Below are 72,089 nucleotides of genomic sequence, written 5' to 3'. Positions count from 1 at the left end.
AGTGGAAAGAACAGGTCTTCAAAGAAGGAGGTACCTTTCTCTGAAGGGAGGAGAGAACCTCCACTTTGAATATGACCTTGTCTAAACAAGATAAGAGTCGGAGAACTCAGAGGGCTTCCATAGCCTTGGAAACTCATGACTGGAGCATAGGGAGATTACTGATGCCATAGACAGGAGTGTCAATTGGTAAAGTCAACAACAGGAGTCACTGTGCACTTACTCCTCATGTAGGATCTCTGTCCTTAATGTGCTGTGCATTGAGATTTACTGCTATAACAAGTACTCAAACAATATGTTTCACTTTGTGTTTTTATGGGGGTGCAAACTGCTGAAATCTTTACTTAATGTATACTAAACTGATCTTCTGTAAAACAAAAAAAGGAAGAAAGAAGAAATTATCAATTCCCAAATTGGCTCTCACTGGGATTAAACATGACAATAGGTCTGATCTGATTTCATCATCATTTAAAAAATCATCTATTATTTTTCACTTTATGTTTCTGTGTGGGAGCAAACTGTTGAAATCCTTACTTAATGTATACTAAGCTGATCTTCTGTATATTAAGATAATCAAAAATGAATCTTGATGTGAATGGAAGGGGAGAGGGTGTGGGAGAGGTGAGGGTTGTGGGTGGGAGGGACGGTATGGGTGGAAGCCATTGTAATCCATAAGTCGTACCTTGGAAATTTATATTCATTAAATAAAATTAAAAAAAAAAAAGTTCACTACGATGAAAATTACAAAACCTTAAAGAAAGAAATAGAAGAGGATACCAACAAATGAAAAATCTTCCATGCTCATGGATTCGAAAAATCAATATCATCAAAATGTCCATTCTCCCAAAAGCAATTTATACATTCAATGCAATACCAATCAAGATACCGAAGATCTTTTCCTCAGATCTGGAAAAAATGGTGCTGAAATTTATATGGAGGCACAAGAGACCTCGGATAGCTAAAGCAATCTTGTACAACAAAAACAAATCCGGAGGCATCACAATACCAGATTTCAGGACATACTACAGGGCAGTTGTAATCAAAACAGCATGGACCTGCTACAGAAAAAGATGGATAGACCAATGGAACAGAATTGAAACACCAGAAATTAACCCAAACATCTATAGCCAACTTATATTTGATCAAGGATCTAAAGTCAATTCCTGGAGCAAGGACAGTCTATACAATAAATGGTGCTGGGAAAACTGGATTTCCACGTGCAGAAGCATGAAGCAAAACCCCTACCTTACACCTTACACAAATATCCACTCAACGTGGATTAAAGACCTAAATCTACGACCTAACACCATCAAGTTATTAGAGAACCTTGGAGCAACCCTGCAAGATATTGGCACAGGAAAAGGATTTCTGGAAAAGACCCGGGAGGCACAGACAGTCAAAGCCAAAATCAACTATTGGGATTGCATCAAATTGAGAAGTTTCTGTGCTGCAAAAGAAACAGTCAGGAGAGTGAAGAGACAACCGACAGAATGGGAACAAATATTTGCAAACTATGCAACAGATAAAGGGTTGAAAACCAGAATCTACAAAGAGATCAAGAAACTCCACAAAAACAAAACCAACAACCCAATAAGAGATGGGTCAAGGACTCAAGAGACATTTTTCAAAAGAGGAAATCCAAATGGCCAACAGGCACATGAAACAATGTTCAAGGTCACTAGCAGTCAGGGAAATGCAAATCAAAACCACAATGAGGTTTCACCTCACCCCGGTTAGAATGGTTCACATACAGAAATCTACCAACAACAGATGCGGGCAAGGATGTGGGGAAAAAGGGACACTAACCCACTGTTGGTGGGAATGCAAACTGGTCAAGCCACTATGGAAGTCAGTCTGGAGATTCCTCAGAAACCTGAAGATAACCCTACCGTTCGACCCAGTCATCCCACTCCTTGGAATTTACCCAAAGGAATTTAAATTGGAAAACAAAAAAGCGGTCTGCACCCTAATGTTTATTGCAGCACAATTCACAATAGCCAAGACCTGGAACCTACCTAAATGCCCATCGACGGTAGACTGGATAAAGAAATTATGGGATATGTACTCTTTAGAATACTATACCGCAGTAAGAAACAACGAAATCCAGTCAATTGCAACAAAATGGAGGAATCTTGAACACATCATGCTTAGTGAAATAAGCCAGACTCAAAGGGACAAATACCATATGTTCTCCCTGATTGGTGACAACTGACTGAACACCAAGAATGAAACCTGTTGAAGTGAAATGGACACTATGAGAAATGGTGACTTGATCAGCATAGCCCTGACCGTGAATGAACAACTTAATACATTATCCCTCTTAGTAGTATTTTTTTTGTCTGTTCTACTTAATATGACTGGTTTATTTATGTAATTATCACATAGTTATTCTTAAGTGTTGAAAATTAACCGAAATGTGATCCCTGTTAAACATAAGAGTGGGGATAAGAGAGGGAAGAGATGTATAATTTGGGACATGCTCAGGCTGACTTGCCCCAAACGGTAGAGTTAGAAACATACCAGGGGACTCCCATTTAATCCCATCAAGGTGGCATGTACCAATGCCTTCTCACTATTCCAAGTGATCAATTTCAGTTCACAATTGATCATAATGAAAGGACTAAGAGTCAAAGGGAGCACATAAACAAATCTAGTACCTGCTAACACTAACTGACAGAATATATAAAGGGGAGAGTGATCCAACATGGAAAGCGAGATACTCAGCGGACTCACAGAATGGCGGATGTCGTAAACAGCACTCTGGCCTCAGAATCAGGCCTAAAGGCTTTCCGATCTGGCTGAAAATCCCATGAGAGTATTTCAGACATGGAAAGCCAGACACTCTGGCAAAAAAAAAAAAAAAAAAAAAAAAAACACCTAAATTAAAGATTTCTGTGAGTGAGATCCCAGTGGAAAGAACAGGTCTTCAAAGAAGGAGGTACCTTTCTCTGAAGGGAGGAGAGAACCTCCACTTTGACTATGACCGTGTCTAAACAAGATAAGAGTTGGAGAACTCAAGGGGCTTCCATAGCCTTGGAAACTCATGACTGGTTCATAGGGAGATTACTGATGCTATAAACAGGAGTGTCAATTTGTAAAGTCAACAACAGGAGTCACCTTGCACTTACTCTTCATGTAGGATCTCTGTCCTTAATGTGCTGTACATTGAGGCTTAATGCTATGACGAGTACCCAAACAGTATATTTCACTTTGTGTTTTTATGGGGGTGCAAACTGTTGAAATATTTAATTAATGTATACTAAACTGATCTTCTGTTAAAAAAAAAGAAGAAGAAGAAGAAATTATCAATTCCCAACTTGACTCTTGCTGGGATTAAACATGACAATAGGTCTCATCTGATTTCATCATCATTTAAAAAATCATCTATTATTTTTCACCTTATATGTTTGTGTGGTGGCAAACTGTTGAAACCTTTACTTAATGTATGCTGAACTCATCTTCTGTATATAAATAGAATTGAAAATGAATCCTCATGTGAATGGAAGGGGAGAGGGAATGGGAAAGTGGAGGGTTGCGGGTGGGAGGGACATTATGGGGGGGAAGCCATTCTAATCCATAACCCGTACTTTGGAAATTTATATTCATTAAATAAATGTAAAAAAAAAGAAAATTAAAAAAAATTTAAAAAAATAATTCATAAGATGTTTACTTGTTCAGGATTTTCTCTGGTTGAGCATTAGGCACACACGGAAGTAAAACAGTATAGAGTTTACAGTGTGCAAAGTGTTATAATGTCACATGTTGGTTCAAATTTCTCACTGAGCATAGATAACTGATTTGCTATCATCAATTAAGTCACAAGTTGAGTTTTAAATGGGTGGGAAAGTCAGGTGCGATTTGCCTCAGTGTGTGCATCATTCACTTCTCTATTTCTGTTGATGGCAGGTCCTGGGGAATTTCTAGGTGTGTGAGTGTGTGTCTGTGCGTGTGTGTGTGTGTTTTGTGCCATCGCAAATGCAAGCATGTTCTGTGCTGGAGTGGTTCACTATGATGTAAGTATACGCAAGGATGGCACAATTAGTCTGAATTGGTCTGAAATTAATATGAAATAAATTCAGTATTTACCTATATGAATACTGCAGTGAGTTTTAATTAGGTAGAAAGGAAATGTTTGGGTCTGTGTGTTTAGCACACATGGCTCTATGTCATGTCACATCATGTGGTTTTGAGTGTGTGTTGTATTATATACAGATGGGTGTTCTGTGGTGTGTGCGTGTGTGTGTGTGTTTTGTGCCATGGCAAATGCAAGCATGTTCTGCGTTGGAGTGGTTCACTATCATGTCAGTACATGCAGAGGATGGCACAATGCAGGAGGAAGCACACGGCAACTCGCAGCATATGCATCTCTTTGAAGGGCTGATTTCACTTTGGATGAAGTGCCCTGTGATGGAGAATGTGTGCTGTCTGGGCAAATCAAATCCCTTCACACACAGGATTGTCTGGCATACTGATACGTGTGAGGTGGTGTGAAGCGATCGTGACCAGAGTAAGGGGCAGGTTTCTTCAGGAATGAGGGTGACAGGCTATCCCTGTGCAATGCCACTAGGGGATAGGAAAGAAATGGTGAAGGCAGATGATAGATGTGAGATGATCTGAAAGAGGAAAGGGAAATGGCAGCCCCCTACCCCTTATAGAGAAGTTCAACAGGTGAGTATGGAATGGAAATCCTGCCAGTCAGTGTGCCTTGGGAGGCTCTATCTGGATTCCACACACGAGCCCACAACCCATGGACTCATCTTTAGTCCTCCCAGTGCCCACGGATGGCAACTTGATGGAGAGGATCTCTGAGCCATTCTCAGGATATTACTGGGACATTCCTATAGCTTCCTCCCATGGGGCTTCATCCTGGTTCTATACCCTGAAACATGCTCCTATGTGAGCCCAAAGAGGAGTGGGCGGGAGTTGGCCTGGGGAACTCAGCTGCAACACTCACCAAAGTTCACACCTTCCCTTTGCACGTGCCTTACCTTCATCTTCAATAAGAATGGAATCTCCCAGACAGCAAACAAAGCGGGCATCATCTGATGTTGAGGATCTCTTTCTTTCTGACTTTAGATGGGATGAGGCCGGTGCCACGGCTCACTAGGCTAATCCTCCACCTAGCGGCGCCGGCACACCGGGTTCTAGTCCCGGTCGGGGCGCCGGATTCTTTCCCGGTTGCCCCTCTTCCAGGCCAGCTCTCTGCTGTGGCCTGGGAAGGCAGTGGAGGATGGCCCAAGTGCTTGGGCCCTGCACCCCATGGGAGACCAGGAGAAGCACCTGGCTCCTGCCTTCAGAGCAGCATGGTGCGCCGTCCACAGCGCGCCAGCCGTGGCGGCCATTGGGGGGTTAACCAACGGCAAAGGGAAGACCTTTCTCTCTGTCTCTCTCTCTCACTATCCACTCTGCATGTTAAAAAAAGTAAAAAAGAAAAGATGGGATGGGAAAGTCACACATGACTCAGGAGCATTCTCCAGTGCCTCAGAGCCTTCTGGGGGGACAAGATGACAATAAGACAACCTTGAGATGTGACTTCATCTGGCTTCTGCATCTATGCAAATGAACAGCACGGCAAATGCATATATTGTTCAAGGCATTTGAGCCCACAGGGGACTTGCTTTCAAAGGAATGGTGCTGAATTCCCCATCTATTGACTAGCAACCATCCTAAGAGTGCCAGTCCTATGCAGACCACAGTCTGCCTCCTGGACAAATTTCAAATGGGAAGTGTTTAAAAATATTTCAGTTGTATCTGGGTGTCAAAGGCTAATTAATTAGACACGATGTACATAACATGTTTTTGTGGAGCCACGTTAGGTGCGTTGTCTTAAAAATATGCTGTCAGGTGCAACTGACGTTAAGAAACTGTAATGTCACTTACCTATGTCTCCTTCGTTCTCTCTAACATTTGTATGACTGCTGTGAAAGCTTGCGTAATACACCCACCCCACGCTGTTCATGTCTTCATCACTGTAGCCCCTGGACATTCCCGAGATTGTCAATGATGACACTTAGATGCCATTTTTCACAGAATTTGAGGTGCACGGATGACCCTTTATCATGCATGTTGGTTATAAATGTCATCCCAAGGATCTTTGTGTGAGTACAAAAGAATTTCAGACTATAATGTAGAATAAGCCTACATTCTTTTTGTCAGGAGTATAACAAGTTAGTCTGTGCACAGGTATTTGTTTCATGTGTTTATTCTGTTCTCTGTTCTGGTTTCCGTACTTTAAGGGCATCCCATAGTCACACCCTCAAAGCTTCCCTAGTGCTCATTCCTCGTGTCCTGTGCTGAGAACCTGTGACTTATTCTTGGAACAGTACCTCAATTTCAAATGTCACATAGCTTGATGCTTTCCCTTTGCATCTGACTTACCGTCTTCAATAAGAATGGACTCGTTCCAAGAGGAAACAAAGCAGACATCATCTGAGTTGGATGAATTCTCTCCTTCCTTGTTAAGATGTGCCAGGCCTTGCAAACACATCTCAGAGGCATCCTTTTGAGGCTTTTGCAGTGCTGGGGAAAAACAACAAAATGACATCCTTGAGATGTGACATCATCCAGTTTCTGCATCTAAATGGCAATGTGTCACTGGATATGTTGTTTCGGGCAGGTGGCCACTCATGAGACTTGCTCTCACAGGAATGAAAGCGACTTCACCCATTTAGTGAATGTCAGTTGTCCACTACATGCCAGACTCTCATGAAGACCATGAAATGTGCCTGGTCAAAGCTTCAAAACAGATGTTTTAATAACTTTCATCCTTGTCCAGGTGTTGCTGGCTCAAAAGACAGAGCACACATTTATACTATCACTTGCTTTGTGTGTCTTGAAACAGTAATGTCACACAGAGTGCAATCCATGTGTTGTTAGTATTCATGCCCCTGTTACTGTCTAAAAATTCCATGATAGTTGTGAAAGGCTGCGCGATGCTCCACAACCAAGATCTCCATATCTTAACCACGGGAACCTGTGGATCTTACCCGGTAAGTTAAAGGAGATAATACATACACATGCATGAATTCAGGATCTTTGTACCTCATGAATGGGCACTTCTTACCTAATTCTCTTTGTTTCCTGAGTTCAGTACCCTTTGAGTTATCAGTTTTAACCCTATTTCAAGCAATAACAGGAGCACAGAATACTTCTGCTTCTAGTCGGCATCGGACATCCTACTGTCATTCAGCACTTTAATCACAGCTGCTCTATCTGTTGTGAATTAGTTATTTTCTCTTGGGAATTTGAATAATCAAGACCTATCTATATATTCTCCGATCTCCTAGCACAAATTTGTTGCTGGTTGCCATTTCCTTTGTCAGTTTTTTTTTTTTTTTCTGAATAGACTCTTTAAATCACTATTAGTTTTCATTTTTCTTTGGCGTATTTATGTTAAACTGTCATATTTAATCCCTGACCTTGTATGACCGTGACTGTTCTTTTTGCCCTAAGCACACTATTTTATTCTGTGTTCATTTGTCTTCCGTGATGGTTGCTGAACATACCCACACACATTGCACTGATGTGCCCAGCCTCACCTGTCGCTGTCCTTACCAGGATGAGGTTGTAAAGGTGAAGGTGAGTGGCTGATGTGGGGTTCCAATTTATCAGATGTTTCTTCTGCTTCAAGGACCAAGGTCTTGCCCTCCACTGAGTTTTCAGGTTGTGGATCACACTGGGTGATTGAGATGTCTGCAATGTGGATCAGAGGTCATGAATATGCAGTTGATGTTTCATTCATTGATTTATCCAATCCACACATATTCTGATGATCATGATCTGAGTTCTCAGAATAGACGTATTCCATAATCTCACAGGCAACCAAATACATGTCCTGATAAAAACTATAACATACATGTGCACAGCACATTCGTCTCATCATTGGATGCTGGAGTTTGGGTTAGAAGTCATATAATTGGGTTGGACTTCTTGCTATCTGCTAAAGCTCTTTTTTTAATGGTGTCAGAGTGTGTGAAGGAATACAACTAGCATTTCTCTTGCTTTACCAAAGATTATGTACAAAATATCATATGTGACCTCACTTAAGTCCTGTATTGGGCCTTATCCTACCTACAGAATAGCCAACATCTCTGAATATTCTGTATTGTTCCCTGCAGGGACACAGCTTCTTCTATTCTCCTTGATTGACTTTTTCCAGTGAGCACCCTTCCCACATCCAAGATGACATTTTCCTCTTAGGTTCAATTGAAAATGCGCAAGGGGGTGCTACCTTTTGGGTTGTCTATATTTCTTCCCGGGTCCAGCCCTCAGGTCTCCTCAGTACCACAGTCCTTGGCCACTGCTTTTGGCCCTGTTGGCCTCCACTAATTTGTCATGCCAATGAAACAATGGCTGAATTCTGAACTTGAATAAAATACATATTCATGATTGTCTCATGCCACTGTTGCTGTTAAATGTTAACACAGTCCACTGATTGTTACTGAATTCTTAAGATTATCAAGTTGTGTCATGAATGTGGTGTGCTGTATATGATGCACTCACACATTGCAGAGAAACAGTGTGGTGAAATCATGTGCCACATGTATGTAACTTTGTAACATACTGCTTGAATTGGTCTGAAATTAATATGAAATAAATTCAGTATTTACCTATATGAATACTGCAGTGAGTTTTAATTAGGTAGAAAGGAAATGTTTGTGTCTGTGTGTTTAGCACACATGGCTCTATGTCATGTCACATCACGTGGTTTTGAGTGTGTGTTGTATTATATACAGATGGGTGTTCTGTGGTGTGTGTGTGTGTGTGTGTGTGCGTGTGTGTGTGTGTTTTTTGCCATGGCAAATGCAAGCATGTTCTGCGTTGGAGTGGTTCACTATCATGTCAGTACATGCAGAGGATGGCACAATGCAGGAGGAAGCACACGGCAACTCGCAGCATATGCATCTCTTTGAAGGGCTGATTTCACTTTGGATGAAGTGCCCTGTGATGGAGAACATGTGCTGTCTGGGCAAATCAAATCCCTTCACACACAGGATTGTCTGGCATACTGATACGTGTGAGGTGGTGTGAAGCGATCATGACTGGAGTAAGGGGCAGGTTTCTTCAGGAATGAGGGTGACAGGCTATCCCAGTGCAATGCCACTAGAGGATAGGAAAGAAATGGTGAAGGCAGATGATAGATGTGAGATGATCTGAAAGAGGAAAGGGAAATGGCAGTGCACCCCTGGTAGAGAAGACCAACACATGAGTACGGAATGGAAATCCTGCCAGTCAGTGTGCCTTGGGAGGCTCTATCTGGATTCCACACACGAGCGCACCACCCATGGACTCATCTTCAGTCCTCCGAGTGCCCACGGATGGCAACTTGTTGGAGAGGATCTCTGAGTCATTCTCAGGATATTTTTGGGACACTCCTGCAGGTTTCTGCCATGGGGCTTCATCCTGGTTCTGTACCCTGAAACATGCTCCTATTGTGAGCCCAAAGAGGAGTGGGCGGGAGTTGGCCTGGGGAACTCAGCTGCAACACTCACCAAAGTTCACACCTTCCCTTTGCACGTGCCTTACCTTCATCTTCAATAAGAATGGATTCTCCCAGACAGCAAACAAAGCGGGCATCATCTGATGTTGAGGATCTCTTTCTTTCTGACTTTAGATGGGATGAGGCCGGTGCCACGGCTCACTAGGCTAATCCTCCACCTAGCGGCGCCGGCACACCGGGTTCTCGTCCCGGTCGGGGCGCCGGATTCTTTCCCGGTTGCCCCTCTTCCAGGCCAGCTCTCTGCTGTGGCCTGGGAAGGCAGTGGAGGATGGCCCAAGTGCTTGGGCCCTGCACCCCATGGGAGACCAGGAGAAGCACCTGGCTCCTGCCTTCAGAGCAGCATGGTGCGCCGTCCACAGCGCGCCAGCCGTGGCGGCCATTGGGGGGTTAACCAACGGCAAAGGGAAGACCTTTCTCTCTGTCTCTCTCTCTCACTATCCACTCTGCATGTTAAAAAAAGTAAAAAAGAAAAGATGGGATGGGAAAGTCACACATGACTCAGGAGCATTCTCCAGTGCCTCAGAGCCTTCTGGGGGGACAAGATGACAATAAGACAACCTTGAGATGTGACTTCATCTGGCTTCTGCATCTATGCAAATGAACAGCACGGCAAATGCATATATTGTTCAAGGCATTTGAGCCCACAGGGGACTTGCTTTCAAAGGAATGGTGCTGAATTCCCCATCTATTGACTAGCAACCATCCTAAGAGTGCCAGTCCTATGCAGACCACAGTCTGCCTCCTGGACAAATTTCAAATGGGAAGTGTTTAAAAATATTTCAGTTGTATCTGGGTGTCAAAGGCTAATTAATTAGACACGATGTACATAACATGTTTTTGTGGAGCCACGTTAGGTGCGTTGTCTTAAAAATATGCTGTCAGGTGCAACTGACGTTAAGAAACTGTAATGTCACTTACCTATGTCTCCTTCGTTCTCTCTAACATTTGTATGACTGCTGTGAAAGCTTGCGTAATACACCCACCCCACGCTGTTCATGTCTTCATCACTGTAGCCCCTGGACATTCCCGAGATTGTCAATGATGACACTTAGATGCCATTTTTCACAGAATTTGAGGTGCACGGATGACCCTTTATCATGCATGTTGGTTATAAATGTCATCCCAAGGATCTTTGTGTGAGTACAAAAGAATTTCAGACTATAATGTAGAATAAGCCTACATTCTTTTTGTCAGGAGTATAACAAGTTAGTCTGTGCACAGGTATTTGTTTCATGTGTTTATTCTGTTCTCTGTTCTGGTTTCCGTACTTTAAGGGCATCCCATAGTCACACCCTCAAAGCTTCCCTAGTGCTCATTCCTCGTGTCCTGTGCTGAGAACCTGTGACTTATTCTTGGAACAGTACCTCAATTTCAAATGTCACATAGCTTGATGCTTTCCCTTTGCATCTGACTTACCGTCTTCAATAAGAATGGACTCGTTCCAAGAGGAAACAAAGCAGACATCATCTGAGTTGGATGAATTCTCTCCTTCCTTGTTAAGATGTGCCAGGCCTTGCAAACACATCTCAGAGGCATCCTTTTGAGGCTTTTGCAGTGCTGGGGAAAAACAACAAAATGACATCCTTGAGATGTGACATCATCCAGTTTCTGCATCTAAATGGCAATGTGTCACTGGATATGTTGTTTCGGGCAGGTGGCCACTCATGAGACTTGCTCTCACAGGAATGAAAGCGACTTCACCCATTTAGTGAATGTCAGTTGTCCACTACATGCCAGACTCTCATGAAGACCATGAAATGTGCCTGGTCAAAGCTTCAAAACAGATGTTTTAATAACTTTCATCCTTGTCCAGGTGTTGCTGGCTCAAAAGACAGAGCACACATTTATACTATCACTTGCTTTGTGTGTCTTGAAACAGTAATGTCACACAGAGTGCAATCCATGTGTTGTTAGTATTCATGCCCCTGTTACTGTCTAAAAATTCCATGATAGTTGTGAAAGGCTGCGCGATGCTCCACAACCAAGATCTCCATATCTTAACCACGGGAACCTGTGGATCTTACCTGGTAAGTTAAAGGAGATAATTACATACACATGCGTGAATTCAGGATCTTTGTACCTCATGAATGGGCACTTCTTACCTAATTCTCTTTGTTTCCTGAGTTCAGTACCCTTTGAGTTATCAGTTTTAACCCTATTTCAAGCAATAACAGGAGCACAGAATACTTCTGCTTCTAGTCGGCATCGGACATCCTACTGTCATTCAGCACTTTAATCACAGCTGCTCTATCTGTTGTGAATTAGTTATTTTCTCTTGGGAATTTGAATAATCAAGACCTATCTATATATTCTCCGATCTCCTAGCACAAATTTGTTGCTGGTTGCCATTTCCTTTGTCAGTTTTTTTTTTTTTCTGAATAGACTCTTTAAATCACTATTAGTTTTCATTTTTCTTTGGCGTATTTATGTTAAACTGTCATATTTAATCCCTGACCTTGTATGACCGTGACTGTTCTTTTTGCCCTAAGCACACTATTTTATTCTGTGTCCATTTGTCTTCCGTGATGGTTGCTGAACATACCCACACACATTGCACTGATGCGCCCAGCCTCACCTGTCGCTGTCCTTACCAGGATGAGGTTGTAAAGGTGAAGCTGAGTGGCTGATGTGGGGTTCCAATTTATCAGATGTTTCTTCTGCTTCAAGGACCAAGGTCTTGCCCTCCACTGAGTTTTCAGGTTGTGGATCACACTGGGTGATTGAGATGTCTGCAATGTGGATCAGAGGTCATGAATATGCAGTTGATGTTTCATTCATTGATTTATCCAATCCACACATATTCTGATGATCATGATCTGAGTTCTCAGAATAGACGTATTCCATAATCTCACAGGCAACCAAATACATGTCCTGATAAAAACTATAACATACATATGCACAGCACATTCGTCTCATCATTGGATGCTGGAGTTTGGGTTAGAAGTCATATAATTGGGTTGGACTTCTTGCTATCTGCTAAAGCTCTTTTTTTAATGGTGTCAGAGTGTGTGAAGGAATACAACTAGCATTTCTCTTGCTTTACCAAAGATTATGTACAAAATATCATATGTGACCTCACTTAAGTCCTGTATTGGGCCTTATCCTACCTACAGAATAACCAACATCTCTGAATATTCTGTATTGTTCCCTGCAGGGACACAGCTTCTTCTATTCTCCTTGATTGACTTTTTCCAGTGAGCACCCTTCCCACATCCAAGATGACATTTTCCTCTTAGGTTCAATTGAAAATGCGCAAGGGGGTGCTACCCTTTGGGTTGTCTATATTTCTTCCCGGGTCCAGCCCTCAGGTCTCCTCAGTACCACAGTCCTTGGCTACTGCTTTTGGCCCTGTTGGCCTCCACTAATTTGTCATGCCAATGAAACAATGGCTGAATTCTGAACTTGAATAAAATACATATTCATGATTGTCTCATGCCACTGTTGCTGTTAAATGTTAACACAGTCCACTGATTGTTACTGAATTCTTAAGATTATCAAGTTGTGTCATGAATGTGGTGTGCTGTATATGATGCACTCACACATTGCAGAGAAACAGTGTGGTGAAATCATGTGCCACATGTATGTAACTTTGTAACATACTGCTTGAATTGGTCTGAAATTAATATGAAATAAATTCAGTATTTACCTATATGAATACTGCAGTGAGTTTTAATTAGGTAGAAAGGAAATGTTTGTGTCTGTGTGTTTAGCACACATGGCTCTATGTCATGTCACATCACGTGGTTTTGAGTGTGTGTTGTATTATATACAGATGGGTGTTCTGTGGTGTGTGTGTGTGTGTGTGTGTGCGTGTGTGTGTGTGTTTTGTGCCATGGCAAATGCAAGCATGTTCTGCGTTGGAGTGGTTCACTATCATGTCAGTACATGCAGAGGATGGCACAATGCAGGAGGAAGCACACGGCAACTCGCAGCATATGCATCTCTTTGAAGGGCTGATTTCACTTTGGATGAAGTGCCCTGTGATGGAGAACATGTGCTGTCTGGGCAAATCAAATCCCTTCACACACAGGATTGTCTGGCATACTGATACGTGTGAGGTGGTGTGAAGCGATCATGACTGGAGTAAGGGGCAGGTTTCTTCAGGAATGAGGGTGACAGGCTATCCCAGTGCAATGCCACTAGAGGATAGGAAAGAAATGGTGAAGGCAGATGATAGATGTGAGATGATCTGAAAGAGGAAAGGGAAATGGCAGTGCACCCCTGGTAGAGAAGACCAACACATGAGTACGGAATGGAAATCCTGCCAGTCAGTGTGCCTTGGGAGGCTCTATCTGGATTCCACACACGAGCGCACCACCCATGGACTCATCTTCAGTCCTCCGAGTGCCCACGGATGGCAACTTGATGGAGAGGATCTCTGAGCCATTCTCAGGATATTACTGGGACATTCCTATAGCTTCCTCCCATGGGGCTTCATCCTGGTTCTATACCCTGAAACATGCTCCTATGTGAGCCCAAAGAGGAGTGGGCGGGAGTTGGCCTGGGGAACTCAGCTGCAACACTCACCAAAGTTCACACCTTCCCTTTGCACGTGCCTTACCTTCATCTTCAATAAGAATGGAATCTCCCAGACAGCAAACAAAGCGGGCATCATCTGATGTTGAGGATCTCTTTCTTTCTGACTTTAGATGGGATGAGGCCGGTGCCACGGCTCACTAGGCTAATCCTCCACCTAGCGGCGCCGGCACACCGGGTTCTAGTCCCGGTCGGGGCCCCAGATTCTTTCCCGGTTGCCCCTCTTCCAGGCCAGCTCTCTGCTGTGGCCTGGGAAGGCAGTGGAGGATGGCCCAAGTGCTTGGGCCCTGCACCCCATGGGAGACCAGGAGTAGCACCTGGCTCCTGCCTTCAGAGCAGCATGGTGCACCGTCCACAGCGCGCCAGCCGTGGCGGCCATTGGGGGGTTAACCAACGGCAAAGGGAAGACCTTTCTCTCTGTCTCTCTCTCTCACTATCCACTCTGCATGTTAAAAAAAGTAAAAAAGAAAAGATGGGATGGGAAAGTCACACATGACTCAGGAGCATTCTCCAGTGCCTCAGAGCCTTCTGGGGGGACAAGATGACAATAAGACAACCTTGAGATGTGACTTCATCTGGCTTCTGCATCTATGCAAATGAACAGCACGGCAAATGCATATATTGTTCAAGGCATTTGAGCCCACAGGGGACTTGCTTTCAAAGGAATGGTGCTGAATTCCCCATCTATTGACTAGCAACCATCCTAAGAGTGCCAGTCCTATGCAGACCACAGTCTGCCTCCTGGACAAATTTCAAATGGGAAGTGTTTAAAAATATTTCAGTTGTATCTGGGTGTCAAAGGCTAATTAATTAGACACGATGTACATAACATGTTTTTGTGGAGCCACGTTAGGTGCGTTGTCTTAAAAATATGCTGTCAGGTGCAACTGACGTTAAGAAACTGTAATGTCACTTACCTATGTCTCCTTCATTCTCTCTAACATTTGTATGACTGCTGTGAAAGCTTGCGTAATACACCCACCCCACGCTGTTCATGTCTTCATCACTGTAGCCCCTGGACATTCCCGAGATTGTCAATGATGACACTTAGATGCCATTTTTCACAGAATTTGAGGTGCACGGATGACCCTTTATCATGCATGTTGGTTATAAATGTCATCCCAAGGATCTTTGTGTGAGTACAAAAGAATTTCAGACTATAATGTAGAATAAGCCTACATTCTTTTTGTCAGGAGTATAACAAGTTAGTCTGTGCACAGGTATTTGTTTCATGTGTTTATTCTGTTCTCTGTTCTGGTTTCCGTACTTTAAGGGCATCCCATAGTCACACCCTCAAAGCTTCCCTAGTGCTCATTCCTCGTGTCCTGTGCTGAGAACCTGTGACTTATTCTTGGAACAGTACCTCAATTTCAAATGTCACATAGCTTGATGCTTTCCCTTTGCATCTGACTTACCGTCTTCAATAAGAATGGACTCGTTCCAAGAGGAAACAAAGCAGACATCATCTGAGTTGGATGAATTCTCTCCTTCCTTGTTAAGATGTGCCAGGCCTTGCAAACACATCTCAGAGGCATCCTTTTGAGGCTTTTGCAGTGCTGGGGAAAAACAACAAAATGACATCCTTGAGATGTGACATCATCCAGTTTCTGCATCTAAATGGCAATGTGTCACTGGATATGTTGTTTCGGGCAGGTGGCCACTCATGAGACTTGCTCTCACAGGAATGAAAGCGACTTCACCCATTTAGTGAATGTCAGTTGTCCACTACATGCCAGACTCTCATGAAGACCATGAAATGTGCCTGGTCAAAGCTTCAAAACAGATGTTTTAATAACTTTCATCCTTGTCCAGGTGTTGCTGGCTCAAAAGACAGAGCACACATTTATACTATCACTTGCTTTGTGTGTCTTGAAACAGTAATGTCACACAGAGTGCAATCCATGTGTTGTTAGTATTCATGCCCCTGTTACTGTCTAAAAATTCCATGATAGTTGTGAAAGGCTGCGCGATGCTCCACAACCAAGATCTCCATATCTTAACCACGGGAACCTGTGGATCTTACCTGGTAAGTTAAAGGAGATAATTACATACACATGCGTGAATTCAGGATCTTTGTACCTCATGAATGGGCACTTCTTACCTAATTCTCTTTGTTTCCTGAGTTCAGTACCCTTTGAGTTATCAGTTTTAACCCTATTTCAAGCAATAACAGGAGCACAGAATACTTCTGCTTCTAGTCGGCATCGGACATCCTACTGTCATTCAGCACTTTAATCACAGCTGCTCTATCTGTTGTGAATTAGTTATTTTCTCTTGGGAATTTGAATAATCAAGACCTATCTATATATTCTCCGATCTCCTAGCACAAATTTGTTGCTGGTTGCCATTTCCTTTGTCAGTTTTTTTTTTTTTTTCTGAATAGACTCTTTAAATCACTATTAGTTTTCATTTTTCTTTGGCGTATTTATGTTAAACTGTCATATTTAATCCCTGACCTTGTATGACCGTGACTGTTCTTTTTGCCCTAAGCACACTATTTTATTCTGTGTCCATTTGTCTTCCGTGATGGTTGCTGAACATACCCACACACATTGCACTGATGTGCCCAGCCTCACCTGTCGCTGTCCTTACCAGGATGAGGTTGTAAAGGTGAAGGTGAGTGGCTGATGTGGGGTTCCAATTTATCAGATGTTTCTTCTGCTTCAAGGACCAAGGTCTTGCCCTCCATTGAGTTTTCAGGTTGTGGATCACACTGGGTGATTGAGATGTCTGCAATGTGGATCAGAGGTCATGAATATGCAGTTGATGTTTCATTCATTGATTTATCCAATCCACACATATTCTGATGATCATGATCTGAGTTCTCAGAATAGACGTATTCCATAATCTCACAGGCAACCAAATACATGTCCTGATAAAAACTATAACATACATGTGCACAGCACATTCGTCTCATTGGATGCTGGAGTTTGGGTTAGAAGTCATATAATTGGGTTGGACTTCTTGCTATCTGCTAAAGCTCTTTTTTTAATGGTGTCAGAGTGTGTGAAGGAATACAACTAGCATTTCTCTTGCTTTACCAAAGATTATGTACAAAATATCATATGTGACCTCACTTAAGTCCTGTATTGGGCCTTATCCTACCTACAGAATAACCAACATCTCTGAATATTCTGTATTGTTCCCTGCAGGGACACAGCTTCTTCTATTCTCCTTGATTGACTTTTTCCAGTGAGCACCCTTCCCACATCCAAGATGACATTTTCCTCTTAGGTTCAATTGAAAATGCGCAAGGGGGTGCTACCCTTTGGGTTGTCTATATTTCTTCCCGGGTCCAGCCCTCAGGTCTCCTCAGTACCACAGTCCTTGGCTACTGCTTTTGGCCCTGTTGGCCTCCACTAATTTGTCATGCCAATGAAACAATGGCTGAATTCTGAACTTGAATAAAATACATATTCATGATTGTCTCATGCCACTGTTGCTGTTAAATGTTAACACAGTCCACTGATTGTTACTGAATTCTTAAGATTATCAAGTTGTGCCATGAAGGTGGTGTGCTGTATATGATGCACTCACACATTGCAGAGAAACAGTGTGGTGAAATCATGTGCCACATGTATGTAACTTTGTAACATACTGCTTGAATTGGTCTGAAATTAATATGAAATAAATTCAGTATTTACCTATATGAATACTGCAGTGAGTTTTAATTAGGTAGAAAGGAAATGTTTGTGTCTGTGTGTTTAGCACACATGGCTCTATGTCATGTCACATCACGTGGTTTTGAGTGTGTGTTGTATTACATACAGATGGGTGTTCTGTGGTGTGTGTGTGTGTGTGTGTGTGTGTGTGTGCGTGGTAAGGCATCGGTATTTGTGTGCTATGTGCTGGAGGGGTTCAGAAGTGTGTTACTCCATGAGACACTAGATACTGCATGTTGGAGGAAGCATTCAGCAGCTCTCACCACATACAGCACTTTGAAAGGTTGAAGGTGCTGTGGGTGCAGTAAGAGTTTGTTGATATGTAAGAGGGAATGCTGTCTGCAAAAGTGAATTCTCATCAGACAGATGAGTGTTCATATATGAGCTCCAGAGCTGGGTAGTTAAAACAGGTTATCTGTGTGATGCGGTGTGAAGTATTCATGAGGTTAGTTAGAGAAAAGGGGTACATAATTGAGGGTGCAGGCATGCCCCTGTGCAATTCCACTAGGCAATGGGAAGCACATGATCAAGCAAGGAGGATAAGAGAAGATTGGTTCCAGGGGAAATTTTGGAATAGAACAGCTGAGTGAGGAGGAATAGAAAAGCAGAGTATGTGAGCAGGGGATTGTCCCCAATATTTGGGGCCACATGTTTGCAGATGTGTCAGTGGTGCCCGTGACCTCATTTGCAGCTCTCTCCGTGACCACAGATGGTGAGTTCGTGTTGAGGAGCTGTGACCCATTATTGGGACCACATTACCTATGTGTCACTCCCCACAGTCTTCGTCTAGTTGCTGTGACCTGAAGCACTTCATTATCTTGAGGGAAGAGTTGAGTGAGAAAGGATTGGCCACGGCAGTTCAGTTGTAACTCTCACCTAAGTTCACACCTTCCCTTTGCATCTGTCTTACCATCTTCAATAAGAATGGGCCTATTCCAGGAAGAAACTGAATGCACATCATTTGAGGTGGGTGAACTATCTCCATCTTTCTTAAGATGGCATGAGGTCTTCAAACATATCTCAAAAGCAGCCTCTTGAGGCTTCTGGAATGCAGTGGGAAAATGACCATTTGAGATGCAACCTCATCTGGGTTGTGCATCTATCCAAAAGAAGAGTAGGAAAGTGAATCATGTTGTTTCAGGCATGGGGATACCCAACGAAGTTGTGCTCACAAAAATAAGGCCAGCTTCACCATTCAGTGAATCTTCATGTTTGCTGCATGCCACTCACGCAGACCATGACCAAAGTTTTGGAACATAAGTCTTAAGTAACTTTGAGGTTTAATTGGTTGTGCTAGGCTTGGTGCAAACAGGGTGTATTTCATTGTCTTTTGGAACCCACTTGTAATGTGTTTCATGAAACAAGGCTGTCACAAAATATGTGCTGTCACTAAATGTAAGACACTTTAGTATTCATTTATCTGTCACTGTGTTTTATGGCTCCATTATAGTTACGAAACGCTGAGTAATGTTGCCCACGAAGGCCACAATCTAACCCTGGAGCTTGTGAATATTACCTAGTATGTGAAGGGGGAATTTGCTGATGATGGAAAACCAAGGCTTTTATGATGAGAACAGCACCCTTGAGTACAATGGTGGGATCTTCACTGTCACCCCGAGGATATTTAAAGCTGGGAGGCAAGAAGGTGAAAAGGATGGCGAGATATGTGACAGTGGAAACAAGAGGCTGGAGATTTTTGTTGAAGGGGAAGAAAATCAAGGACAGTGTGAAGCCACAGGAAGGAAGGACACTCCTCCATCACCCAAGAAGAGAAGCCAGCCCTGGGGCTGGCACCATATGTAGTGGGTAAAGCCAATGCCTGCAGTGAGCGCATCCAATATGAGTACCAGTCCTGTCCTAGCTACTCTACTTGCAAATCACTTCCCTACTCATATGCCTGGGAAAGCAGTGGAAGACGGTACAAGACCTAGGGATGCTGCATCCATATTGGTAACCAGCAAGAAGCTCCTGGTTCAGATAGGCCCACCTCAAGCCATTGTAGCTGTCTGGGGAGTAGACCACCAGAAGAAGATCCCTCCCTCTGCCTCAGCTTCTCTGTAATTCTTTCTAAATAAATAAGTAAATCTTAAAGAAAAAACAACAAACCATTCCTGAAAATACCTGAGTTGTTAGGTCCATAAGATGCCACAAGGTGTAGGGGTGGGACACTGGGCAGTGATTAGGCTTATATCAGATTATTAGCACAGAGGTCACTTTACTGAATTCTGCTGTGTCTGTAAGACTGACACAGAAACACAGACTCATGTATTCTTGTTTTATTTACCTGTCTCATGACATCTGGTTCTAGGTATCACCTTGGGATTCTTGCCCATTCAAAACACAAGGACCCTAGACTTCAAATCTCAAGAACCAAGAATTAAAACAATCCTTTCCTTTAAAAAGTTAGGCTGCCTCACAGATTCCAAGATAGTACTGAAAAGGCAAGACAAACATTTTGAGATTTTTTTCTGGACTATGCAGAATTGTGTCAACTGATGAGTAGAATCATTCAGCTCATCTCTGTGCTATGAGAAAAACCTTCTACTGTGAGAAACTTCTACTTTCCCTGCATGAGTCTCTCCATCCCTGCCCCAGTGAGATTCTCCTCAGTTGAGAGGCAGGATAAGTAGCACGAAAGGAAGCAGCAGCCTTTGCTTTGTGGTATCAGGTTGGTATGGTCCTTTTAGGTTACAGTGCAGGTCATATTTGTAAATAAAACTTGACTGAAAAAGTTAATAAAGTAAGAGATGTGTTTCACATCTGGTGTATATTTGCATTTGTCCATACTTAAATAAGGGTCTTCTACGTGGCAGGTTCCATGACCACTCATGGCCTCCACATTCTGTTCCTGTAGTGAAATGCTGTAAGGTAAGATAGTTGTTAATTATTCCATCCGTGCATACTATTGGTGGCAGTACTGCACAGTGTCTCATTTTCAACAGAGTAGAACACATAAGCAATCTTCTGTCCACCTGTGTACCTGTTGTTTTATTTGCCTACCTCCCTTACTGATAGTTCTGAGCATACGTCTAGGTCAAAGGAAAGGAATGACAAAAGCACCTTTCAGGCATGACCATACCCACCACCCATACAAACCTCTGTATCTCTTCATGCTCTTTCCTTTTCTGTTCTTCTGGGATGGTAACAATCCAAGTTTCCTATGCAAGTTGCCTATAATGATGAGAAAGTGTTCATCAATCTAAGGCCATAATGTGTCACATGAAGACTTCTCCCTAAGGATCTCCCCATATATCCTGAAGTCTTATAAAAGCAAGAAATAGGTTGATCACAGGTTATTGATAAAAGCTTAGTCTGTTCCAAATTAAAATTCAGGTGTAATGTGTTTTTATAGCTGGAAGACGGTATGTAGGCAACACATTATATATTAACATCTGTCACCCCTGGTTTGTTTCTGTACTATATGTGGGTGCACTTGAACAGGTGGGACTATTGGATAAATCCCTTAGTAAACAAGTTCTTCACATGATTTTGAACTCATCCTTGCTCAGTTTTCTTTTTAAACTATTTATCCATTTGCTTATTTTTTATTTATTTCTTCTGCAACATAGTGAGAGAAAGGGGTTGAGACACATGTCTATATCCTTATTCAGTTCCCCAAAGGCTACCAAGGCCAGGCAGACCAAAATCAAATGCCAAGAATTTCACCAGGGGCTCCAATGAGGCTGTCTGGGGCCCAAGTATTTGCCCCCGTATTCCACTGCTTCCCCAGGTGCATTAGGAGGAAACTGGAATGGAAGCAGAGCAACAGAGAGTCACCCAGCATCCTCTGTCAGAGGGTAGGATGCTGGCATCTCAACTGTTAACACACCATGTCATAATGTCATCCCCTGCTCAAACAAGTTTTCTTGCCCCAACTGTTTTAAGTGTGCTTTCATCTCAAGCAGTCACACTTGCCTCACAAAGGAAGGATAATTTACTTGTGGAAAACTTATAAGACGATCACCTACCTCTGCAATTCTTTCAGAAAGCAATCATTTGTCAAGCATAGTGCATCACCATGTCTGTGGCGTAGCAACCCACGGAAAGTCCATAAAGTAGCACAGGCCCTGTGTTGCACAGATAATAATACAGGTCATTTGAAATTCCCCTTTACTCTCAGTGACCTGGATCCTCAGGAAGGCTGGTACACACACACACACACACACACACACACACACTCACACTCACACTCACAGGTTCTCCTTCTCTCTCTCCCTTCTTCACCCACAGCCCCTCTCCCACCTTTCCGCTCTCTCCTCTCCTCTTCCACAATTAGACTACTCCCTTTCTTTTTCAGAAGGCAGTTTTTGATTACTGGTTACTAGATAATATCCTAAGACATACCTTTTGATCTCTTTGAAATCAGGAGACAGTATATGGGTTCTAAATAATTTGCCTTTGGTTTCCTTTGTATGTTCCACCTTCGGAAAGTTACTCAAATCTACTACCTTCCTCTCTACAACTGGACACCCAGCAAGTCACCTCTGCTAAAGTATGAAATGGGAATACCCAAGAACAAATCGCCTGAGTCTCTCTCTTCACCTAATTACTGTCCAGCCTGGAACACAGTACGTCAACAGTAACCAGGAATATTCTGTGACAGATTGATGACATCACTCCATTCCAGGGGTTCAGCAAATAGGTGGAGGCCCACAGATTTGCTACCATCAATAACCAAAGATGACACAATTTAAGTAATGGAAATCCTACCACGAGATTTAAGATAAATACACTATTAGTAGTGTATGTCATACACAAACAAGAAGAATGTTTGAAAATTACACTCTGTATACATATATCAAAATGACACAAAGAAGTCTTATGTTTGTTAAATTGGTGAGAAAAGTTGAAGGTTTAAATTTCAAAATTCAATCTGCATGTTGGCTTCTAGGTGAGAGTTTAAAAATATGTTACATATCAAGGCTGGGGCTGCAGCTCACTAGGCTAATTCTCCACCTTGTGGCGCTGGCATACCGGGTTCTAGTCCTGGTAGGGGCACTGTATTCTGTCGTGGTTGCTCCTCTTCCAGGATAGCTCTCTGCTGTGGCCAGGGAGTGCAGTGGAGGATGGTCCAAGTACTTGGGCACTGCACCCCATGGGAGACCAGGATAAGTACCTGGCTCCTGCCATTAGATCTGCGTGGTGCGCTGGCCTGCAGCGCGCCTGCCGCGGGGGCCATTGGAGGGTGAACCAACAGCAAAAGGAAGACTTTCTCTCTGTCTGTCTCTCTCAATGTCCAATCTGCCGGTCAAAAAATATATGCTTCGAATCTATACATCTATGTAGTTTCTGTTTCTACTGAGATCAGTGTCATGTTGGTTCACAATGAGACCTGCCTCTTCTGCCACTGCTCATCGTCACTCCCCTTTTGCTTTCAGAGAAGAGAAAACCCTTGGATTTACAATTTCTGGCTCCCTGGCTAGAAAACATCTGGGCCCTGTTACAAGAAGTTCACATCTGGAGCACCTCTGTTCTGCCTTCCATCCAGTATAGAACACATCTTAAGTCATACAGTCAATATGTGTTTACTTTGAACGTCAGCAATGCCCATATGGCTAGCCTCATTCAGTCTCCCTGTCTCTAGGCTTTCTGTCATTTACCATGACCACTGATTGAAGGATAGGAGATTTATAAAGTAATAATTACCCCAGTTACCTCCCAGAAAAAGTAAAGTTAAAGTCAGCAATGCAAACAAGCTACCATATATCAAACTGATAAAAATTAGGGAAGTCCAACTACACCAAATAGTTGGAAGAACATGAACGAACGAAATGTCATGAGGCAAAATTCATATTAAATCTCTGTAACAATCTCAGAGCATGTAGACAACAACACGCCGATTTGAAGCCAGGAGCCACGTGCTTCCTCCTGGTCTCCCATGTGGGTGCAGGGCCCAAGTGGCCATCTTCCACTGTACTCCCGGACCATAGCAGAGAGCTGGCCTGGAAGAGGGGCAACCGGGACAGACTCCAGCGCCCTGACCGGGACTAGATCCCAGGGCACTGGTGCCACAGGTGGAGGATTAGCCTATTGAGCCACGGCGCCGGCCTTGGAATTAACTTCTGAGAGATGAGGTCAACTAAATTAAAGTCTATGCCAAGGGAGAGGAGCAACAAGAAAGAACTGGTGAGCAGAGATTTAAAAAAAAAAAGAACAACAGAATTGAAGGAAATTCAGGTGGCTTCCTGAATAGGGTAATGACTGGGGCTACTATTAACACAATTCTGCATAATATTTCAACAGCAAAAGAAATTAGCCTGTCAAAAATTAAACATGCCCTATATTACCTCTAGATCTAAGAGAAAGGTATGTTCTGACTTTATTTCCCCTCACTAACACAGAAAAGCACTGCAGTCTCCCTGGCTTAAAATAAAAGTCTGTCCCCCGTTAGTTATGGATATCAAGAGTCTTAAGATGCCAATGTGTTGCTGCATGCTTCTGGAGAACAGAAGTGCAATATAGGAATGAGGAGCTGTGAGTAGTACTGGTTCTGACTGGAAGCCCTGAAAGGAGCCTAAAGCTCTGCAGCATCCAGAGGTTGCCTGTAGCCTTTTTCTCTTATTCAGTCTTCATCTTCATACAGAATCTCTCTAACACCTGCTGCCACTGTAACCTCTTCACTCCAACTGCTACTTTCTTCGCTCCTTTCTCAAAAGGAACCCTGTGGTTATTTGACCTTAACCACATCATCCTGGAAAACCTTCTAGTTCAGAGTCCTTGATTTAAATGATTCCAGCAAGTCTACATTGCCACACAATGTTTCATATCCATAAGTTGCAGGGAACTGGGAAGATGATATTTTGGGGGTAAGGTGCATTTTCCAGCCTACTCTACCAAGAAAAAAACAAAAGTTACCACAGAGATTGCAAGTATGGCAAAATATGATCGCCTGAACCTCATTTATGTACCTTCTCATTAAAGGGAAAGAAAAGGAAGACAATGAAGGGCAAGAATTCCAGTTCCCACAAGGAAACAACTGAAGAAAAGTCACAGAAACATACCGTTTTACCACTGCCATGCTCAACCATTGCTCCTCAGTAATGCGATTCACATGGCGAGAATGGAAAGCAAATGGGGCCAAGGGTTCAATCACCACAAGGCAAAGAAAATGCCCAGGCTTCAGTCCTTTGTGAAAACTGCGCAGCAGCCATTCTTCATCAAAGCCATGTTAAAATGTGGAGATGCTGGCGAGGATGTGGGGGAAAAGGGACACTAACCCACTGTTGGTGGGAATGCAAACTGGTCAAGCCACTATGGAAGTCAGTCTGGAGATTCCTCACAAACCTGAAGATAACCCTACCATTCAACCCAGCCATCCCACTCCTTGGAATTTACCCAAAGGAAATGAAATTGGCAACCAAAAAAATAATCTGCACCTTAATGTTTCTTGCAGCTCAATTCACAATAGCTAAGACCTGGAATCAACTTAAATGCCCATTAACAGTAGACTGGATAAAGAAATTATGGGATATGTACTCTATAGATACTATACAGCAGTCAAAAACAATGAAATCTGGTCATTTGCAACAAAAGAGAGGAATCTGGAAAACATTATGCTGAGTGAAATAAGCCAGTCCCAGGGACAAATATCATATGTTCTCCCTGATTGGAGTAAACTAACCAGCACCAAAAAGGAAACTTTTAAAGTGAAATGAACACTATGAGAAACCGTGACTGATCAGCGCTAGCCCTGACTGTGGATGAACAACTTAATATGTTATCCCTCTTAGTATTTTTTTGTTTGTTCTACTTAATACTATTGGTTAAATTCTGTAATTAATACGCAGTTATTCTTAAGTGTTGAAACTGAAATGTGATCCCTGTTAAATGTAAGAGTGGGAATAAGAGAGGGAAGAGATGTACAATTTGGGACATGCTCAAGCTGACTTGTCCCAGATGTTAGAGTTAGAAATATACTAGGGCATTCCAATTCAATCCCACCAAGTTGGCGTGTACAAATGCCATCTCACTAGTCTGAGTGATCGATTTCTGTTCACAATTGATCATAATGATAGGACTAAGAGCCAAAGGGATCACATAAACAAGTCTAGTGTCTGCAAATACTAACCGGTAGAATAAAAAAAGAGAGAAAGATCCAACACGGGAAGCAAGATACACAGCAGATGATTAGAATGGCAGATGTCCTAAACAGCACTCTGGCCTCAGAATCAGCCCCTTAAGGCATGTGGATCCGGCTGAAAAGCCATTGAGAGTATTTCAGGCATGGAAAGCCAAGATCTATGTCCAAAAAAAAAAATGAACTAAATGAAAGATCTCTGCGAGTGAGATCCCAGTGGAAAGAACGGGTCATCAAAGAAGGAGGTACCTTTCTCTGAAGGGAGGAGAGAACTTCCACTTTAACTACGACCTTGTCTAAATAGGATCAGAGCCGGTGAACTCAAAAGGCTTTTATAGCCTTGGCAACTCATGACAAGAGCCTAGGGTGATTATTGATGCCATAAACAAGAGTGTCAATTTGTTAGGTCAACAACAGGAGTCACTGTGCACTTACTCCTCATGTAGGATCTCTGTCTTAAATGTGCTATACAGTGTGATTTAATGCTATAACTAGTACTCAAACAGTATTTTTCATTTTCTGTTTCTATGTGGGTGCAAACTGTGGAAATCTTTATTTAATATATGCTAAACTGATCTTCTGTATATAAAGAGAATTGAAAATAAATCTTGATGTGAATGGAAGGGGAGAGGGAGCGGGAGATGGGAGGGGTAGGAGTGGGATGGTAGCTATGGGGGGGGCGAAGCCATTGTAATCCATGAGCTGCACTTTGGAAATTTATTTTCATTAAATAAAAGTTTTAAAAAAAGAATAAAAAATGTGGAGAAGAAACCACAGGGACTAACTACTAGTGCATCATCCTACATCCATAGGAGAATGTTTACTGTGGTGCATATTACTGGGTGTCTGAGAAGGACACAAAGCAGCAGAGCATTCAGTGTTAGAGCAGGAGCTGTGAACTAGAAGTTTCAGGTGAGAGGGAAGGAGAAATGGCTATCTGTGTTTCTATTTTAGAGAGACACAGACACACAGACCGGGAGGCTCTCCTCTGCTTTTTCGTTCCCCAAAAGATCAGAAGCCAGCAGCAGGGATCTCAATTGAGATCTCCCACAAAGATGGCAGAAAATCAATTTCCTGAGCCACTACTGCTGCTCCCTCACATCTGATTAGAAAAGAGCTGCAGACAAAACCAACTTTCAGCCGGTGCCGCGGCTCACTAGGTTAATCCTCCGCCTGCCGCGCCGGCACACCGGGTTCTCGTCCTGGTTGGGGCGCAGGATTCTGTCCCGATTGCCCCTCTTCCAGGCCAGCTCTCTGCTGTGGCCAGGGAGTGCAGTGGAGGATGGGCCAAGTCCTTGGGCCCTGCACCCCATGAGAGACCAGGATAAGTACCTGGCTCCTGCCATCGGATCAGCGCAATATCTGCATTAGTGGATGATAAGTCTAACAGAGTAGGTAATGTAGCACTGTGGTGAGGCCACCATTTAGTTTGCTCTGTAGGTACTAGGCATGTTGCTGAATTTTAAGCTGATTATTTTGCTTGATCTTCCTCATCCTCTAAGAACAGTGTTTCAGAACTGAGAAAGCTGAGAATCAAACTTTAATGACACATCTCAAATCACATTATTAAATGGAAAGTTGCCTCGTACCTACACAGCAAATACCAATAATGGTGGTGATTATAACATGCACGACAGACTGCTAATCACACTCCATGTCCAGAATCCTAAAACCTCCCTCATTTGCAGCAAAGTAGATGCAACTGGAAACCGTTAGACTTAGTGAAATAAGCCAGTCACAAAGGGACAAATTCCATATGATCTCTCTGTGTTGTGCCAAAAGAGAACTTAAAATGTAATCTATGGAAGCCAGCCTTACACTTTGAGATGTGCTGAGTCGGAACAGCCCCTGTCTTGACTATGTGGAAACGATGTTTTTCTTGTTTGTTTGTTTGTTTGTTCTTTACTTCCTTTGTTTTTTTCTTCATACCCGGTGTAGGGTTAATATTTCAAGTATATCAATTAACTGAAAATTGATCTCTGTAAAAATTAGAAGGGTAAATGAAGAAGGAGGAAGAAGAAAGAGGAAGTATGAGTGGTAGGGAGGTAGTGGGGAGAGAAGCATCATGATCTTGCATCTGTATATATTAAATGCATGGAGCGGTAGTTCTCAAACAAAATCAAAAAAAAGAAGGGCCCAGCTTGGGTGTAAACATGAGCAGATCATTTTCTGAGGTTGTGCTGAGTGACTGCAGATGCCCAGAACACAGGAACTCAATAGCTCTGAAGCAATTAAGCTAGAGAACAGACAACATAAAGGTCTAGAAAGTGACTACTGCAGGGAAACAGGAAACTGCAAGGAGCTTTAGAGCCTTAATTCACTCAGAGCAGAAGGGAGGACTCTGAAAGAGTAAAGGCAATGATAATGATACTAGCAACAATGGTAGCAATTACCTACATATGAAATGCGTATTATGCCCCAGGGTAATGTCCTGCCCTGCACGCAGAGCTAACTGATACTCAAAGATGTTAAAAAACTTGTCACTGGTTAAGCAACTCCAAAACGTGGTTACGTAGCGTGATCTTCCACATGAGATTGTAGGAGATATCTGAAAGACTCTGCAGCATCAGTGTTTAAAAAGGATTACCTATTTCCTTTACATTTCTTATACTTCAATCATGTTCTTCTGCCTTATACTAGGAAAACAGTAGGGAGATTTAGGAGAGTTATGAGTCTAAACTAATGACAATTTCGTTGAAGAGTTTGATAAAGTCCATATGGGTGATGGTAGGCCCACAGTTTTGGCACAGTAAATTAACACTGTTGCTTGTGATGCTGGCATCCCATGCCTGGGCAGTTTGTTCAAGGACCAGAAGCTCTGCTTCAAATCCAACCCCCTGATAATGTGCCTGGTAAACTAGCAGATGACGTCTCAAGTACTTGGCTCTCTCCCACTGATACTGGAGATCAGAGTGGAGTTCTTATCTCTGCTGCGACCTGGTTTATACCTGGTTACTCAGGCCATCAGGGGGGAGTGAGCCAACAGATGGAAATTTCTCCTCTTCCTTTTCCCCTCTCCTTCCCTTCCTCTTTGCCTTTCCCTCGAGAATAATACATGTTCAAAAAAAGTACTTGTGTTGCTTTCAAGTTGCAAAATTCCCCTGTGGTCTGAAGGTGTGGGAGGTGCCCACAAAAGACTTATCACTAAACTTATGACCCTGAATATTTACCTGAATCTACACACATAAGCTCAGCTATATGAAACTCACTGAACAAAATGTGAATTCACAAAATAGAATAAAAAGCACTTATTGTTGAGAGAAAAAGCAATCTACACCAGGATCCGTTAAACTAGCAAACTGCCACCCAGGGAATTTCAATTTAGTTTCCATTTACAAAAGGAAAAAAAAAATTGCAGTGGCACATTTATTGCACAAAGCAAAATACAGCGTTTCTGGTTTTTATATTTGAATAAACTGCTAGATATAAAGCATTCTGAAAATCACACCTTGAAATAATGCCTCCTGGAAGATAACACAGAAAGCATCCTTCAAGTCTTCAGTTGGTTCACAGGATACAAACTGTTCAGAGTGGTGAGAGCTCAGTTACATGCCAACCAAAATCACAACTTAATTTCTGCCTATAATCATTCTGTTCTAATGCAGTTCTTGTCGCTTCTGTTACACAAAAATTAGTTAACACTGACTTCTTATACACTGTATCTCCAGAATTCAACCACAGTGCTGACAGAGAGTAAACTAAGTAATCCTCCCACTCAGATGGTAGATGCACCTGTTTGACTTGAAATATTTTTAGCTTTTTTAAGTAACTAAAATTGCTGAGGATAAGAAATGTTTCCTTCCTACTTGTCAGGGATGTGGTAATCAAAGGAAGATAAAGTTTAGATTTCTAATTCACCATAGAATAGAGAAAGTAGCCACGGATCAATGCCATTAGACCAGAGAATTTACAGCAACTCTAAATGGTAACTACGGTTAAAAATAAAGTTGACTTTACGGAGAACCCAGAGGGCTTCCATAGCCTTGGAAACTCATGACTGGAGCATAGGGAGATTACTGATGCCATAGACAGGAGTGTCAATTGGTAAAGTCAACAACAGGAGTCACTGTGCACTTACTCCTCATGTAGGATCTCTGTCCTTAATGTGCTGTCCATTGAGATTTAATGCTATAACGAGTACTCAAACAATATATTTCACTTTGTGTTTCTATGGGGGTGCCTACTGTTGAAATCCTTACTTAATACATACTAAACTGATCCTCTCCAAAAAAAAAAAAAGAAATTATCAATTCCTAACTTGACTCTCACTGGGATTAAACATGACAATAGGTCTGCTCTGATTTCATCATCATTTAAAAAAATCACCTATTATTTTTCACTTTATGTTTCTGTGTGGGAGCAAACTGTTTAAATCCATACTTAATGTATATACTAAGCTGATCTTCTGTATATTAAGATAATCGAAAATGAATCTTGATGTGAATGGAAGGGGAGAGGGAGTGGATAAGCGGAGGGTTGTGGGTGGGAGGGACGGTATGGGGGGGAAGTCATTGTAATCCATAAGTCGTACTTTGGAAATTTATATTCATTAAATAAAAGTTTAAAAAAAATAAAATAAAATAAATAAAGTTGACTTTTGTCCAAGCAATGATTTTTATACTGAAAAATTGTTTTCACGTAATCCAAATCTCTGACATAAATATCCCTTCACCCCATATTTTAGCAGTCAGATGATCATCAGCACGCCAGTGTTGGTTAGATGTAAGCCAGTCTACACTGTGTCTTAACTACTCAGGGAATTCAGGAAGAGAGTGCGTTATCCAGAGTAGAACAAAAAGATCATGAGATGTGTGTTTTCCCAGGGACCAACTGTACTATTTTGAACCTATTTTCACCAGTCCAAGCCTGCCTTTCCAAAAAAGAAACAGAATATATGTCCATCGTCACAAACATGCAATTCTTGAAATGCCAACTTTTGTATAGCTTTATGGTTACTGATGATGCCTCTTCCCAATCAACTCTATTATAAAATATTTTTTTCTGATTATCAGCATCTATGCACATATGACTTCTGTTCTGAGATTTCTAGCAATTATGAATCAAATTCTGAGAATCACTGCAACCCATACAGATATTACCATTGTTCACAGGTAGACCAACCTTCTGCGCCAAATTTGGCAGGCCTCATATGGCCCATGGGCTACTTCTGATATTAGGAAATGTGTTTTTCATAGTAGGGGCAGAATTTACAATGTGTGGTGTGATGCTTGCACACTAGGATAGCTTCTGCTTTTCCAATGTCCATTTCCACTGTATGCGACTAATATACTAGTCATTTCTTTATTAGGGCATGGTAAATCAGGAGCTCTCAAAATCTAGTGAACAGAATTTTCCTCATCTCAATGGCTGCTCTGCGTTATAACATTATAGATACATTTGTAAAGGTATTCATTTTGGTGCAGTGATGGAATAAAGCTGAAGTTGGCACAGTTTTCCTAAAAGGGCATTTTCAGTTCTGTGGAAAATACAACTTCTGTCACAACTTGTCACTCTTGTTTTACTAATGTAAAAACAAGTGTACACAAAGTACAAATGAGCTGCCATGGAAAAGTTTATGCCAACTAACATTTGGACTTTAAGAATACATTTACTGCCATATTTTAAATATAGTAATACAAAGAAAACACCATAGAATTTTGAACAATGAATCTTTTTTTTTTTTTCGGTTTACATTGTAACCCAAATTATTGGAACGAACATGGATTGTTTATACGCAAATAAAATGTGGTAACTAAATTCATTTAACAGTCGTTTACTGAACATTTTATACTTACTGGATTCTTCATAAATCACTGTAAACACCATCTTAAATGATATAAGACCTTGTTTCTAAATAATTTTGGGGTGGTGGTGGTGCATTGGCACAGTGGGTCAAAGCCTTGCCTTGCAGCAGCAGCATCCTATATTGGCACTGGTTTGAGTCCTGGCTGGCCTCCTTCTGATCCATCTCTATGCTTACGCCTGGGAAAACAATGGGCTACGGGCAAAGTGCTTGGGCACCTGTACCCGCATGGGAGACCTGAACGAAGCTCCTGGCTCCTGACTTTAGATCAGCTCCCACTCCCTCTGGCCACTGAGGCCATGTGGGGCGTAAATCAGCAGAAGAAAGACTCTCTCTCTCTCTCTCTCTCTCTCTCTCTCTCTCTCTCTCTCTGTTGATGTGTGTGTGTGTGTGTTTTTTTTTTCCAGGAATTACCATAATTTTCTTTTTTTTTTTACAATGGCTTCCCCCCATAACGTCCCTCCAACCTCAACCCTCCTCTTATCCACTCCCTCTACCCTTCCAATCACATCAAGATTCTTTTTTTATTCTCTTTATTTACAGAAGATCAGTTTAGCATACATTAAGTAAAGATTTCAACAGTTTGCTCCCACACAGAAACATAAAGTGAAAAATACTGTTTGAGTACTAGTTATAGCATTAAATCTCAATGTACAGCACACTAAGGCCAAAGATCCTACATGAGGAGTAAGTGCACAGTGACTCCTGTTGTTGACTTAACAAATTGACACTCTTGTTTATGGCATCAATAATCACCCTAGGCTCTTGTCATGAGCTGCCAAGGCTATGGAAGCCCCCTGAGTTCACTGACTCTGATCATATTTAGACAAGGCCATGGTCAAAGTAGAAGTTCTCTCCTCCCTTCAGAGAAAGGTACCTCCTTCTTTGATGACCCGTTCTTTCCACTGGGATCCCACTCGCGGAGATCTTTCATTTAGGTTTTTTTTTTTCCCCCAGAGTGTCTTGGCTTTCCATGCCTGAAATACTCTCATGGCTTTTTCAGCCAGATCTGCATGCCCTAAGGGCTGATTCTGAGGCCAGAGTGCTATTTAAGACATCTGCCATTCTATGGGTCTGTTGTGTATTTCACTTCCCATGTTGGATCATTCTCTCCCTTTTTGATTCTATCAGCTAGTATTTTCAGACACTATTCTTCTTTATGTGATCCCTTTGGTTCTTAGTCCTATCATTACGATCAGTTGTGAACAGAAACTGATCACATGGACTAGTGAGATGGCATTGGTACATGCCACCTCGATGGGATTGAATTCGAATCCCCTGGTATGTTTCTAACTCTATGCACCAAGTCAACTGCAACAAAATAGCACACAGCACCAGTATCTCACCAGAGAGGAAAGTGAACAAAGAAGGACATGAGCAAAGAAGGACATGATGCAAAAAGCAATACCTCCACCTTGGGTGCAATGGCCTGGAAGGGGAGCCCTCTTGGAGTGTAAAGTTACAAGAACATAAAAGTTGTGGCCTCTGATGCAAACCACAGAAAGAAGAAATAATAACAAAATATGTTTAGTTTGGAGTGGATCAATGCAGGTTCCAAATCCAGAAATAAGATAGGGAAAGGGACACCAACTCTAGTCACAGCGGCGATTTACCTCCATCTCTCTTTTGCTCTGTTTTTCACGTGACAATGATAGACACGCAATAAACTAAGCAAAAATACTCATGAAACAAAGCAAAGGACAAAAATAAAACATGAGCACAACATCAGACTGGCATTTAAAATAATTTCCATTAATACGTTAAAGTCTGCTTGACAACAGATGGATTATCTGGATGAGACCCTAAAGATTTCAGCAGACATAAAGGAGAAAAAAATCAAACAGAAAAAAATAAGTGTGTGAAAAACACATCAACAAAGGTGAAGAATGTGCTTGACAGACTAATCAGTAGACTTGATACCACTGAGTTAAACATCAGTGAACCTGAAGCTAGTAGGCCAGAATGCAATTACAGAAAGTGAAGCATAAAAATACATTTTGAGAAAACATTAACAAAACTAGCGTCTCCAAAAACCCACTACATACAAAATTAAATGGAGAAAAATTAATGTATTTGAAATACAGAAAACAAAGATAAAGGGAAAGGAGAAATATATGTGGAAATAACTTCCTCCAATCATTTATAAAGAAAATCCTAACAATAAACAAACATTAATAAAGGCACAAATGAGTGCACCAATATGGGCAGTTACTAGATTGATATTCAAAGTCAATTACATCTTTACCATCAGTGAAGACACTAAGCTACAGCTTCCATGTGTATGACAAAATTCAATACCATCAAATGCCAATTCTCCTCAAACTGAACTAAGTTAGGCATCCAACAAAACTCCAATTAAAATTATGCAAGTGTGTTAGTGACTGTGTGCATGTGTGTACACGCGCGTGCGCGCTGACAGGAAAAGACATATGTGACACCTGAAAATGTAAATTTCCTAAGAATACAGGAAGAGCAATTGTGTTTTCATGGCTTCTTAAATATTACCAGATTTATCACCTTTTAGACATTTATGAAAGGTTTCACAGTAATATTTGGATTCATTCAGGATGCAAAAATTCCTTATATGAGTAATTTATAAGCAGAAATGTGAAGCTCACAATTCTAAACACTGGGACATCCAAGATAAAGACACCAGCTTATTCTGCCTTCTGGCAGCTCATCCTCCCTCTCATAGGAGATTTTATGGGTCCGACTACTCCCTTGCCACTCCTACCAAGACTTTCTGCTAAGGACACTAATCCTATTCATAACATGAGAGCCTCAGCACATAATCAACCCAGAAAGAAACAGCCTTCCGATACTGCCGCATCAGATATTAAGTTCCAACCTAATATTGCAGGCATACCTGCATGCTCACTACAGCTCAAGAATAAAATGAAATCTAAAGAACTATCTGGTCTGAACCTAGTACTAGTATGTAGTCAGACTCTGGTTTACAGGGCTGATCAGAAAGAAACCTTGATATGTTTCACTACATAAGAACAAAGCTCTCAACTCTATCAAGGTTACCCTCTGAATCTGAAGTATTACTTTTCAAAGGTTAATTTATTTATTTGAAAGGCAGAGTTACAAAGAAGCAGAGGTGGAGGGGGAGAAGAGGATCGGGGAGAGAGAGACTGACTCTTCTATCTGATGGTTCATGCCCACATGGCCACAACGGTCAGAGCTAGGCTTATCCAAAGCCAAGAGATTCTTCAAAGTCTCCTATTGTGGGTGCAGAGGCCCAAGGACTTGGGACATCTTGCAGTGCTTTCCTGGGTTCATTAACAGGACGCTGGATTGAAGTGGAGCAGCGAGGACTTGAGGTGGCACCCATAGGGATGCTGGCTACTGCAGGGGGTGACTTTACCCACTATGCCACAGCACCAGCTCATGATTTGCAAAAGTATTTACAAAACTCAATTTGTGCTCATACCTGAACACTCAGGGTATTTTCTACTGTTTTCCCAGACCATAACAGAGAGCTGGATCAGAAGAGGATCAGCTGCGACATGAACTGGTGCCCATATGGGATGCAGGCAACACAGGTGGAGGCTTACTCTAAGCCACAGCACAGGCCCAAGCCCACACAAAAATTGGGATTATGCGAGGCATGAGTTTGTCTCTATTGGTTATGATTAACAATGTTCCGTGTTACGGAGAAGACCTGAATATTTGAACACCATCCAATATCCATGTTCTCTCAAGATTTTTGCAAATAAGAGAGAGTAAATATACCGTGAATTCCAAAACTATACTTCTAGAACTAGGTTACATTCCTTCAAGCTCAATGAATTATTCTATTTAGCTCTCCATAGCCTGGTCATTATAAATGATGTGATAATGTATTGACCTAGAAAAAGTATTCCTCAATGCAGAATAACACATTTCAAGCAAAATATAGTTTCCATGCTAACAACTATGAGAACGCCAGGGAAATATTAACATAAGATATTTCCCTGAAGTTATCACAGACAGATTACTAAATCATTCCTTGCAGACTCTTGACTGAAATGAAACCTAAACTCTAATAAGTTTCAGAAAAAGTTGAACACCTGGGAAGAAAAGTGAGTAACTGATATAATTAAGGGCGATCCTAAAAGACAGAATTTGGAAAAGACACATAGTAAAACAGAAGAAAGGATTTTTATAGCCGGAATGGGGCTCCACACAATTTCATAGCCCATCTCCACACACCGGGAAACTTTCCACGATCATTACTGGCTGCTGCCTGGAACAGAGGGGCACCTCATGCTGCAAGGGAAAAGAGAGTTCCCAGTTAAACAAAGCCAAGTGGGAAATGCAGCAAGGCATATTAAAACAAGAGTCCTCTCTAATGACTGAGTAGTTAGGGTGGATAACTAATGTAACAATGTCACTGAGAAGAGTAATAGCAATGAGATCTGAGGCTGTGCAAACTCTTAACGTGGATTTATTTTGGTTATGTTTGGTTTCTATTTAGATGTCAGATGATTCTGAGAGATCACATCACACAAACTGTGGGTCTAATCAACGGCTGAGATCACTTCCTACAGCTGAGATAAGTCACTGAAAAATACAGTATGGTAATATTTCTGATCTGTGGTTTAACAGCTTAATTCTTCAAAGTTTCCCAAGTTTTCCAAGAGAAAATGTTTGTTTTTCTTGGTTTCTGGCCCAGTTTTTTTTTCTTCCTTTTTTTTCCATTTCTAGGGGAGAGTCCACTATGATCCAAATGAAAACAGCCCTTCCTTATGCTCACCTGTAAAACTTTGGAAACTTCTGCATATCCTCCCAACTATTAATTCTTACAATCTGAATGAAATGTATGTGATGATCCAATTTGCATCTCATCTGCGGGACAGCATTACTATGTTCTTTAATCTTTTTAATGCATGTGTGGCAAGGGGGACAGTTTTTCCACTACCAACAGAAAATCAAGTGAAACTGTTTCTATACTATGACTCTTCCTCATACTCCCGGTAGTTTATCTACATCAAGTCTATGAATCTTTTCCTCTGGTGACCCAAAGGAGCTTTTAACCTAGTGGCCACAACTCAGGCTTAGATTGTTTGCTATCTCCTTCTGCAACAGGAATAATAATGAAAAATAAAATGGTCAATGGAAATTTTAGTAAAAGCAGGTGCATATAACAGCAATTTTGTTACTGAATTAAAGTCTTTCTAGAGCTTTCCCATTTGGATATTTTAGCATCTGGCTACACACTAGGTTTTCCTCGAATTAGGTACAATTTGAAGAAACTGCCATGCATTACAGATGCTTCTTCAAGAAAGTTACACTACAGGTTGTTCCATTTTCCTAACGCTTTTACTCTTAATTGAGAGTGCTATAGCTTTCATCTCAGAAGCATCTAGTACTCAAATATATAATGATAAAAAGTACATAATATGCAAAGCCAGGCTTACTGTACCTCTGGCATGCCACGCTGTGACTGGAAAAGATAACAAATGGCAGAGATAATGAAAAAATGAGATTTCAACAGAATCTTTTGTGTTGTTAAAAGCAGCTAGTTATCACTATTCATTATGAAAGTATAGGATAGGATATCTTCGTCCTGATTTCTAGTTTAACTGTCTCCTAATTCACATTTCAACATTTTTTACCTTGAAAAAAATTTTAAGGTATACAACCTTTCTGCATTCCATATATACAATTTTAGGAAACACTGATTTTAAACATCTATTGTTTAAACATCTCCTATTGTTCACTTTCTTCTTTAAATATTTCTTTATACTAGAAAGTCAGGTCCAGCAAGAGAGGGAAAGGGACGGGTGGAAAAAGAAAGGGAGAGAGAGAAATGGAGACGAAAATGTTTCATTCACTGATAAACTCCCAGATGGCTGCAATGGCCGAGGGGGCCAAACCAAAGCCAGGAGGCTGAAGCTTCTTCCTGGTGCCCCAAAAGGGGAACAGGAGCTCAAACACTTGGGCCATTTGCCTCTTCTTTTCCAAGGACATTATCAGGGAACTGGATTGAAAATGAAGCAGCTTGGACATACCTGGAACCCATGTGGAATGCCTGAATTCCAAGGAATGCCTTACCTGGCATGCCCCACTAACGGCCCCTACTCTTCACTCAGCTTTTAAAAAATACTTAATCATGTATTTATTAATGTATTTGAAAGGCAGAACGACAGAATCCACTGGTTTACTCCCTCAAATATGCTACAGCAGCCAAGCCTGAGCCAGGCTACATTTAGGAGCTAGGATCTACATCGTATTCTGCCACATTTTTGGCAGAAGCCCAGGAAGTCAGACGATCTTCTGATGCCATCGGTGGCACATCAGTAGGAAGCTGGATCAGAAACAAGGCAGCAGGGACTTGATCTGGCCCCCTCTGATATGGGATGATGTCACGGCAAACAGTGGCTTAATACAGTGCCCACAAGGCTGTTCTGGCCCCTTGGGTGTTTTCTTGTGTCACAGATGCCTTTTGGCTTAAACTTGTTGTCTTGTAATACGTGCTATTAGTAATATTTTAATGGAATACTGTCACTTTAAAAATGATTTCATATGCAGTATACAGTCAAACCAAAGACAAGAAGAGGGAATTAGAAATCTAAAAAATATTGTTGGGAAGCTACAGGATACTATTAAAATACCCCACAATCGGGTTCTAGGAGTTCCTGAAGGCATGGAAAGAGAGAAAGGATTAGAAGGCATTTTTAGTGAGATACTAGCAGAAAACATCCGGGTTTGGAGAAGGACAGAGACATCCAAGTACAGGAAACACACAGAACTCCCAATAAACAAGACCAGAAGAGATCCTCACCAGGACACGTTGTAATCAAACTCTCCAGGTGAAATGGGAAGAAAAGATTCTAAAATGTGCAAGAGAGAAGTGTCAGATTACTCTCAGAGGATCTCCAATTAGACTCACAGCAGACGTCTCATCAGAACCCTTTCAGAAACAGCAGACTTCATCAGAAACATCAGAACCCCTACAGGCTAGCAGGGAATGCCGAGATATAGCCCACATACTGAGAAAAATAAAACCGCCTTACCAGAATATTATATCCTGCAAAGCTCTCATGTGCGAATGAAGGTGAAATAAAGACCTGTCATAGCAAACAGAAATAGCAAGAATTTGTCACGATTCATCCAGCCCTACAGAAGATGCTTACACGTGTGTTACACACAGAAACACAGAAACCCAGTCATCAATACGAAGGTAAAGGAAGAATCTCTCAATAATAGACCACAGGAGGGCCAAAGCATAGATTAGAAATATCTTTGGAAAAATGGCAGGGCAAAGTCACTACTTATCAATAGTCACATTGAATAGTTCATGCCTCAACTCTCCAATTAAAAGGCACAAATGGCTGAGTGGGTTAAAAAACAAAACCCATCTATTTGCTCCTTACAAGAAACCCATCTCTCCGACAAAGGTGCATGCAGACTGAAAGTGAAAGGTGGGGAAAAAGATATTCCCTGCTAACAGAAACCAAAAGAGAACTGGCGTAGCCATCTTCATATCAGAAAAAAAATAGGCTTTAAAACAAACTCTGTCAAGAGAGACAAAGAGGGGCACTATATCATGATTAATGGATCAATTCTCAGGAAGATGTAACTATTATAAATGTATATGCACATAATTGCAAGGCACTTGGATATTTAAAAGATATGTTAAGGGACTTAAAGGGAGACTTAGATTCCAATACAATAGTATTGGGGGACTTCATACTCCACTTTCAGCAATGGACAGATCACCCAGACAGAAAATCAACAAGGAAACAGCAGATTTAATCGACCCTACAGACCAAATGGATCCAACAGATATCTACAGAACTTTTCATCCCACACTTGAAGAGCACACATTCTTCTCAGCAGTGCATGGAACTTTCTCTAGGACTGACCACACAGTAGGCCATAAAGCAAGTCTCAGCAAATTCAAAAGAATCAAAATCACACCATGCATCCTCTCAGACCACCACAGAATGAGCTGGAAATTAGCAACTCAGGAATCCCTAGAGCATATGCAAACACATGGAGACTAAACAACATGTTCCTGAGTTAAGAGTGGGCTACAGAAGAAATCAAAAGAGAAACCAAAAACTTTCTGGGAGCAAATGAAGGTAACAACCCAACATATCAGAACTTATGGGATACAGCAAATGCAGTGTTGAGAGGAAAGTTGACAGCACTAGTGCCTACATCAAGAAATTGGAAAGACACCAAAGAAATGAGCTATCAGTGCATCTCAAGGATCTAGAAAAAATACAGCAAACCAAACCCAAAGCTAGTACAAGAGAAATAATTAAAAGTAGAGAAGAAATCAACAGAATTGAATCTAAAAAAATTAGCAAAGCTCAGCAAAACAAACAGCTGTTTTTTTTTTTTTTTTTTTTGACAGATAGTAAGAGAGAGAGGGAGAGAAAGGTCTTCTTCTGTTAGTTTACTCCCCAAATGGCAGCTATAGCCAGTGCTGTGCCAATCCGAAGCCAGGAGCCAGGTACTTCTTCCTGGTCTCCCATGCAATGCAGGTGCCCGAGCATTTGTGCCATCCTCCACTGCCTCCCCGGGCAAAAGCAGAGAGCTGGACTGGAAGAGGCGCAAGCAGGACTAGAAACTGGTGCCTCTATGTGATGCCGGCACCACAGGCAGAGGATTAACAAAGTAAGCCACGGCACTGGCCCCCGAGAAATGGCTTTTTGAAAAAATAAACAAAATTGACACACAAGCAGCCCAAATAACTAAAAAAAGAAGAGAGAAGAGTCAAATCAATATAATCAGAGGTGAAAAGGAAATGTTAACAACAGACACCACAGAAATAAAAAAGAATCATCAGAAATTACTACAGGACTTGTATGCCAGCAAATTGGGAAATCTTTCAGAAATGGATTGATTCCTGGTCACCTGCATCCTACCTAAATTGAACCATGAAGACACAGAAAACCTAAACAGACCCATAACTGAGGCAGAAATTGAATCAGTAATAAAGCCCCTCCCAACAAAGAAAAAAGCCCAGGACCGGATGGATTCATTGCTGAATTTTATCAGACATTTACAGAAGAACTACCCCAATTCTTCTCAAACTATTCAGAACAACTGAAGGAGAGAGAGTCCTCACAAATTCCTTCTGTGAAGCCAGCATCATCTTGATTCCTAAACCTGAAAAAGATGCAGCAGAGAAAGAGAATTACAGACCAGTTTCCCTGATGAATATAGACACAAGAATCCTCAATAAAATTCTGGCCAATAGAATGCAACAACACATCAGAAAGATCACCCACTCAGACCAAGTGGGATTTATGCCTCGTAGGCAGGATGGTTCACCATTCGCAAAACAATCAATGTGATACACCACCTAAACAAACTGCAGAATAAAAACCATATGAATATCTCAATAGAGGCAGAGAAAGCATTTGATAAATGACAACACCCTTTCATGATGAAAACTTCAAGCAGATTGGGGATAGAAGGAACATTCCTCAACACAATCAAGGCAGTTTATCAAAAAACCCACGGAGAGCATCTATTGAATGGGGAAACGTTGGAAGCATTTCCTCTGAGAACCGGTACCAGGTAGAGATGTCCTTCTCCCCACTGCTATTCAATATACTACTGGAAGTTTTAGCCAGAGCCATTAGGCAAGAAAAGGAAATCAGAGATACAAATATGGAAGGAAGAAGATGAACTACCCCTCTTTGCAGATGATATGCTTCTTTATTTAGGGGATGCTGAGGACTCTACTCAGAGACCACTGGAACTCAGAGAAGAGTTTTGAAAAGTAGCAGAATTAAAATCAATGCACAAAAAATCAATAACCTTCGTATACACATTCAATGCCACGGCTGAGAAAGAACTTCGAGATCAATTCCATTCACAACAGCTACAAGAACAATCAAACACCTTAGAATAAACTTAACCAAGGCTGCCAAAGATCTCTAGGATGAGAATTTCAAAATCTTAAAGAAAGAAATAGAAGAGGATATCGAAAAAATGGAAAAATCTTCCATGCTCATAGGTTGGAAGAATCAATATCATCAAAATGTCCTTTCTCCCATATGCAATTTGTAGATTCAATGCCATACCAATCAAAATACCAAAGACATTCTTCTCAGATCTCGGAAAAATGATGTGGAAATTCATATGGAGGCACAGGAGACCTCAAATAGCAAAAGCAATACTGTACAACAAAAACAGAGCCGGAGACATCACAATCCCAGATTTCAGGACATACTACAGGGCAGTTATATCGAAACAGCATGGTACTGGTACAGAAACAGATGGACAGGCCAGGGACAGAATAGAAATACCAGAAATCAACCCAAACATCTACAGCCAACTTATATTTGATCAAGGATCTAAAACCAATTCCTGGAACAAAGACAGTCTATTCAATAAATGGTGCTGGAAAACAAGAATCATGAAGCAAGACCCCTAACTTACACCTTACCCAAAAATCCACTCAATATGGATGAAAGATCTAAGCCTATGACCCGACATCATGAAATTATTAGAGAACATCCAAGGTACCATGCAAGATGTAGGCATAGGCAAAGGCTTCCTGGAAAAGACCCCAGAGGCACAGGCAGTCAAAGCCAAAATTAACAATTGGGATTACATCAAATTGGCAAGTTTCCCTACTTGAAAAGGAAAAGTAAGGAAAGTGAAGAGGCAACCGACCCAATGGGAATAATATTTGCAAATTATGCAACTGATAAAAGATTAATAACCAGTTTCTACAAAGAGATCAAGAAACTCTGCAACAAGGAAACAAACACCCACCTAAGAGATGGAGCATTGACCTAAATAGCCAGTTTTCATCCAGGCCCAGCTGTTGCTGGGACATGAGGAATAAACTAGCAATGAAAAAATGTGTGTGCTTGTGTATGCACATTCACCTGCATTCTTCTCTGAGGCCAGCCATTTAAACAAATGCAATGAAAGTTCAGAAAATGGCATACCTTAAAAATGAATAAACTATGGAAAAGGACTTAGAAGACTGAAACTAGCAAAGACATATAGCATCGTTCCAACTATAAAAAATCAATATTGGGGTACTGTCAGTACCCTCAAATATGATCTAGTGAGTGATCAACCACAGTAAAACTTCCAACATGTTGTATGAAAGAATTTACAATTTGTTTTACGGTACTAAGCGTTACTCAACTAATATAAAGTATTATTGGTCACATTTATTTCCCTAAACATTAGAAAATTATGTGTCTCATGATTGTTTCTTACTGCTTGCTTGTTCACTGATGAATAAACCTAGAACACAGCATAGAAAAATTCAGTAGTATACATATATATGTGCTTTTTGAGAATAAAAAAAGTTGTTCTTATGAACATACTAGTTAAGTAAATAAGATATAATAGCATTCTTTCCCATATCATGAAAAAGATGCCACTATGAATTTTGGAATATTTCCTAAAAAGCCTTCTTTTCTTTAAAGATTTATTTGTTGAAAAGATAGGGAGGGAAAGAGAGAGAGAATGAGAGAGAGAGGGAAAGAGAGAGAGAATGAGAGAGAGAGAGAGAGAGAGAGAGAGAGAAGGGAAGTTTTTCATCTGCCGGTTCATGCCCCAAATAGCCATAACGCCCAAAGTTGAGCTGAACCAAAGCCAGGGGCCTCTTCTGGGTCTCTTACATGATTTCAGATGCCCAAGGATTTGGGCTATCCTCCACTACTTTCCCACATACAACAGCAGAGAGCTGGATTGGATGTGGGCAGCTGAGAGTGCACCTGCGCACATACGGGATGCCAAGGCTGCAGGTTGGGGCTTTCACCTGCTGCACTTCACCGCTGGTCCCAAAATAGCCTTCTTTACTTGTTGTCCAGATAAACAGGAGAAGACATTTTGAGACAACTAGTTCAATGTGGTTCTTGGTAGTGGAGGCTATGAATAAGAGCAACTTGCTGACGCTGAGCTAATGACAATTTTCATTTCTCACCAGTTATGGATTAGTGTCTTAAGTGTCCAGATTGCCAGAAGGCTCACATGCAGTGATATCAATACCTCTAGAAACTCCTGCAAATAACAGTCTCCCAAGCTACATCTTGCTCATCTTCCTCAACTTCTGTTTACTCTGCTCTTCCCTTTAAAATTACTGTCCCGACACAATGGGCAATCTCCGGGAGAACATATTTGGACTTATTTTCACTGTGCCTATTTCCACTGCTCTGCCCAACGTAATTACTCTGACTCAGCATTCAAAGGTCACTGCTCAAAGAAAAATGATAAGGGACAACTACCTTTTTTAAAAAATTATTACTAAGGCACCTAGCTTCATCATTCCCATCTCTTTCTGGATCCAAATGGCTGTGGAATCGGGCCTGTAACCTCTCTTCTTTATGATGCAGAAGCACATTTTGATCATGGTCGTAGTATCACCATGTGCAACGAGGTTCAGTCACTGTTTTCTTCTCTGCCATGGGATACCTGTCACTCGGACCTGGGAAGTCACCATGGCTTTCCCAGTCGGGAACCTGCCCGACAGATTTCATGAAAGCAAGTTCCTGACATTCAGCATGATGGTGCATGTCTGAGTCACTTTCCTGCCTGTGTACCACAGGGCCAAGGGGAGGGTCAGGGTGATTCAGGACATCTTTTCAATTTTGGCCTCCAGTTCCGGGCTACTTTACTGCATTAAATCTCCAAGTGATACATTATTATTGTAAAAGCAGATAGGAAACATGTGTGCTTTGTGCTGGGATGACTTGTGATTTCATAAAACAAACCCACACAATTTTTGCAGTCAGGTATTAAAAGATGTCATGTGTTTCTGAACCCTGAATCTATTTCATTGAGATTTTCCCCAAGGAAGCTTTATACTTTTAATATTCCGAAAGTACCATGTGTTGACAGTGGTACAATACTGTCCTACTGATTCATATGTTTATTTGTAATTTTCCTAAGGATAATTCTGCGAATTTTCTTTAATGTGGTCTTTATAATTGGCCCACCATATGGCATATTACAAATTTTCCTCAATGTGTGCCATAAAGTATTGAATTTATAATTTAACTTGAAGGAATACTAATCAATGTTCAATAGTGAATTTTCAAACTCACAGACAGATACACCTTTCCAATTACCCTTCTATCATCATCTTTTCTCAACATTACACATTTGTACCTTATTTTATATACAACATACATACGATTTATGGCTTTATGCTTATTTTTATATTGCATATACACACACATACAATGTATTTCTTATCATGTTTTTGTTTACCCATTTTAGGATGTCTTGTATTCTGAAGGAACTATTAGTTCCTATATTTGATAATGGAGTATCTTGGACTATCAAGATATGTGATCTCTATCTTCTCTGTCTCCTCCTTTATCTCTTGTATTCCCTCTTTAATTTATATTGCTAATTCAATGCCTGACTGCAGTGTGGCGAATGGGCTTCCTTCTGTTACATGCTTTTATACATGGGAAAGCTGCTGATTATTTTACCATCACAGATGGGACAAGCTTTCCATTTTGAGGCTACATGCTTTATCAAATTAAAACACTTCCTTCCATTACAAATATGTAGCAAGTTTAAAGAGATATGTTCAAAGCAGGACCAGGGACGTGGTCAGGAAGTTTAAATCACCACACACAATGTCAGCATCCCATAATGGAATACAGCTTGAGTCCCAGATCCCCTGCTTCTAATCCAGCTCCCTGCTCATATACCTGGGAAAGCAATGTAGTAGGGTCCAAGTACTTTTACCCCTGCTTCCTATGTGAGAAATCTGGATAGAGTTTCTGGATCGATCCCGGCTCCTGCTTGGACCAGCCCTATCTACTGTGACCACTGGGGGAGTAAACCAGAGAACCTGTCCGTCTCCATCTCTGCTTTTGCAGTAAGTAAATATATAAATCTTTTTTTCATTTTTATTTTTTTAAACTTTTATTTAATGAATATAAATTTCCAAAGTACAGCTTATGGATTACAATGGCTTCCCCCCATAAAGTCCCTCCCACCCGCAACCCTCCCCTTTCCCACTCCCTCTCCCCTTCCATTCACATCAGGATTCACCCTTGATCCTCTTATATATAGAAGATCAGTTTCGCATACATTAAGTAAAGATTTCAACAGTTTGCTCCCACACAGAAACATAAAGTGAAAAATACTGTTTGAGTACTAGTTATAGCATTAAATCTCAATGTACAGCACACTAAGGACAGAGATCCTACATGAGGAGTAAGTGCACAGTGATTCCTCTTGTTGACTTAACAACTTGACACTCTTATTTATGGCATCAGTAATCACCCTATGCTCTTGTCATGAGCTGCCAAGGCTATGGAAGCCCCCTGAGTTCACTGACTCTGATCATATTTAGACAAGGCCATGGTCAAAGTAGAAGTTCTCTCCTCCCTTCAGAGAAAGGTACCTCCTTCACATTTTATCAAGTTAAGTCTTAGCATTCATTGAAGTGATTATTTTCATTTTACCTTGTACTTTTAAAGATTTATTTATAATGTTACACATTTATTGACAGTAAAACAATTGCTTATCATATGCTGTTCCAAGTGTTTTTTGACTATCTGTGGATTTAGGAATTTTGCATCTCTTTTATCTGAGTTCACCTATACTTGTCCCTTTGTAGTGCCATCCTTGTTTGGTGTTTAATTACCCATGTTTCCTAATTAGAGAGAAGTAGGAAATGGATGTCTAGATGAATGGATGGATGGGCATTTTGAGTGTAAAACAAGATAGGAGGAATTTATACTATGACAATGGAGGGAATGATGAAGGGAGAGACAATGGGCACAGGGATAAAATGGAGAAATAGAGAGACTAGCCAGCTAAACAAATGGGGACACTGAATGAATGTATAGACAAGACACCAAAGGGGAAAAAAGACAAATAAAGAAGCGGGTAGTACAACTACATATTCTTTCATATTCTTTGTTATTCCATATCTTCTCTAATAAAACTTGCTGTAAATTTTGAGCAATATAAACTGTGTTCCTCATAAAAGACCTAAGTAAACCTCATAATTTACAAATAGAGTTTCCAAAAAGTAGATGGGCCCCACCCAGGTCAGCAAGCTCAAAATACACTCAACATGCTTCAGGATTTTAAGATGGATCAAAATGAACCAAAAAAGTACTGAAACCATGATCAGTGGTCTTTATATGAAGATAATCTTGCCGATAAATTAGCATAATTTCTTCCCTATGTGAGGAAAATAAAAAATAAAAATAAAATATGCACCACTCTTCAGAGAAAATATTATATCTATATGTATTGTGAATATAATTGAGAATATCAATAACTCGTATAGAAAACAGTTTATTTCAATCAGTAATTTTTTTTTTTGCATTAGCTTTCCTTAACACTCATATATTGACAATGGAAATTCAGACATTTGAGACCCCAAAGTATCTGTGTTCATGCAATCATGCCAAATCAGAATTGAAAACCTGGGGCCAGCACTGTGGTGAAGAGTGTACAGCCACCCCTTTCACCACTGGATCCCATATGGGCAGCGGTTCATGTCCCAGATTCTCTAGTTCCAATTCAGCTCCCGGATAATGGCCTGGGGAAAAGTAGTAGAAGTTGGCCCAAGTGCCTGTGACCCAACTACCCTCATGGGAGACTAGGAAGGAGCTACTGGCTGCTCCTGGTTTTGGCCTGGTACCAGCCACCGGCTGATGCATCTATCAGAGAAGTGAGACAGTGGATGGTAGATTCTCTCTTTCTCTCCCTCTCTCTATCTCTATGGCTCTAACTCAAACTTTCAAATCAATCAATCAATCAATCCTTTTGCTGCCTTCCTTCTCTACGAGACTGATACTCCCTCGCATGATGAGTAAAACATATAAGCTAGTGTTAATTTACTGTGGTTATTTTCATGTTAGGTGATGAGAGGTTTGTTCCATTTGCCCTAGGATTTAAATCACAAGCTGAGAAACTTTCATGAAGGACAGATATAAAATATTTCAGGCAAGACAGTGCACACGATCTCTGTTGTGACTATACATACATGTCTGCGTTGTACTGTGAAAGGAACTCTAAGCAAAATGTGAATAATTCTGCATGGATGTTTCCCAGTTTTCTCTAATTCATACTGAATAGCTATGTTCTAAAGCACAACACTTGATGTCATTAGATGAAAATCACAGGATTTAACATCCCTTACGGTATCACCTATCCTTACACAATGATTACTTGAGTTGCAATTAAAAACACTACTAATAGAAATGGGGTAATCGCAATCATCTGTACGAAGAATTTTGTAAATGACAAATGTGCATCCATGTCAGCCTTTATGTGTCAGGTACTAGACAGCACTTTCAACATGTTTGTGTAGGCAGGCTCCTATCCAATGTTTCAACAGTTTCGAACTGGAAAGATGGTGTCTTCTGGAACCGAACTAAACTGCCTCTCCTGTTCTAGTTCCAGTGCTTCTACCACATCTGTCTTGCCCTGGGCTAATTGTGGATCATATTACAGCACTCCTATTCTCCTCTCCTTATCCACTTGGTATTGTTCATCCCAATATCTTGTTTCTGATCCTGCCTAGACCATCTTCCCAGCCCCGCCCTCCTCTCTCTCACTCTATATATAGCAGTAGAAGACAGCCAGGACCTTGGGTCCCTGCACCCAAGGTGGGAGTCCTGGAAGAAGCTCCTGGCTCCTGGCTCCAGGCTTCCTTTGGCCGTTGCAGCCAGCTGGGGAGTGAAGCAGCAGATGCAAGACCTCTCACTACCACTTTTGCTGCTCTCCCTTCCTGATACATCCTTTCATTGCTTAGACAGTTGGCATAATTCTACGAATCCTTTAAAACCTGCCATCTGTTACATTCCGGAATTTTCCTTATAAAAATTCCCCTCTGCACAACACTTCTAGAAGTAAGCCATTATAGGTAGATTACCAAATTAACGCCTGAAAAGTAAAACCTTAGAATTAGTAAAAGGAAATGTAGGAAAACATCTTTATCTCCTTGTTAAGGAAACATCTGATATAAGATACAGAAACAATTGAATGCCTTGGAATAAATGTAACCAAGAATGTCAAATACTCCTACAATAAAATTACAAACTATTAAATAGAAGACATACACCAAAAAATGGAAAAATCGTCTCTGTTCATCGCGGATTAGAGGAGGTAATATCATCAAAGTTTTCAGAATACCCAAAGCAACTTAAGAGTCTTAGTGTGATCTCAATCAAAATACCAGTGGCATTCTTCTCAGACCTAGAAGAAAAAATGACTCTAAAATTAAAATGGAAACATAAGACCTCAGATAGCTAAAGCAATCTTATATACAAAAACAAAGCCAGACGCATCATAATATCAGATTTCAAGGCTTCCACAGGGCACTTAAGATCAAAACAGACTGGTAATGGCATACAAGCAAAAAACACAAAATAGATGTGTGGGCAGTGGGACAATCAATCAATCCACACATCTACAAACAACTTATTTTTTTAACTTTTTTTAATGAATATAAATTTCCAAAGTACATCTTATGGATTACAATGGCACAACTTATATTTTTATGATTTTATTTATTTATTTATTTGAGAGGTGGAGTTACACACAGAGAGAGTAAGAAGCAGTGAGAAAGGTCATTCTTCCACTGCTTCCCTGGTTAATGGCTACAATGGCTGTAGCTTAACTGATACAGACACAGATCAGTTGGGCTTTCTGCCACTGCCTTCCCAGGCCATAAGCAGACAGCTGGATCAGAAGAGGAGCAGCCACGACACAAATTGGTGCCAACATGGGATTCAGGCACCACAGCCAGAGGTCTAACCTATTATACCACAGCCCAGGCTTCACCAATTATCTTTTTTTTTTTTTGACAGGCAGAGTGGACAGTAAGAGAGAGAGAGAGACAGAAACTGAAATCAGTCCCTAGATCAAGGACCATCTCTTCAACAAACGGTGCTAGGAAAATGTGATCTTCACATGCAGAAGTATGAAACAAGACCCCTACCTTACACCTTACACAAAAACCCACACAAATTGCACCAAGGTCCAGAATCTATGAACTGATACCACTGAATTAATAGAGAACAGTGGGGAAACTCTGAAAGACAAACATTGGCATAGGCAATGACTTCTTGGAAAATAACCCAAAAGCACAGCCAATCAAAGCCCAAATTCACAAATGGGATTGCAAAAAACGATGCATCTGGACTGCAAGAGAAATACTTAGCAAAGTGAAGCGGAAACCAACAGAATGGGAGAAAATATTTGCAACCACATAAATGATAAAGGATTACTATCCAGAATCTATTAAGACCTCAAGAAAGTCAACAACCACAAAACAAACAACCTAGTTATGAAATGGACAAAGGATTAAACAGGCATTTTTCTGAAGAGCAAATCCAAATGGCTATCAGACACTTGAAAAACTGACCAGGATCACTAGCCTTCAAGAAATACAAATCAAAACCACAAGGAGGTTTTGCCTAACACCAATGAGAACAGCTCTCATATATAAATCAACAAATAAGAAATGCTGGCAAAGACATGGGGGGGAAATTACCTTAATCCACTGTGAGTGGAAATGTAAACTGGTGCAGCAACTGTGAAGACAATATGGAGATACAGCAGAAGTATGAAAATAGGGACCGGCGCTGTGGCACAGTGGTTTAAAGTCCTGGCCTGAAGCACTGTCATCCTACATGGGCACCTGTTCTAGTCCTGGCTGCTCCTCTTCCAATCCAGCTCTCTGCTATGGCCTGGGAAAGCAGTAGAAGATGGCCCAAGTCCTCAGGCCCCTGCACCCAATTTAGGACACCTGGAAGTAGCTCCTGGCTTCCTTTGGCTGTTGCGGCCAACTGGAGAGTGAACCAGTGCATGGAAGTCCTCTCTCTCTCTCTCTCTCTCTCTCTCTCTCTCTCTTTCTCTCTCTTTCAAATAAATAAATCTTTAGAAAAAAAGAAGTATGAAAATAGATCAAATGATCCGATACCTGGGAATTTGCCCAAACAAAACAGCTTCAGCATATGAAGGAGTGATTGTACTCTAATGTTTATTGCAGCCCAATTCACAATACCAAAGACATACATTCAAGTCAAATGTTCATCAACTGAGGACAGGTAGAGAAATACTATGGAATACTACTCAATGATTAAAAAAAATGAAACCCTGTCTCTAGCGATTAAATGGATGCAAGTAGACCATTACACTTAGTGAAAAAAAAGCTAGATACACGAAGAACAAAAGTATGTTTTCCTTGATCTATGGTAACTAACAGAGTACCTAATATTAAAACACACACGATTGAAATCGACGTTTTGCTATTTGACGATCGTTTACAGCTTTAGTTTCTATTGTTGAAGAAAAGTGTTTTGTATCATTGTTTTTACTATTGTTTCCTACTCTTTTTGAGTGCTTAATCTTAAGAGTCTGAAGTAATCTGAACACAGATCCTTTTAAAAACTAAGAATGAGAAAAGGTGATAGAGGAGGGAAAATGTTGGAAGTGTGGGAGCATGGGATTATGGGTTCAAGGGCGCAACGGGGGCAGGTTGGAAAATATCACTGTGTTCCTAAATATATGTATATGAAATTTGTATTTCATGGGAAATTTGTATTTCAAATTTAGACAAATTGAACTTAAACAACTTTAAACTAGGTTACTATAAAGACAATGGAAATGAAATTCTAAAACTAGAAAATGACTTGCAACACATTTATTGACAAGATATCGATGTCCAGAACACATAAAGGAGTATTAAGACTAGATAACCAATTAAAAGATAGAGACTGATGCAATACATGAGGAATGAGACTTCACACACTACTGTGTCCAAAAAACATATGTTTTAAGAATAAAGGCCAGTGCCGCAGCTCACTAGTCTAAGCCTCTGCCTGCGGCACCAGCATCCCATATGGGCGCCGGGTTCTAGTACCAGTTGCTCTTCTTCCAGTCCAGCTCTCTGCTGTGGCCCGGGAAGGCGGTGGAGGATGGCCCAAGTCCTTCAGCCCTGCACCCACATGGCAGACCAGGAAAAAGCACCTGGCTCCTGGCTTCTGACTGGCGCAGCACAAGGGCTGCAACACACCAGCTGTAGCGGCCATTTGGGGGTAAACTAACAGAAAAGGAAGACATTTCTCTCTCTCTCTCGCACGCTCTCTCTCTCTCTCTCTCTCTTTCACTGTCTAACTCTGCCTGTCCAAAAACACAAAAAGAATAAAGACACACAGAGGAGTCAGATTTGAGGCCATGTTATCAAAAGGGTGGTAAATTTCATTTATATCAGAGTAAATTAAGGTGACCTACAGGGGTGGGCGCCGAGGCGAGGTGAGTGAATCCTCCGCCTACAGCTCGGCATCCCATATGGTGCCGGTTCTAGTCCTGGCTGCCCCTCTTCCAATGCAGCTCTCTGCTATGGCCTGGGAAAGCAGTAGAAGATGGCCCAAGTGTTTGGGCTCCTGCACCCACATGGGACACCAGGAAGAGGCTCCCGGCTTCAGAACGCCACAGTTCCAGCCGTGTGGCCATCTGGGGAATGAACCAACAGAAGGAAAACCTTTCTCTGTCTCGCCCTCTCACTGTCTGTAACTCTACCTCTCAAATGAATTGATAAAAATCTTTAAAAAAATCAATAAAGTGATCTATTGTACAACATGGTGGCACTGTTTAACAACAGTGTATTCTACAGAAACTCGCTGGGAGATTACGTATCAAATTTTATTTTGATAAAACGTGTATAATACACACCAAAATTAGCTTGATTTAGCCATTCTGCATTCTGGATGTATTTACTAGCTCCATCTTTAACCAACAAATATATTCAATATTTGCTGCTTTGAGACAAAGAATTACATATTTTAAATAATAAAAAGAATCAATTAGGTTAAAATAAAGGTGAAGAGGAAAAACCATTCTAACAGCAGCTCAAAGAAATGGATTGGTGACACTGATTTTCACAAATCATGCATTAGAAATTATAACGGTATAAGTATAAACATTATTGAAATTAGATAAAAATAAAGGAGAAAGTTCTCCAACCTAGAAAAATGCTTATATGTATGCACCTACACAGGGAAGAAATTGCATAAGGCAAAAGCTTACAGAATTACAAGTGAATTTACAGACACATTAATGACAAAAAGTGTAATTAAATAGCACTCCATAAATACAAAAGTAGTGGTGAGGAGTATTTAGCAATGTTTTATCATAGAGTGAAGCTACTTAAATTATATGGAAAGGATACATTAGACCACTCCAAGTATTGGTAATTCACAAGAATAATATACCTGGATATTATTCTCTATACTGACAACACTTCCTACTGAATTTAAATTTATTTACAACCTACAACCTGATTTTCCTCAGAACATTAAAAAAAATCACAATGCATTGTCATGAGCAAGAATGGCACTACCAACACCTTCAAAAATAAACTTGAAAGAAGCCAAGACCCCTAAACACTTGAATCAGTGAACTAGGTAAAGCACAGCCTGAGACACACATGTGTGTAAAAAAGGGGGAAAACTCTTTCCAGTATAATAACAATAATTCCTAGCAACTTCTTCAAAATTTGCAAAATTACTCTTTGGTAGAAATGGCAATGTTTATTATAAAGTACAACCAAATGGAAAAAAAAACAGGAATGGGTCACCTCTGGGTGCAACGGTGGACAGGAATAGGAAGTCATTTGAACTGACCCAAACTCACTGAGCTACCAGGGTGGTCAATCCATGGGTGCACCTATTCCTACTAGAAGATAGCAGAAAACAATGACTTCACGAATTTTCCCTATCATCCTTTCTACTCAGGTTAATCCTACGAAATCAAACAATCATGCACAAAGCATGGAACTAATTCCAAAACGGATGGGCTCAGAGAAATCAAACAGCAGCATGACTCTGTTAAAGAAATGAAAGAAGATGGCTACGGGATGACACCCATCTGAATTTCTTGTGAAAATTTAATTTCCATTATCAGAAAGAAAAAGGAGGTTCTTTAAGGGCCCATCGGCTCTTTCCCTTAAGAATACCTGAGGAAACTCAGCAGTGTCCCTAAAAAAGGCTAACTGGCTTGGTGTCTCCTGCTGATCCTTTCTGACTCCACATTAGGTCCTGCGAAGTTTCAGGCCTCCTCCATGTAGAGGACCATAACTTGCAGCTAAAATAAAAGTTTTGTTTCCAACTTACTCTGTCTGTGGCTCTGTGTCAACAGGCAGAGAAAAAGGACTGGACCCTTAGGAAGGCTATTCTGCAGGGACTCGGGACAGGAAACTCAGGGGATTCCGATAACCACTACCAGGACAGGAGTGACTGACGGCCCCACAGACAGCAGGTTTTCTCTGCGTCAATCCCCGCTTGCAGTCCTGGTTTTCCTTAGTGACCACCGTGGCCTCACTGTAGACACGGGCTGATGGTACAAAGCTGCTCATACTGAGCCAACGCCGCTGCTTGCAGGAAGGGGTTTGGGATGACTAGGGTCCTCGGTGTTGGCCCATTCTACACGCCATGGATGGGGCGGGATCCAGGTAGCTGCTGCCCCAGCACAAAACTAGGCTCTGAAACTTATGAAACTGAGCACGGGGAGCCCTGTGGCTCACGTTAGTCATTTCCAGTGTGTTGCCACCGGTTACTCACTCATCCCCATGAGAGGCCCAGCCTCGTGTACTCACCACTTTCCGGCTTCCAAGGGATCCCAAGCTTCTCCTTTGCTCCGCCCCGCGCAGAGGAAGGGCACCAGAAAGGAGAGTTTGAAGCGCTAAGCGCTGTTCAACGTCTATCAGCCAAACCCATGCGCAACTATGGCGTCTTCTCAAAGGGATCCCGCGGAGTCAGAGTACGTATTGGTGCAACTAGCGTGCCTGCTGATTGGACAGTTTGCACGCCCGTTGTGTGCGTATGCCATAGCGAGTGACTCAGCCAATCAAAGCCCTCTCCGTCACAGTGGGGTCACGTGGAGTTGTGCCGGGTGACTGGGGAAGTGAATGTCGAGGTTTGAGGTCTGATTTGAAGCGGCTGCTTTCTGTTTTGTCCCACACCTCTCAAAAGATGGAGGGTGCTCACTTTTCTGTTCGTCCCACTTCGTGCTCCCCTCTTTACCTCATGTGTCTGAGTTCCCGCTAGCAAGTTATGATCTGCAGTTTGCAGTAACCTGCTGAAGGTGCCTTAACAGTCCACTGAACATTCAGTGGCCTTTGGACCATTTTTAGTATTGCTTTCTGCATATGCTCGATCTATTTTTCTGTTAGGTCTTCCTAGTCTTTTCTTAACGTACCGTTTTCACTGATAGATGTTTACATATATTACATAGATTAGACCTTTTTTGGTTCATTCTTTAGATATGTAGTTCCTATTCTGTGTTTTGTCGTTTAGTTTTATTTTCCTATTGTGTTTGTTGCTACATAGTAATTCTGTGAATTTCAGTTATTGCTATTGCATCCAGTAAATTGATTTAGCTGGGTTTGGATTATGTGGAGTTACCTTTCATCCGAAAGTGTGACTCTCAAATATTGTTCCTTAAATGTCGGTCCTTAAAGCGTGTTTCCAAGAGTGCACCACTTCAGTGCAATGTCAGAGGCAACTAGTGAAAAGAGGAGAGCTTGTCTGAGTCCATTCCCAGGGAAAAAGCTTCCAATGATTCTGTATTACTTGGTTGATGTAAATTGGTTTTAGGCATTCTTGGTCCGAAAAGCAAGTTACTATTTCTTTTTACTCTTCTGTTTATTATTATAGCCAGGTAATACAATTTGTTAAGTACTGTTAAATATTTAATATTTAATCGAAGCATGCAGATTTCTTTCTTAAATATCTAGAGTGCCCCTCAAGAATGGACCCGAATTTTTTTTAACTTTTATTTAATGAATAAAAATTCCCAAAGTACAGCTTATGGAGTACAATGGCTTTCCTCCCATAACTTCCCTCCTACTGCAACCCTCCCCTTTCCCACTCCCTCCCCCCTTCCATTGTCATCGATTCATTTTCAATTCTCTTTATATACAGAAGATCAGTTTAGCAAATATTAAGTCTAGATTTCCACAGTTTGCACCCACATAGAAACATGAAGTGGAAAATATCATTTGAGTACTAGTTATAGCATTAAATCACACTGTACAGCACATTAAGACAGAGATCCTACATGAGGAGTAAGTGCACAGTGACTCCTCCTGTTGACTTAACAACTTGACACTCTTTTTTTTTATTTTGTTTTATTTTTTTTTGACAGGCAGAGTGGACAGTGAGAGAGAGAGACAGAGAGAGAAAGGTCTTCCTTTGCCGTTGGTTCACCCTCCAATGGCCGCCACTGCAGCCGGCGCACCGCGCTGATCCGATGACAGGAGCCAGGAGCCAGGTGCTTTTCCTGGTCTCCCATGGGGTGCAGGGCCCAAGCACCTGGGCCATCCTCCACTGCACTCCCTGGCCATAGCAGAGAGCTGGCCTGGAAGAGGGGCAACCGGGACAGAATCCAGCGCCCCAACAGGGACTAGAACCCGGTGTGCCGGCGCCGCAAGGTGGAGGATTAGCCTATTGAGCCACGGCGCCGGCTCACAACTTGACACTCTTGTATACGACATCAATAATCACACTAGGCTCTTGTCATGAGTTGCCAAGGCTATGGAAGCCTTTTGAGTTCACCGAGTCTGATCCTATTTAGACAAGGTCATAGTCAAAGTGGAAGTTCTATCCTCCCTTCAGAGAAAGGTACCTCCTTCTTTGATGACCTTTTCTTTCCACTGGGATCTCACCTGTGGAGAACTTTCATTTAGGTCATTTTTTCCCCCAGTGTGTCTTGGCTTCCCATGCCTGATATACTCTCATGTGCTTTTCAGCTGGATCCACATGCTTTAAGGGCTGATTCTGAGGCCAGAGCGCTGTTTAGGACATCCGCCATTCTTGAGTCTGCTGTGTATCTCGCTTCCCATGGTGGATCGTTCTCTCCCTTCTTATTCTATCGGTTAGTATTTGCAGACACTAGTCTTGCTTATGTCATCCCTTTGGCTCTTAGTCCTATCATTATGATCAATTGTGAACAGAAATCGATCACTCAGACTAGTGAGATGGCATGGGTACATGCCACCTTGAATTGGAATCCCCTGATATGTTTCTAACTCTACCATTTGGGGCAAGTCAGCTTGAGCATGTCCCAAATTGCACATCTCTTTCCTCTATTATTCCCACTCTTATATTTAGCAGCAATCACTTTTCAGTTAAGTTTCAACACTTAAGAATAACTGTGTATTGATTACAGTATTCAACCTAAAGTAGAACAAACATAAAATATACTAAGTGGGATAACGTATCAAGTTGTTCATCCGCAGTAAGGGCAAGGGCTGATCAAGTCAGCGTTTCTCATAGTGTCCATTTCACTTCAACGGGTTTCCCCTTTGGTGCTCAGTTAGTTGTCGCCGATCAGGGAGACCATAATAAGGTTAAAAAACACAAAATCCACAACTTTCTGTTCTTTCTGAGTTTTGTCAGATATATCATGGCTCTGCCACTACAGCAATATATGTCACCCTACAACCATTCCTTTTCAAAATATGTATTATTCATTCATTTGTTAGTTCAAGAGGCACAGAGATAAAATGAGCTCCGACACACTGGTTTACTCTGCACATGCTCCCAACTGTCCCTAGCTGAGCCTGAGGCCAGGAGCTAGGAACTCAATCCATGTCATAAGTGGTGTGGACCTATGTACTTGAGCCATCACCACTGCCTCCAAAGGCATGCATTGGCAGGAAGGTAGAGTTAGGGTCAGGGATTGAACCCAGGCACTCTAAAATAGGGCAGAGAAGTTAAACTTCTAGATCAAATACTGCCCCCACAGAATGAATGTCTGTTTTTGGCCATTCATGCCGTGCCCTACTCCAGGCCTTGGGAGTCCTGAACTTCTTTCTGTTGTTACTTTGTCTTTTCAAAAGCTTCATGGAAGTGGATTCAAGTGGTATTGACCCTTGGTGTGTAGCTCTTTTCACTGTTCCAGGTTACCACATGGATTCATCCAGCTATCTTGCATGTGTCCTTGGAGCACTCCTGCATTAAGTTATCTCATGTGCATGTGCCATTGATAATGGGTTTAGCGAGGGGTGAGCAATTAGGCTCTTCATTTTTCACCTGTTATGAGCAAAGCTGTTACAAACATTTCGGTAAAAGTCTTTGTGTAGACATGCTTTTTTGACCTAGTAATTACCTAGGACTGGCGTTGCTGGGTTGTATAGTAAGTGAATGTTTACCTTTAGGGGAAAACTGGCATACCAATAAGTGGCTGTACCACTTTTTTATTTCAACTAACAATGAGTGACAGTTTCATTAACTTCATATCCTCCTGTAAACTTGGATGATGTGCTGCTATAGCCTTTGCAGAGTAGAATGTGTGTGTAATGGAATCTCAGTGCAGTTAATTTACATTTCCTTGAGAGCCCAGAGTGTTCATCATCTTTCGTGTACTTATTAGCCATAGTATATCTTCTGGTCCTGGTGTTCTCATAGCCACGGATTGGGTAGGTGGTTTCATTAGATATTCTGAAGTTCAAACTTCTGTCTTACAGTGATGGAGGAACTTACCGCTGTTGTGAAAGAAAATAGGGTAGAAGCAAGGTGCTCATGCCGAGGTTCCCAAGGGGTTCTTGAGGGTTTCTATGATCTGTACAGTTTTATGTTTTTAATTTTAACGAAAGTTTTTCTTTTTAAAAATGTATTTATTTTAGAAGTGGAGTTACAGAGAGAGAGAGAGAGAGAGAGAGAGAGAGAGAGAGAGAGAGAAAGGTCTTCCATTCACTGGTTCACCTCCAGATGTCCCCAACAGCTGGAGCCGGGTCGATCTGAAGCCAACAGCCAGGAACTTCTTCCAGGTTTCCCATGTGGGTGCAGGGCCCCATATATATTCATATATATGAACATACACATACACATACACATACACATATATTGCAGCTTTTGGTATTTTTGGTATTGGTAGATTTAAGCACAACTGTATCAATTATAGCATGATATGTAAATGATCTAAATACTCCAAAATGTAGCTTTTGTTGAAACGGATGAAAAGGCAACACGAAATGATATACTGCCTACATGACACCTACCTTAGACACAGACACAAATAAAAGGGCAGAGAAAGATAGGCCATGCTAACTTTAATCATAAGAAAGCTTGGGTTGCTATATGAACATCCAAATAGACTTTAAGTAACACTAGGGATATCCCAAGTACTGGTCTGATTTGTTTAAAACATTATTTATTTGAAAAGGAGAGTTGTGGAGAGAGGGGAAGATAGATCTTTCTGCTGGCTTACTCTCCAGTGGCCACAACAGCTATGGTTGGCCTAGACAGAAGCCAGGAGCAGAAGTGGAACAGCTGGGCCTCAAAACTAGCACCCATATAGGATGCCAGCATTGTAGGCAGCAGCCCGACCAATTGCACCACAATGCTGGTCCCAGTGCTGATACGGTTATGAAGAATAGTAGTAGGGAGAAAGTGTCATTTCATAATGATAAAGGGGTCAATTCATCAATAAGCCAAAATAGCTCCTGTCTTGGTCTGCATAGGCTGCTTTAGGCAAATGTAAGGCATCTTCAAAAAGTTCATTAAAGCAAATATTATGGAAAAAACTGATGATGGTTTTTAAATGGTTTTGCACCAAAATAAATTTTCAAGATTATTTATTTGTTTTTGTTTTTTTTTTGTTTGTTTTTGTTTTTGTTTTTGACAGGCAGAGTGGACAGTGAGAGAGAGACAGAGAGAAAGGTCTTCCTTTGTCATTGATTCACCCTCCAATGGCTGCCATGGCCGGTGCGCTGGAGCCGGCGCAGCGCGCTGATCCGATGGCAGGAGCAACGTACTTATCCTGTTCTCCCATGGGGTGAAGGGCTCAAGGACTTGGGCCATCCTCCACTGCATTCCTGGGCCACAGCAGAGAGCTGGACTGGAAGGGGGGTAACCAGGACAGAATCCGGTGACCCGACCAGGACTGGAACACGCTGTGCCGGCGCCGCAAGCGGAAGATTGGCCTAGTGAGCTGCTGCACCGGCCCAAGATTATTTATTTATTTGAGAGCATAAGACAGAGAGAGAGAGAGAGAGAGAGAGAGAGAGAGAGACTGGTAGAGTGCGCCCATCGATTAGTTTCTTTCTGAAATGCCCACAAAGGCCAGGGCTGAGTGGGGCTGAAGCCAGGAGGTGGAAATGAAATCCAAGTTTCACAGGTGCATGACAGACACTCAGCTAGTTGAGCCATCATCTGCTGCCATCACCCTCTTCCCCAGCACTTACACACTCTCCTCCACTTAGAGTACTGTCCCAGCTTCTTCTTGACCCTCAGCTTCTCCACTGCCACATCAACAAGTACTTCTCTTGTGTCTTTATCCTGGAAGCTCTCCTTGACACTCCTCCTCTCAAGGAAAGTGATGTACTTCCCTTGGCCTTCCAGTAGTGCCTAATGTTGTGGAGTTTTCTATCAGATAGAACTCAGAGCCTCAGTACATGCCAAGGGCCAAGCCAGGTGTTGGAACTATAGAGGTGGGCAGATGGGACAATACCTGTGCCTTTGTGAAGGGAATGGCGAGACATAGCCCAGGTACTAACAGAGAAAAACTACTAGCCCAGATTATTATATACTGCAAAGCTCCCATTTGTGAATGAAGGTGAAATAAAGACCTTTCATAGCAAACAGAAATTGAAAGAATTTGTCTCTTCTCATCCAGCCCTGCAAAAGATGCTGAAAGATGTGTTACACAGAGAAACACCGAAACACGGTCATCAGTATGAAAGAAGGTAACGGAAGGAAACCTCACAGCAAAAGATCACAGGAAGTTCAAAGCATATGCTAGAAAATATCTTTGGGAAAATGGCAGGGCAAAATTACTCCTATCAATAGTCACATTGAACGTTAATGGCCTCAACTCTCCAGTTAAAAGGCACAGATTGGCTGAATGGGGCAAGGTACAAAAACCATGTATTTGCTGCTCACAAGGAACACATCTTTCCAACAACAATGCATGCGGACTGAAAGTGAAAGGCTGGAAAAAGATATAAAATGAAAACAGAGCGGGCATAGCCATATAATATTGGACAACATAAACTTTACCACAAAAACTGTTAAGAGAGACAAAGAAGGGCACTATATAATGATTAAGGGATCAATTCAACAGGAAGATATAACGATTATTAATGAATATGCACCTAAATATAGGTCCCCGGTTTATTTAAAAGATATGTAAAGGGACTTAAAGGGAGACTTAGACCCCAATACAATAGTACTGGGGGACTTCAATACTCCACTCTCAGAAATAGACAGATCAACAGGGCAGAAGATCAACAAGGAAACAGTAGATTCAAAGGACACCATTGCCCAAATGGATCCAACAGATATCTACAGAATTTTTCATCCTACACACAAAGAATATACATTCTTCTCAGCAGTACATGCGACTTTCTCTAGGATTGACCACATACTAGGCCATAAAACAAGTCTCCACATATTCAAAAGAATTAGAATCATATGATGCAGCTTCTCAGACCATAGTGGAATCAAGTTGGAAATTAGCAACTCAGGAATCCCTAGAACATATGCAAACACATGGAGATTGAACAACATGCTCCTGAATGAACACTGGGTCCTAGAAGAAATCAAAAGAGAAATCAAAAACTTTCTGGAAGCAAATGAGGACCGCATCACAACGTATCAAACTTATGGGATACAGCAAAAGCAGTGATAAGAGGAAAGTTTATAGCAATAAGTGCCTACATCAAGAAATTGGAAAGGCACCAAATAAATGAGCTTTCAATGCATATCAAGGATCTAGAAAAACTGCAGCAAAGTTTCGGCAAAGCAGCAGGATATAAAGTCAATGCACAAAAATCAACAGCTTTGTATACACAGGCAATGCCATGGCTGAGAAAGAACTTCTAAGATCAATCCCATTCACAACAGTTACAAGAACAATCAAATACCTTGGAATAAACTTAACCAAGGACGTCAAGGATCTCTACGATGAGAATTACAAAATCTTAAAGAAAGAAATAGAAGAAGAGACCGAAAATGGAAAAATCTTCCATGCTCATGGATTGGAAGAATCAATAACAACAAAATGCCCATTCTCCCAAAAGCAATTAAGAGATTCAATGCAATCCCAATCAAGATACCGAAGACCTTCTTCTCAGATCTGGAAAAAATGGTGCTGAAATATACATGGAGGCACAAGAGACCTCGAATAGCTAAAGCAATCTTGTACAGCAAAAACAAAGCCGGAGGCATCACAATCCCAGATTTCAGGACCTACTACAGGGCAGTTGTAATCAAAACAGCATGGTTTTGGTACAGAAACAGAGGGATGCCGGACGCTCGCCCGCGAGAGTCCAGCGTAGTAAAGACACGATCACTGCTTACTTGGTTCTCATGGAACTTTATTCATCCAGATGCAAGGCAAAAGAAAAGAAGCCAAGCCCTCCTCTTCCTACACAATCCTATCCCCATTATATACCCTAGGTTCCCCTAGCAGGATGCTCCCAGACAATGGCTAGTCTGTTCACATGCAGTCCATGCAGGCACAGTCCAATCAAGTTGAAGGGCACATAGTGCCTCAGGTTGAAAGTTCATCTTGCTCCCATCGGGGTTGTTTGTGTCTTCAGGACATCCTGTGGTTAGCACTTCCTTGACTTGTTTTGCTCAGCAGCCAGCACTTCCTTAACTTGTTTTGCACAAGTTATTACAACAGGCAAGGCAAACAGCAAAGTGAGGAAGTTCCCACAGGTGGCCAGCCTGCGATTCCCCACAGAGGGATAGACCAATGGAACAGAATAGTCAAAACCAGAAATCAATCCAAACATCTACAGCCAACTTATAGTTGATCAAGGATCCAAAATCAATCCCTGCAGTAAGGAGAGTCTATTCAATAAATATTCTAGGGAAAATTGGATTTCCACATGCAGAAGCATGAAGCAAGACCCCTACCTTACACGTTACACAAAAATCCACTCAACATGGATTAAAGACCTAAATCTAGGACCCAACACCATCAAATTATTAGAGAACACTGGAGAAACCCTGCAAGATATTAGTACCAGCAAAGACTTCTTGGAAAAGACCCCGGAAGCACAAGCGGTCAAAGCCAAAATTAACATTTGAGATTGTATCAAATTGAGAAGTTTCTGTACTGCAAAAAAAAAAAAAAAACAGTCAGGAAAGTGAAGAGGCAACTGACAGAATGGGAAAAAATATATGCAACCAATAAAACAGATAAAAGGTTAATAACCAGAATCTACAAAGAGATCAAGAAACTCCACCACATCAAAACAAACAACCCACTTCAGAGATGGGCCAAAGACCTCCACAGACATTTTTCAAAAGAGGAAATCCAAATGGCCAACAGACACATGAAAAAATGTTCAGGATCACTAGCCATCAGTGAGATGTAATTCAAAACCACAATGAGGTTTCACGTCACACCAGTGAGAATGGCTCACCTTCAGAAATCTACCAACAACAGATGCTGGTGAGGATGTGGGGAAAAAGGGCCCTAACCCATTGTTTCCTGGGAATGCAAACTGGTCAAGCCACTATGGAAGTCAGTCTGGGGATTCCTCACAAACCTGAATATAACGCTACCATACAGCCCAGCTATCCCACTCCTTGGAATTCACCCAAAGGAAATGAAATTGGGAAACAAAAAAGCGGTCTGCACCTTAATGTTTATTGCAGCTCGATTCACAATAGCTAAGATCTGGAATCAACTCAAATGCCCAACAACAGTAGACTGCATAGAGGAATTATGGGACATGTACTCTATAGAATACTATACAGCAGCAAAAGCAATGAAATGCGGTCATTTGCAAAGGGACAGATATCATATGTTCTCCCTGAGCGGCGACAGTTATCTAAGCACCTAAAAGGAAACCTGTTGAAGTGAAATGGACACTATGAGAAACAGTGAATTAATCAGCCCTTGTCATCACTGTTGATGTACACTTTAATACTTTATCCCTTTTAATATTTTTGTTCTACTTAATACTATTGCTTGAGCTCTGTAATCAACACACAATTATTCTGTACTTTGGAATTTTATATCTACTAAATACACGTTAAAAAAACAAATATACTGTAATGAGTTGTCTGAGGGGATTTTATAACCTCAAACTCCTGGAACTATCTTTATATAGCGATGTAATCCTTTATACTGAGGTAGTCTTTCCTTTATTTCAACTCATTGAGTGCCTGTTGTTTGGGGATGTGGAAGGAAGGTTGGCATCAAAATATTTTGATCAAAAGAGGTGACAAAATTAAGACCAATTGTAGAACATAACAATATGTTAATTACTCTGCTTTGATCAATGGACATTGTATATATTTTTGAAATACCACAAATAAATATAATTATGATGAACCAATCAAATTTTTAAAAAAGGTTTAGAGGTGAAAATGCTAACCTTTTTGATCATCACACATTTAATTCCTGTATCAAACTATAACACTATACCCCATGAAATATGTAATTGAAATACTAAAAAATTTTAAGAACAATTTTCAAGTTTTAAAAAAAAAAGATCTTCACCACACAATTGTAGTTAAGCTCTCCTCAGTAACATAAAGAAAAGATCTTAAAATACATGCAAGAGAGAAGACAGATAACATTCAGAGAAAAGCCAATCAGACTCACTTGGGACTTCTCATCACAAACCCTTCAGGCAAGGAGAGAATGGAGAGACCTACTCCAAGTCCTAAGAGAAAAAATATTGTCAACCCAGGTTAGTATATCCTGTAAAACTCTTACTTATGAATGAAGGAGAAATGGGGCCGGCGCTGTGGCTCACTAGGCTAATCCTCTGCCTTGCGGTGCCAACACAACGGATTCTAGTCCTGGTCGGGATGCCGGATTCTGTCCCGGTTGTCCCTCTTCCAGGCCAGCTCTCTGCTGTGGCCAGGGAGTGCAGTGGAGGATGGCCCATGTACCTGGGCCTTACACCCCATGGGAGACCAGGAAAAGTACCTGGCTCCTGCCATTGGATCAATGTGGTGCACCAGCAACAGCGTGCCAGCCATGGCGGCCATTGGAGGGTGAACCAACGACAAAGGAAGACCTTTCTCTCTGTCTCGCTCTCTCTCACTGTCCACTCTGCCTGTCAGAAAAAAATTGAAAGAAAAAAATTTTTTTGAAAAATATTTGAATGAAGGAGAAATGAGGATTTACCACAACAAACAGAAATTGAAAGAATTCATAACTACTTACCCGACCCTACAAAAGATGTTCAAGGATGTCCTACACAGAGAAATACAGAAATGGGAACATCACTGCAAAAGTAGATGAACACAGAAAATGAACCAGGTAAAGTAAAACTGAAATCCAAAATACATAAACAAAACTATTTATGGGGGCCGGTGCCGTGGCTCACTTGGCTAATCCTGTGCCTGCGGTGCCAGCATCCCATAGGGGCGCTAGGTTCTAGTCCCGGTTGCTCCTCTTCCAGTCCAGCTCTCTGCTGTGGCCCAGGAGGGCAGTGGAGGATGACCCAACTGCTTGGTCCCCTGTACCCGCATAGGAAACCAGGAGGAAGCACCTGGCTCTTGGCTTTGGATCGGCGCAGCACCAGCCATGGCGGCCATTTGGGGGTGAACCAATGGAAGGAAGACACCCCTCTCTCTCTCTCTCTCTCTCTCTCTCTCTCTCTCTCTCTCACTGTCTATGACTCTACATGTCAAATAAAGAAATAAATAAAAAATAAAATAAAATACAACTATCTATGGAAACCTGTCAGGGAAATGTCGGTACTTAACAATAGTCACACTGAATGTGAATGGTCTCAACTCCCCAGTTAAAAGACATAGATTGGCTGGATGGATTAAAAAAGGAAACCCATCTATTTGCTGCCTACAAGAACAACACCTTACCAACAAAGATGCAAGCAGACTGAATGTGAAGGGGTGGAAAAATATAATCCATGCTAATAGAAACAGAAACAGAGTTGGGGTGGCCATCCTAATATCAGACCAAATAGACTTTAGCACAAAAACAATTAAAAGAGACAAAGAAGGGCACCATATAATGATTAAAGGGCCAATTCAACAGAAAGATGGGATATTGAACTTGTATACGCACATAATTGCAGGGTACCTGGCTATTTAAAAGAAATGTTAATGTATTTAAAGTGACAGAAAGACTCAAATACAGTAGTAATGCAGGACTTCAATAACCTGCTTTCAGCAATGGGAGCATCAACAAGACAGAAAATCAACAAGCAAATGCAGAGGTAATTAACACTTTAGACTTAACTAACAGACCTAGCAGAGACCTGCCGAACCTTACACCACACAGCCACAGAGCACACATTTTTCTCTCTGGTACATGAGACTTTCTCTAGGATTGGCAACATCCTAGGCCAAAACACAAGTCTCAGCAAATGAAAAAAAATCAACATCATACCTTGCGTCTTCTTGGACCACAATGAAATGAAGCTAGAAATCAACAACTCAAGAATCTCTGCATCACGTGCAAACACATGGAGAATGAACAACATGTTCATGAACGAACAGTGGTTCATAGAAGAAATCAAAAAGGAAATAAAAACATCTCTGGAAACAAAAGAAGTGATAATACAACATACCAAATTTATGGAATACAGATACACACCGATTTTATCATCTGATTACGGTTATCTGACATAGGAGACATTTAGCTTAAATTCCAGAGACCTTTCCATGGCAAATAACTGCTTTGAATCATTATTTTCCCCATCAGGAAATAGAGCATAAATAATCAGGACATAATGTAAGAAACTATGCAAATTTATCCTACAATCTATAATTTTATAGATTTTATAGCCTACGACTTATAGTCTACAATTTCATAATTGTATATATAAGCCACAATTTTGTTTTAATAAATATAATAGGTTTGAAACAGTGAAAGAATTCAAATCTTGAAGACTCTTATTCTTGCAGCAAGTATTAATTTTTGAAGAGAGTTAGCTTCTGCTAAAAAGCACTTAAAAAATCAAAGTCAGGTTAGAATGCTTTACTTAGTAGGGCTATAATGACATCTTTAAAAAGAGCAGATGAACAAATTTCACCTTATCAATTTATTGTGTTTTTTTTTTTTGACAGGCAGAGTGGAAAGTGGGAGAGAGAGACCGAGAAAAAGTCTTCCTTTGCCATTGGTTCACCCTCCAATGGAAGTGGCAGCCGGCTCGCTGTGGCTGGCACACCACACTGATCCAAAGCCAGGAGCCAGGTGCTTCTCCTGGTTTCCCATGGGGTTTCCAATGGGGTGCAGGGCCCATGGACTTGGGCCATCCTCCACTGCCGTCCTGGGCCATAGCAGAGAGCTGGCCTGGAAGAGGGGCAACCAGACAGAATCCAGAACCCCACCCGGGACTAGAACCGGGTGTGTCGGCATCACAAGGTAGAGAACTCTACTAAGAGAGTATTGGAACTCATAGAGGAGTTTGGCAAAGTAGCAGGATATAAAGTCAATGCACAAAAATCAACAACCTTTGTATACACAAGCAATGCCACGGCTTAGAAAGAACTGCTAATTCATTCCCATTCACAATAGCTAGAAAAACAATCAAATACCTTGGAATAAACTTAACCAAGGACGTTAAAGATCTCTACGATGAAAACTACAAATCCTTAAAGAAAGATAGGATACCAAAAAATGGAAAAATCTTCCATGCTCATGGATTGGAAGAATCAACATCATCAAAATGTCCATTCTCCCAAAAGCAATTTATAGATTCAATGCAATTCCAATCAGGATACTAAAGACATTCTTTTCAAATCTAGAAAAAATGATGCTGAAATTCAGATGGAGGCAAAAGAGACCTCAGATAGCTAAAGCAATCTTGTACAACAAAAACAAAGACGGAGGCATCACAATACCAGATTTCAGGACATACTACAGGGCAGTTGTAATTAAAACAGCATGGTACTGGTACAGAAACAGAGGGATAGACCAATGGAACAGAATTGAAACACCAGAAAGCAACCCAAACATCTACAGCCAACTTATATTTGATCAAGGATCTAAAACCAATTCCTGGAGCAAGGACAGTCTATTCATGAATAGTGCTGGGAAAACTGGATTTCCACGTGCAGAAGCAAGAAGCAAGACCCCTACCTTACACCTTACACAAAAATCCACTCAACGTGGATTAAAGACCTAAATCTACGACCTGACACCATCAAGTTATTAGAGAACATTGGAGAAACCGTTCAAGATATTGGCACAGGCAAAGAGTTTCTGGAAAAGACCCGGGAGGCACAGGCAGTCAAAGACAAAATCAACTATTGGGATTGCATCAAATTGAGAAGTTTCTGTACTGCAAAAGAAACAGTCAGGAGAGTGAAGAGACAACCCATAGAATGGGAAAAAATATTTGCAAACTATGCAACAGATAAAGGGTTAATAACCAGAATCTACAAAGAGATCAAGAAACTCCACAAAAACAAAACCAACAACCCACTTAAGAGATGGGCCAAGGACCTCAATAGACATTTTTCAAAAGAGGAAATCCAAATGGCCAACAGGCACATGAAAAAATGTTCAAGGTCGCTAGCAATCAGGGAAATGCAAATCAAAACCACAATGAGGTTTCACCTCACCCCGGTTAGAATGGCTCACATACACAAATCTACCAACAACAGATGCTGGCGAGGATGTGGGGAAAAAGGGACACTAACCCACTGTTTGTGGGAATGCAAACTGGTGAAGCCACTATGGAAGTCAGTCTGGAGATTCCTCACAAACCTGAAGATAACCCTACCGTTCGACCCAGTCATCCCACTCCTTGGAATTTACCCAAAGGAATTTATCTTGGAAAACAAAAAAGCAGTCTGCACCCTAATGTTTATTGCAGCACAATGCACAATAGCCAAGACCTGGAGTCAACCTAAATGCCCATCCACAGTAGACTGGATAAAGAAATTATGGGATATGTACTCTTTAGAATACTATACCGCAGTAAGAAACAACGAAATCCAGTCATTTGCAACAAAATGGAGGAATCTGGAACACATCATGCTGAGTGAAATAAGCCAGTCCATAGGGACAAATACCATATGTTCTCCCTGATCAGTGACGACTGACTGAACACCAAAAAGGAAAACTATTGAAGTGAAATGGACACTATGAGAATCGGTGACTTGATGAGCAAACCCTGACTGTTAATGAACAACTTAATACATTATCCCTCTTAGTAGTTTTTTTTTGGTCTGTTCTACTTAATTTGACTGGTTTAATTCTGTAATTAACACACAGTTATTCTTAAGTGTTGAAATTTGACTGAAATGTGATCCCTGTTAAACATAAGAGTGGGAATAAGAGAGGGAAGAGATGTACAATTTGGGACATGCTCAGGCTGACTTGCCCCAAATGGTAGAGTTAGAAACATACCAGGGGACTCCAATTCAATCCCATCAAGGTTGCATGTACCAATGCCATCTCACTAGTCCAAGAGATCAATTTCAGTTCACAATTGATCATAATGAAAGGACTAAGAGTCAAAGGGAGCACATAAACAAGTCTAGTACCTGCTAATACTAACCGATAGAATAAATAAAGGGGAGACTGATCCAACATGGGAAGTGAGATACTCAGCAGACCCATAGAATGGCAGATGTCATAAACAGCACTCTGGCCTCAGAATCAGCCCTAAAGGCATTCGGATCTGGCTGAAAAGCCCATGAGGGTATTTCAGGCATGGAAAGCCAAGGCACTCTGGCAAAAGATCTCTGTGAGTGAGATCCCAGTGGAAAGAACAGGTCTTCAAAGAAGGAGGTACCTTTCTCTGAAGGGAGGAGAGAATTTTCACTTTGACTATGGCCTTGTCTAAATAAGATAAGAGTCGGAGAACTCAAAAGGCTTCCATAGCCTTGGAAACTCATGACTGGAGCATAGGGAGATTACTGATGCCATAAACAGGAGTGTCAATTTGTAAAGTCAACAACAGGAGTCACTGTGCACTTACTCCTCATGTAGGATCTCTGTCTTTAATGTGCTGTACATTGAGATTTAATGCTATAACGAGTACTTAAACAGTATATTTCACTTTGTGTTTCTATGGTTCTATGGGGGTGCAAACTGTTGAAATCTTTACTTAACATATACTAAAGTGATCTTCTGTAAAAAAAAAAAAAAGATAGAAATTATCAATTCCCAACTTGACTCTCACTGGGATTAAACATGACAATAGGTCTGATCTGATTTCATTATCATTTAAGAATTCATATCTTATTTTTCACTTTATAATTCTGTGTGGGAGCACACTGTTGAAATCCTTACTTAATGTATGCTAAACTGACCTTCTCTATATTAAGAGAATTGAAAATGAATCCTGATGTGAATGGAAGAGGAGAGGGAGTGGGAAAGGGGAGGGTTGCGGGTGGGAGGGACGTTATGGGGGGGGGTAGCCATTGTAATCTATAAGCCGTACATTGGAAATTTAAATTCATTAAATAAAAGTTAAAAAAAAAATCTTTCAAGAGAGTTAGCTTCTGCTAAAAGCACTTAAAAATCAAAGTCAGGTTAGAATGCTTTATTAGGACTATAATGAAATCTTAAAAAATAAGCAGATGAACCCATTTCACCTTATCAATTTCTTTTTTTTTGTTGTTGACAGGCAGAGTGGACAGCGAGAGAGAGAGACCAAGAGAAAGGTCTTCCTTTGCCGTTGTTTCACCCTCCAAAGGCTGCCATGGCTGGTGCGCTGGCGCCGGCACATTACACTGATCCAAAGCCAGGAGCCAGGAGCTTCTCCTGGTCTCCCATGTGGTTGCAGGGTCCAAGCATTTGCGTCATCCTCCACTGCACTCCCTGGCCACAGCAGAGAGCTGGTCTGGAAGACGGGCAACCAGGACAGAATCCAGCACCCCACCCGGGACTAGAACCCAGTGTACCGGCATCACAAGGTGGAGGACTAGCCCAGTGAGCCGCGGCGCCGGCCTTACCTTATCAATTTCAAAACCAAATAAAGACTAGAAACTTAAACAGGTCATAAAAGATACCAAGAATCTTATAACAATCAATTTTATGGTTTTGATACATTAGTAGAATTTTCTGGAATGCCAGTGGTATTAGCAAAAATATAAACTAAAATCATGTAATCATGTAAAACATTGACTTATTTTATCCTGGCTTATAAATTGTTAAGCTTCAAATACATTTATTAACATTAACATGCACATATGGAATGTAATTATCAATTTATCGGTAATATCACTGATATATAGGCTGGAGTTTTAAGATCTAGCAATGTTATTGCATGTGCAAAATCACAGAATACCTGAGTAAAAGAAAAATATAATCTTCAATTTCCATTGACTTCTTTGAGGTTATTTCAAAACATAGCATGATCTGTCTCAATTACAAGCTTATTATTTCATTATCACAAGAGCATTCATACTCACGATGGACTCTGCCAGCTTCAACAATGAAGACTTAGATAAGCTCATGTCTGTTTCTTCAAAGCTCCGAGCATTGACGTTCAACTCTTCTCTCCAAAAGTGCATCTCTAGATTCTATGAGATTGCAAGTTAAGACAAACCTTTTTTAGACTGGTGGGAGCAGCAATGTTGAAAAAAATTAATGGACTGAGGAGAATGCAAGAAGTGAAACTATACAAATCAGTGGTAATTTAGTCACAGAGACTGACAAGATCAAGCTGTTCTTTTGTGATTTGAAGAACTGAATGGGTTGTGAAGGTATTCCATGGGACAGGAAATATGGAAGTAGGTCTCGAGTTAGGAGTAGAATGTGAATGCAATTCTGGAAGCATGGAGTTTTGTTGGGGAGGTTCTAAAGAAGGAGAGAAAGGACATGGGAGCTCTTTCTCTGAAAAGCACTGCCAGTGCATTACAATGTGCTTCTTTTATTGACAAGGGTTGCATTAGTCCTTTGTACAGCACATGATTATAAATTGCGTTATTAGATAAGCATGTCTGCTATATAGCTGCGTTGGACTCAATGCTCTTCTTGTTAGCAAGGCATTTATTATCCTCAATCTGCTCCTACACAGCACCTGGTGTTCAGGAAGATTGGTCCCCACTGAGAGTGCTTTTGCAGAAACAATGTTCCACACAGCCACCTTTTTTATCAGTAACCATTAGTAATAGGTGGGTTTTTGGAAACAGGGAAAACAGTCTGTACAAGCATTAGTCAAAGACAGTATGCACTGATGAAGCAGGATTTCAAGCTCAATGAGGCCACCCACATGGGAGACCAGGAGGATGCACCCGGCTCCTGGCTTCGGATCGGCGAGCGTGCCGGCCCTACTGGCCACTTGGGTGGTGAACCAATGGAAAAAGGAAGACCTTTTTCTATGTCTCTCCCTCTCACTGTCCAACTTTGCCTATAAAAAAAGGAAGAAGACAACACACTAACAACAACAAGTTCCATGTCAGTTGAGGCACTGTAAGTATCAAAGGAATCTCTGGGGTTTCTTCTTGATGTTTTTGTTGAGTCAATTGCTGAGCTGAGTCGACTAGTGACTTGATGTCTCCCCAAGTAACTGGTGGTATTTCAGGGCAAAGAAGGTCTGTGACGCCGAGATGTTTTCTCTCCCTCCTCCAACCTGAGGCAAAACTGAGACATGGAGTACTGAAGGCCTTGAAGCCAACTCATGATGCCACGCAGGGTGAATGCAATGGG

At 41.3% G+C, this 72,089-nt stretch overlaps 1 long non-coding RNA gene across 1 annotated transcript; it reads right to left on the bottom strand.

Annotated features, from left to right (window-relative positions):
* Positions 1-20,790: 20,790 nt before the first annotated feature.
* Positions 20,791-54,274, bottom strand: LOC149119204 (uncharacterized). Its single transcript, XR_016228601.1, has 3 exons — positions 54,133-54,274; positions 21,663-21,761; positions 20,791-20,865 (listed from the first exon to the last, which is right to left on the bottom strand). It is a non-coding gene; the product is annotated as an uncharacterized LOC149119204 (long non-coding RNA).
* Positions 54,275-72,089: the final 17,815 nt, after the last annotated feature.

Source organism: Oryctolagus cuniculus, chromosome Y (assembly GCF_051225735.1).
Source record: "Oryctolagus cuniculus isolate XC-2025 breed Fujian yellow rabbit chromosome Y, ASM5122573v1, whole genome shotgun sequence".
NCBI lineage: Eukaryota > Metazoa > Chordata > Mammalia > Lagomorpha > Leporidae > Oryctolagus > Oryctolagus cuniculus.
The sequence above is the reverse complement of the archived record's forward strand: the minus strand, read 5'-3'. Positions and strand labels throughout refer to the sequence as shown.